Source organism: Grampus griseus, assembly GCF_964374135.1.
Source record: "Grampus griseus genome assembly, chromosome: 9".
In the NCBI taxonomy this organism is placed as follows: domain Eukaryota; kingdom Metazoa; phylum Chordata; class Mammalia; order Artiodactyla; family Delphinidae; genus Grampus; species Grampus griseus.
In genome coordinates, this window is record NC_139003.1 from 7,266,909 (window position 1) to 7,330,891 (window position 63,983).

General features: G+C 41.1%; 1 protein-coding gene across 10 annotated transcripts; it reads left to right on the plus strand.

Annotated features, from left to right (window-relative positions):
• Nucleotides 1-23,140: 23,140 nt before the first annotated feature.
• On the plus strand, nucleotides 23,141-60,401 carry EZH2 (enhancer of zeste 2 polycomb repressive complex 2 subunit; the record flags this gene model as incomplete). 10 transcript variants are annotated; one of them, XM_082661844.1, is made up of 19 exons in its annotated part: nucleotides 23,141-23,257; nucleotides 23,843-23,971; nucleotides 35,240-35,356; nucleotides 38,270-38,390; nucleotides 39,323-39,463; nucleotides 40,388-40,490; nucleotides 41,032-41,210; nucleotides 49,843-49,934; nucleotides 51,344-51,584; nucleotides 52,157-52,326; nucleotides 52,843-52,937; nucleotides 53,861-53,901; nucleotides 54,312-54,437; nucleotides 55,207-55,385; nucleotides 57,388-57,483; nucleotides 58,060-58,141; nucleotides 59,009-59,089; nucleotides 59,215-59,299; nucleotides 60,271-60,401. In XM_082661844.1, the coding sequence occupies 19 exons, from the start codon at nucleotides 23,141-23,143 to the stop codon at nucleotides 60,329-60,331; spliced, it is 2,256 nt and encodes a 751-aa protein (XP_082517970.1). In that variant the 3' UTR covers nucleotides 60,332-60,401. The 10 variants fall into 10 exon arrangements, with proteins under 10 accessions (XP_082517970.1, XP_082517968.1, XP_082517972.1 ...); XM_082661842.1 differs by having other exon boundaries at nucleotides 41,032-41,195; XM_082661846.1 differs by having other exon boundaries at nucleotides 23,843-23,944.
• Nucleotides 60,402-63,983: the final 3,582 nt, after the last annotated feature.

Here is a 63,983-nt window from a genome sequence, read left to right on the forward strand (position 1 = left end):
GTTAAGTTAAACTTCCTTTGTTTGTCACACAGGATCTGTAAAATTTAAATTCATTTGGAAATAAAGATGTGTCTTTGGTATTTAAAAATATTTTACTACAGGGTTTACTTGCTGGGTTTGAAAGGTCACTATCAGCTTAGTTTTATGGCGTTTCAGTGTCACATAAAACAACATTTAAAACAATATTTTAAAAAATCTTTAAAAAACACTAATGCTGACACAGTTGACTGTAATCTATACTTCTAGGGGGTTTTGAGATTGGGTGGGATCCTAACCGTTAGACCACCAGGGAGCTAGGGGGGGTCTTGGAGTTTGTTTTCCATTACTCTTCATTCATGACCATTAGCAATTATTTTATGTTTGGGAATAAAATGTAGAACAAGTGTGTAATCCTAACTAGTTTATTGATCATTTTATTTGCAAGAAAATGAAAGTATTTAAGATATATTTTAATTTCCTTTTCATATTCCCTAAAGATAGGAATAGATAGGATGCTAGTCCTAGATATAAAGAATCCCATTCTCTCTTTTTGGAGGTGTGTTAGAGAATGTAATGTTTAAAGTCCTGGAAGCACATAGGAAAATGGCATCTTAAATTCTGATTTTTGTGGAAAGTGAACATATTCAAAGAAAAGGAATTTAGAAACACATAGACACTCTTCTGATTTGCATTATTCTATCTGATATCTAATGTACAACCTACTATCTTATGGTTTCATAAAAATGGAGACAAAGAACTGCATTGTAAAAGTCTTTATTACATATTTTGCAGTGTTGGACACCACTGAACAGACATTCCAGGTGCTGTTCCTAAGTATTGTTTACATTTATATTAGTTGCTGGTAATTATATATTAAAAAGTCTTGCCCATTGTTATGAGATGAACTAGTTACGCAGATTTTGGCAGAAATTTGGATCTTTTAGGATATAAAATTCCAGTTTTTCCCTTCTTGTGTACACTGTATTTGATAATTACTATCTTTGTACTTGCCACAAGATTTTTTTTAAAGTTTTTTTTGGGAATTGGTTTTAAATTTTTTCTATTTGAATTGAGAATGTTTAGTTTAAGTAGCAGTGATTAAAAAAACACACTTGTTGATTTAGTGTAATTAGGTAAAAAAAGAAAAAAGCTCTAATACTTTTATACCAGCTTTGCCTTGCATGCATACGTATGTGATTATCTTTGTGTTGGCCGCTTAAATTTTTAGGCACATTTCCCCAGCTCACCCTGAGGTTTTCCAGGATATCCTCCATCCTTTGAGCTGGCATGCTCAAAGAGTGTGAATTAGGTTCTGTCTTGGCCTTAAAAAGTGATTAAGAAAGTTGATCTGCTTTTAAAGGACTAACAGCAAGGAAAAATCTGCTTCTCAGCGGATCTAATGTCTTTTGGGGTCAATTAGAAATGATTTATGGATTTGCCTTGAAGTCTTTGTGTCCGTACAAATGAAGAAAACATTTTCTGTGAATGATGAAGAATTCTAGATGGGCAGGTGAAATCTTCAGTTTGGAGGAAGAGCAGGAGAGGAACAGCTCATTAAGTTCAGAGAAAGCTTCACTTGCTAGAGGCCTTCCCTGTGTCTGCAAAGGCTTTGTTCACACCTTTATTGTAGCATGTATCCAATTGTATTGTAATCACTTGCTGGTGCCTCCGACTCCTTCACTACACTCTTAAGTGCCTTGAGTCAGAAGCTCTGTCTTTCTTTTCTTTGTATACCTGGTGGTTGCTAGAGAGTAGGTGTTAATAGTTGAACGAATGAAGGAAATCCAACAAATGTAGGGAAATAATTTGACAAAGGAACTTGCAAAGGAAACAGGATATATTCATATTTATGTTGTGAGGAACTTTGGAAGGTGTTTTTCTCCCTCTTTGAGAGGCAGTGGTTATAAAGAAAAATAATTGTCAAGATGTACAAGTTCCAAGGTCTCTCCTAGTTATTAACACTCTGAGGTATTGAAAATTGGATATCCTTTAGGTGCAACTATTGGTTTTCATATTTGGTATTTCAGGCAGCTAGAGAGAAGCTTGATGGGTCATCTGGCTACCTAGCATATAGTATCTGCTTAATTTGTGTTGAAATTGATAATTGTACAAAAATATAAGGGGCGAGTACATCTTTTAATCGAAAGGTGTCTAGTTACCATTAATGAGTTCTTTATTGGAATAATTTGAGGTAGGTTTTGAAGCTAAAACTGAAGGAAGTAGTGCCAGTGTAATTACAGATTATTTATTGGGATGTTCTTCATCATTCTTTTAAAATCATATGATAAATGTAGATTTGTAAATCCAATAATATCTCAAAAGGCATAGCTGATAAATTTTTAAGATGGTTGCACTGTTTTATATCTTGCCACTGCACCACTACGTGGTGCAAAAATATGACAAAAATGAAGTGAAAAAAAAAGACATTAATACTAAAGAGCCTACTATTTGCCAGATTCTTTATTCATTCATTCGTTTGTTTGGTTTGTTTGTTTTTATTGTGGTAACATTCACATCAGAGGCTTTGTTTTTAATTCTTGTAAAAACCACCTTGCATTCATCAACAGATGTTTGGATAAACAAAATATGGTGTATACATACAATGGAATGTTCAGCTATTGAAGGAATGACGTACTGACACATATTATAACATGGGTGAAACTTGACAATGTTATGCTAAGGAAAATAAGCCAGACACAGAAGGAAACAATTGTATGATTCCATTTATAGGAGGTACCTAGAACAGGCAAATTCAGAGACAGAAGGTAGAATAAGAGGTTACCAGGGGCAGAGGGGAGAGGGGAATGGGAAGTTAGTGTTTAATTGGGACAGAGTTGCTGTTTGGAAGGTGAAAAAGTTCTGGACGTGGAAGGTGGTAATGGCTGCACAACGTTTTGCATGTCTAATGCCACTGAATTGTGTGCTTAAAAATAGTTAAAATGGTAAATTTTATGTATGTTTTACCATAAAAAACTTTAACAATGACAACACCACACTCTGCAGACCTTTACAGATAAGGAAACTTTGATGTAGAGGGTTAAGAATTTGCCCAGGATTATCCAACTAGGAATTTGCAGTCAGGATCCAAACTTAGATTCTGTTTGGCTCCATTTTATCTACTTCGTGTTATCTGCTGGTCTCCTGGATGATTGAAGACAGATTGGTTCCAAGAAGAGTGAGTTTATTTGAATCAATCAGAGAGTTATATTTAGAAGTAGATAATTGTAGGTTTATGGGATCTGATGCCCTAGACAAACTAAAAGATGTCTTTGTGGATTTCTTTTCAGCCGGAGTTGTACTAGTGTGCGCTCTGGGGGCAGTACAGATTTTGAGAGTGTGGTCTTTGGAGTCACGTTGCTTGGGTTCCAGTTCCCGAACTGCCAGTTTGTGTCACGTCACGTTGCCCTTGATGTCTAAGTTCCCTATCTGTAAATTGGTGGTCCTAATGATAACTACTCATTCCATAAGGTTGTTGAGAGGATTAAATTAGTTAATACATGTGAAGCCCTTAGAACTACAGCTGGCACAAATTGTTTGATAAGTGATTCTTAGTTATTGCACTAATATTGTTTATAAGAGTTGATGTACTTTCTCATTCATGGAACTAAACACTTCCCAAGCTTAAGTACGTGCTTAGAACCTGTATGTGAAGAAAACGGCGCCATGTACGCTTTTCATTTCTGTTTACTTTGAATTATGTATTGATTAAAAACAGGTTATATGTGTTCAATTTAAAATACTGAAAACAACGTAGACGTTTATATAGTGAAAACTTTCTTGATCCCTGTAACCCCATTCCCTACCCTTAACAGTTTGCTGTATATTCTTCCCAAACTTTCCAATGTATCCGTATGAATATATATTAATACATGTATTTTACAAAAACAGTATCAAGTTATTTTGTTATGAAACATTTTTTTAGGTCAATGCAGAGATCTGTTTCATTTTTAAAAGCTTGCTATTTCTTTAAAGCTTGCTATGTGGTCAACACTGTTTTAAGTGCTTTCATTTATTTTACACAGACACTAATAACAAGAGATGGAGAGCTTAGGTAACTAGTTAGTGGTAGAGTACGGATTTGAATTTGGGCTTCAAAGCCCCTGATTTCTCAGCCTGGGGTGTGTGTGTGTGTGTTTGTTCTTTGTTTTCGTAAGGCCCTCGAGGTACCCATGATTTTAGCATTTCTTAAAAGAGTTGTAAAACAACAACACATACCCCAAAAGAATATGCAAGGCAACTGGATGTGGCCTGCCAAGCCTCAAAGCACTTAACCATGTGGCTGTTTGCAGAAGTTTTCTGCCCTCTGCTCTAAGCTCTCAGGCTGTTTTGTTACATGGGATACGCAGTATGCCGGCTTCTGTGCCGTCGTGCAGTGAACCAGCCGTCTGTGTGGACGTTGTGCTCTCCCCGCAAGGAGGGAACATCCTTATGTAGCTTTGAACATTTGTGTGATGGCTTTCTATAGGGAGAATTGCTGGTTCAAGATTATGCACATTTCAAGTTTTAATAGATGTTGCCAAATCACTTTCTAGAGAGGTATCCATTTTTTAGTGTGCAAAATCAACTTTATTGAAGTGTAGTTTATATACATGAAAATGCACGTATTTGAAGGGTACAGTTTGAAGAGTTTTGACAAATGTAACCATCTGTGTAACTGTCACCTCAATCACGATATAACCTTGCTATCATTTCAGAGTTCTTTTATGCTCCCAACTGCCAGTCAGATTTCTCCTGTTTAAGAATTTCACATGAATGGAATTACGCAGAATATACATTTTTGTGACTGGCTTCTTTGATCCAGCGTGTTTTTGGGATTTATGTATGTTGTTGCTTGTTTCAGTAGTTTCTCTTTATTTCTCAGTAATGTTCCATTGTGTGACTATCCTATGTTTTCTTCATTTACCTGTTGATGGGTCTGTGTCCCGTTTTGGCTCTTATTAGTAAAGCCTCTGTGACCATTTGGGCAAGCCTTTTGTGGACATATCTTCTACTTTCTCTTGGGTAAATACCTTGTAGTTGGACTGTGGGGTCATGTGGTAAATATTGATTTAATTTTATGAGAAACTGCCAGACCATTTCACCAAGCGATTGTCCCGTTTTGCGTGGAGTTAGGGTTGAGTTGTTTCCATGTGAGAGCTGTGGTTTCTCCACATTTTTGCTGAGTCTTCACCCATGTCCCGTGTTGCTGTCATTTAAGTCGCTGGCCTCTGAGTGCTGAGTATCTTATCGTGGTTTTAATTTGCATTTCCCAAGTGATCAGTGATGTTGGACATCTTTTCACGTGCTTATTGGCCATTTGTATGCATTTTTCGGTCAAGCCTTTTGTCCATTTAAAAAATTGGGGTGTTTGCCTCATTGAGTTGTAAGAGGTCTCTGTGTATTCTGGGTGCACATTCTCTGTCAGATGTATGTGTTGCAAATGTTTTCTCCTTAATTTTCTACTTTGATTTTGTGTTTTTGACAATATATAGATCAAGTTAGGTAATAGTACTAGAAGCGTAATTGTTTAAATTCAGTTAAATTGTGTGAAAACAAATTCATTCTTAATCCACAAATCATTTAGTTCTTGGTATAACAAAATGTCTTGTGTTTGCAGAAACATGGACATTTAAAGGATATTATTTATAATGATGGTATTAGGTGGGTGGCATGAGGAATTTTAAAATTAAGCTAACTAGTTTTGAAAGTGATAATATTTAGTAATTCTTTAAATTATCATTTTGGGTAATTTGGACCTTTTCATTTATTAGTGAGTTAACATTTTTCTTACATTTTTTTTCTTCAGAGGATAAATGGGGATAGTAAAAGTGACTTTGATCTTAGACTCTGGTAATGTAGAAGTGTTGATAAGATTGCCAGGCTTCGTTTACCTATTTTGATAGTTAAGTAAATTTTTTCCTATATAATCAGATGGCTTTTCAGAGTATATACTTGATTTGTGGACTGTTTTATTTCTGAAGAGTATCAGTTCTTTTGCTCAACAGCTAATTTACTCCCATAATAATTTTTAGTTTTTCTTCATTATTCAAGTAATACACGATACCTCCTTTTCCCTGTTAAATAAAGGAGAAAAAAGAAAAGCAAGCATTTGGGCTTCTGCTGGGTGTCGTATGCCTCTGCAGGTGGTCCCGTCCTTGCCCAGCTCAAGTCTTCCATGGCTGTCATCAATTCCACGCAAAACTCCTGAAGCTAGTGTTGCAGGCTGGCTACGGAACAGCCCTACCTCTTTCAACTAGTCTCACCTCTGATAGTTTTCTTCTACTTTTCCTCTGTTGAGCTCAACTGGTCTTCTTACTTGTCTCCAGGAAGCCTCACATGGAGAGTCTGTGCTCTGTCCTCTTTGCGCAGTGTCTTCCATACCATTTTAGCATCTGAAGATGCTGTTTAGCCTGTTTGGCTCAGAATGCCCCATCCCCCTCTCCCAACCAAACTAGACAGCTTCTCTCCTGCTTCGAGGGAAATGCACAGCAGTTCTCTTGTGTTTTTCTCTTTCCCTCTCCCCTTGACTTTAAGCTCTAATTTACACGTCTGCATGGTAGAGGTTAGAAAAGGGTTCTGGGACTTCCCTGGTGGCCCAGTGGTTAAGAGTCTGCCTGCCAACGCAGGGGACACAGGTTCGATCCGTGGTCTGGGAAGATCCCACATGCCGCGGAGTAACTAAGTCCGTGAGCCACAACTACTGAGCCTGCGTTCCACAACTACTGAAGCCTGCGCACCTAGAGCCCGTGCTCCGCAACAAGAGAAGCCACCGCATGAGAAGCCCGCGCACTGCAACGAAGAGTAGCTCTCGCTCAGCGCGACTAGAGAAAGCCTGTGTGCAGCAACATACACCCAACGCAGCAAAAATAAATGAATATAAATAAATAAATAAATTTTTTAAAAAGAAAAAGTACCTTCCTTAAAAAAAAAAGGGTTCTGTACATAGTAGATAGAAATAAAATTTTGTGAAATTGATTTAGGGCCAGAGTCCTGAAAACTTGAGGCTCTCTTCTTCAGCAGCAACTCAGTAAATAGTGATTTAAATAGCACCCCGACCCTTTAAAGCAGAGCCTTCAAGAGTCTGTCTCAGGTGAGTTTTTCGGCTGTTCTGTGTATCACCCAGTGAGCTTTGCTACCTGCTGTCAGGTACTATTATACAATTTTAATTTATATCCCTAGTATACTCTTTTTTTTTTTTTTTTTTTTTTGCGGTATGCGGGCCTCTCACCGTTGTGGCCTCTCCCGTTGCGGAGCACAGGCTCCAAACACGCAGGCTCAGCGGCCATGGCTCACGGGCCCAGCCGCTCCGCGGCATGTGGGATCCCCCCGGACCGGGGCACGAACCCGCGTCCCCTGCATCGGCAGGCAGACTCCCAACCACTGAGCCACCAGGGAGGCCCTATATCCCTAGTATATTCTTGACTAAAGTTAGAAAGCTTGAGAAACTCTGATCATGGAAAAAAGTGAGAACATAAAATAATGATTCTGCAAATTTATCTCAGGATGATCTCTATCCCTCTGTTGCGTTTATGCGAGCTAAATGCATGCTGTCGTACATAGCATGTCAAGATGTTTCTAGTAGGTTTAAAAAGTGTCAAAAAGACAAAACGTCATGACTGTTTTATCTGTTTTAGTGCTTTGGTTTTTGTTACTGAAGACCATCTGAGAAGTGCTTTATAAGCAAAACACAAAAATTTAAGAAAGCTAGTTGATTTTCTTTAAACAGGGAAAATTCCAATCATTATTAAAGCAACTTTTATTTGTCTTTGATGCCATTGCCTATAGTGAAATTTCACTGTATGCTATTCATAGGTACATGAATACCTACTGTGTGCTTACAAATAATGGAACTGCTATTTATTGTGAACTTGCCCTTTGCCTAATATACATGCAGCCTGTAAACCAAACATTTTACTTTTGAAATTTGTTGAAGTCATGCATTTTAATTACTTTAAAAAACCGTATAGTATTTGCTAAATGAGAAAATAATTATCTGTTCTTTGAATATTATAAAAGATTCTATAAGATGAACTTCACAATCCTTTTAGTTTTTGAACTTCATAATCTTTTAACAGTATGATGTTATAGGTAGACAGTATAATATTATTAGGTAGACAAAAGCTACGGTGTGAGTATCCTTATTCATAAAATTCTGATCTAAAATGTTTCTGTATTCAGATTATTTAATAGTGTAAGCAAAATTTGCAAAATTATTTTTTAAATCTCTAATGGGTACCATGAGATAAATTACCATGCAGAGGATTTATTGGTCAGAAAAGGTTGGGAAATGCCCTTCTAGAGTAATCAGTAAGGACTTTTAAATGGCAGAAATGTTGCTTGAACAGGCTTAAAGGAAGGAGAGGATGAATTGTTCTCCGTGCCCCGTAAGTAATTTTGCCTCTTCAGAGAATATTTGTCTGCCTGAAATACAGAGCTCAAGTTAGCTATGGAGAAGATATTTTAGAGGCAGCTGGATATTGTGCAAAGAACACAGACTCTAGGCTAGGCTCTGCCGTTAAACTAGTTGTTTCCTTGGCAAGTAGCTTTCGTGGATCTCCACTGCTAAGTGACCGAGGTGAGCAAACTGAGCAACTTGTGGTTATTGAGGATCTACCTTGTGCCTTCAAAGAGGATGTCTGTGTCTCTGTTTCACAGATAAAGAAATAGGGACTTGGTGAAGGTAAGTAACTTGCTTAAATTCATGCAACCAGGAGGACCAAGATCCCTTTGAGAATAGGCTTTTGCTGCTTCTAGGGTCCTGCTTAGCTCGAATACTGAGATGCTTGCTAGGTGCTTGGCTTCTGTTAGCCACTTAGATCTGTTTCTCTGGAGAGTTTGAGAAATAGTGGACTTGAGTTCACATTACTATCGCAGGTAATTGCCGTGCTCCCTGGCTGGCATTTAATTGCGTTCTATGCATTTCTCCCAAATTCCTTTACCAGTTCATCAATTCATAAAACATCTAATGCTGATTATAAGCCTATTCTTTCCTCTTTTTTGCCTCTGCATGATAGGCATAATAGCACCTAAAAGTCTTTTAGGACTATGATATATCTGACCAAACTCGCTTTCTAAACAATCAAATTGGGATATTGTGATTTATAGTAAGTTTATATATATTTGCTCTTTGTCCTGTTTCTGGCACGGAGCTCCTAAGTAAAACCCTTGGAATTTTCTAAGGGTTAAGAGTGATAAGGGTGTTTTTTGCTATTTGTAACCAACCCCTTTCAGCCACACCTGAGTTTATGCTAAGAGGTGACTTCTGGAAAACACCTAAGGATGGGGGCTAGTTTGCTAGGAAACCAACCTTGAGATTACAGGGTTGGAACTTTCAGACACCACCACCCCCCTCCAACCTCTGGGGAGGGGAGAGGGGCTAGAAATGGAGTTCAGTCACCGGTGGCCAATTATCTAATCAACCAACCTTGCCTGTTTAATGAAGCCTCCATAAAAACTCAAAGGGACAGAGTTCGGGTAGCTTCTGGGTTGGTGGACACATGGAGATTCAGGAAGAGTGGTAGGCCCAGAGAGCGTGGAAGCCCCGTGCCCCTTCCCACGTGCCTGGCCCTATGCACCTCGTCGGTTTGGCTCTTCCTAAGTTATATTCTTTTCTAATAAGCTGGTAATCTGTTTTCCTGAGTTCTGTGAGCAGCTCTAGCAAATTAATTAATGAAAACTTATCTCCAGGTAGATAGTGTCAGATTTGAGTTGAAGTGTAGGATACCCAGCTAGTGTCGCAGAGAACTGCTTGGTGAGGGGAAAAACTCCACGTTTGGTGACCGGGAAGTGTCAGAAATGCACTATTCAGAGAATATTGTGTGTAATGTAAATGAAAACTATCATAACATTACACTTTGCACAGATCTGCACTGGCAAGTTCATACTTACTATTTCCCACTTTTTCCTATAGAATTTACTCTTGTAGTTAAAGAAATAAAATAGTTTTTCTTTACTATTAGTCTGGTGTCACTTGTTATCCCCTAACAGCATATAACTAAATGGCTCGCTGTACCATAGAGTTTCCTAGAATAGAAATTTCCTCAAACTATTTATTGGGTGCCTCAGTCTTCACCCATTACGGCTGTTCAAATAAAGGGTGAGATACTCTCTTCCTTACCCTTGAGAAAGAGACATTCTATTACAACTTTTAAATCTAGATTACCAAACAAAAAGTCATGTCTTTTCTGTGCCCAGAGTCTAAAATTCCTAAATGTTAAGGCACTCATTTTAGCCCCCTCCTTTTCTTTTACCATAGGAAGTGCTGGGATTGAAGTATTTTTTTCCTGCCTAAAAACCTTAGTGTTAGTGTGGTAATTGCAGAGAGGTGACTGCAGGGATTGTACAACTGGTTTCCCTGTAGTTGGTGGATTCTTTATAGCATTTCCATAGTTATTTGGAGACTCAAAATATTTTTTCTCAGGGCTTAAGTATTTGTGGTAAGTGATGTTATAGTAATAAAAGAGACAATATACTTTGGTAACAAATACTGAAAATATCATTGATTGTAAATAGTACTTGAAGAGTTGGACATTTTCTAGTACCTCAGCAATGTATTTATATGGATATTTGTCATGAACCTTAAGTATAGGAAAATCATGAAAAGACTTATAGCTCATCACTGCCCCTACCTCCTATACTTCCATGTTGGCCCAAAACTACTACTGTTTTTAGCAAGAGAATGACTTTCAGAGTGGAGATGAGCCTAAGGAGTTTCTGAAGGGTTTCTGAGGAGTTCTGTCGTCCATGGGCTAAATAAATGGCACTTGCAAACATTTTTACCCCCTTGTGGTGTACACCAAACTCACCAAACTCCAGTGCTGAAACTACCAGGTAAGGGTTACTTGGTTGTAGGATGCCTGGAAATTCTGAGAGGTTCTGTAAGTACTTTGGGATTAGTAGTTTGAACTACCAAGTCCTTTTTATGATTCTGTCTTCAGAATATAGAGGGAATTGTGTTTTGTTTGGGGGTTAAGATACAAGGTCAGTGTCTCAGGCAACAATAGTATGTTGGCAGAATTGCCCATGGAGAGTTTCTAGGAAGATTCCATATCATAAATACCTTCTCTTTAGGTCCAAAAGCAGCCCATCTTTCCTCTAGTATGCAAACAGATCACTGTTCTTCTGTTGAGCACAGAGTTGTTTGTTTGCACTTAGGGGCCAATGCTATATGGAAAACGCTGAGCTCTGGAATCACTCTGCGCGGCGAAATAGTGTCAAGGATGTGCAGAGCAGGCTGTGGGGACAGCAGATTCCTGTCACCTATTTATGCTCACTTAGGTAACTTGTTGTTTGGAATGATGGGTAGATCCCTTGTATTTACCTAAAGTGAGTTTCTCTTAAAATTTTGCCAGTATATCAGTATGTTGTTAAATTTGTACTAGGTTGGCTTATTTGAGGTATAAGATTTAAAATAGACTTCCTATAAGGAAGAAAGGCTGTCATCAGACTTAACCTACGTTTTCATTCTTTTGCCTATATCAAAAGGAGTGTTGAAGAAATAATATGTATCCCATGTCCCATCCTTGAATTACAGTGAGTTGTGTATCATAGTTTTAGTTTCAGGTACATCAGTCTTTGTTCTATTTCCCCTCCGACAGTGTCTCAGTAAACTGAGTATATACCCAACGAAATGAGAGGATTTAGCTTATAAAATAGGTTTCATACAGTTTTGAAAGAAAACTTTACCCTCTAGATGCCAATTTAGTTAATCTGTTTTATCTGTTGTCCAAGCAAACTATTTATAACCTTTATGATAGTTCAGTTTTCCACTTGGTGTAAATTTATATGCCATTTCTTTTCTAGGACGGGTCTGTGAATGGATAGAACTTTCGAATAAACACAGGAATGCTGGTCTGTAGACTCCGTATTGAACTATTGAACTTAGGAGTTTAGTTTACTCTTCTGCTGGAAGGAAAATGATCTTATTTTTGTAGAAAATACATTACTGCAGAGTCTACTCATTTTTGCTGAAACAATCCAGTGAATGTTTTCTATCATTCACCTAAGATTGCCACATTACTGTAATTTTCCTGTGCATTTTAACGCGACTGTGCCTTTTTAGCACTACTTAAACCAGGGCTACAAATGTGATATGGATTTTTTTCTCCCTTATTTTCCCTTATCACTAGTCAGGGGCACATGTGTTTCCTAAAAACTTCTTGAATACAATTGCTGTTTATAATGCTTTCTCACCTGTAGTCGTGTCCACTGAAGTTTAGGCGCTAAGGTGCCTGTTGTATCTTGCAAACTTGTGTTTGTCACAGGATTTAGCACTTTCAGAATGTTTCATAGATTCATATTGACTGGTTGATAATACCTCTATTCCTGGCTTTCCCAAATCCTTCAAAATGAAGTTTCAGAAGTTCCTTTTCCTTAAATTTTTGCAGGTCATTTGGGTGGACTGTTTGGGTCCAACAGTAGTGAGCTTGTGTATTTTTGTCACTTTTTTCTCCTTTTTGAATAAAAATAGAGGCATGCTAGGAAGTGAAAAGGAACAAGTTATTTATGTTTCTTTTATGTGTGTAGGGTGAAGTTTGAATATATGGGGAGTTGGTTGGGAGGATGGGGTTGTTTTAGGTAAGCAAGGGGGTCAGAAGAGTGACCATGATTGGGGGTGATTATCTTCTTATGACCATGAAGGGTAGGACAGATGGATGAAAACAAGCAATTTGTTTAAAAGAAATTTTGTTAATGTTAGTCCCTTAATTTGGCACAGATGTATGGCAGACTTTCTTTTGGATTCTATAGTTGACAGTTATAGCAAAGTATCCCTCATTAAATATTCTTCACATAGATTTTTGTTTGCTTTGTTTTTTTAGTTGCAAGAATGGTGATTTCTAGGCTTTCATTCATACAGACTTGTCTTTTAGAAAATATAAGTTGAATATATGCCAGTTCAGGCTCTCTGCTAGGCAAATGAAGAGGCGGGGTATTGGGGTTTCTGATTCATACGGCGTCTGGATATACTGATGGCAGTTGTTCTCCAAGCGAGCTCTGTGGGCCTCAGGGGGTCCGTGAGGTAAAAATTATTTTTGTAATAATTTTAAGATGTTATTTGCCTTTTTTTTTTACCGTGTTGACATCTGTACCAGTGGTGGAAAAGCAGTGGTAGGTAAGGACTGTTGGCACCTTAGCACTGAGAGTAAAAAAAAAAAAAGCCAGTTTTGAGAATGTCCTCGATGAAGTGAAAAAGGTTGTTAATTTTATATACTCTTGATCCTGTGCACACATCTTAATGTTCTGTGCCACAGGATGGGAATGTGCCTAAAGGGCTTCGATTGCTGCCCGAGTTGTGACCTTCTTTGGGAGCTGCACTTACGGATGGAGTTCCAGGCCGCACCAGCTGCTTTTTTCATGGGGAACCATTTTCACGTGACAGAGGGGTTGCCTGACAAACTGTGATTATTCCGACTTGGGTATTTGGCAGCCATTTTTCAACGAAGTGAACCTGTCGCTTCAAGGAAAACAACTGAGCGTTATTTGTTGCTGGTGATAATGTTCGAGTTTTCACGCAAAATTTAGAATTTTTGGAAAACTTGCATCTGTCACTGTGAGGTTGACAACTTTCCCAATAAATACTTAAAGACATCTTTGATGACATCAGTGGATTTAACAAGTATGATTTTTTGAAATACATGAACTTATGGAAAATCTGCACAACTCAGTGGACCAGTCAGTGTTTTTCATACTGAGGAAATGATATTATAAAGTCACGCATGGGTTAAAGATGCATTCAAAGGAGACAGGCCAATGAATTTTAATGTAGCAGAGTACGAAAAGTTTATTGATACAATTTCAGGTTCCACATTGCAACTCATCTTTTAAGAAACTGCCACTGCTTACTGAAGGGTAGTGGTTGTCTTGAGGAAAAGCACCTATGAGGTTGAATTACAAGCTGCACTCGCCACCCTTTTCTTAAAACAGTTTTGGAGTAATATCAGAGCATGAGATTCACCATTACCTCGGAAGGCTATCCAGATACTCTTCCCTTTTCTAGTTCAGTATCTGTTTGGGAAAGGATTTTCTTTATATTCTTCAACCAGAACAACATGTTGGAACAGATTGAATGCAGAAGCAGGTATGAGAATCCAGCTGTCTTCTATTGAGACAGATATTAAAGAAATTGGCAAAAATGTAAAACAGTGTCCCTCACTGATTATTTTAAAAGAAAAATAGTTTTTAAAAAATAAAATGTGTTATTAACATGTAACAGGCTTGCTGTTATTTTTAAATGAATTAATGTTTTAAAACTTTCTCAGTTTAAAATTTCTAATATGCAAAATTTCAGTAGATACGCCGCATATAAACTACAGGGGTCCTGAGACCAAAATGCTTAAGAATGGTGTCTGGTGTTTTCTTTGAACATTCTACCCTCTCTCTTTGTCTGTGCTGGTAACTGCCATGTGAGTAGTTAATGTCTCAATCTGGATCTAAGTTCAAATTCTTAGTGGTCGCAGTGGCTCACTTCGGGCTTCTTATCCTCTTTTGGTCAGTTCTTCTTTCTCCTCATGAGTGCATCTGGTTTTTAAATTTGAGAATGTCTCTTGCCATCTTTTTTCTCCATTCACACTACTGTCAACCCAGTCAGAACTCTTATCACTTTATTCCTGAATTACTTCAGTACTCCAGTTGTTTCTAATATAGTTTTCAAACTTGTATGTTGAATGCAACCCCAGGGTTGACTTGACTTTATATGCTTTCTAAAAATGTACAGATATAAACTTCTTATGGTAAAACCAAAGCAAAGTTACAGATTAAACACGGACAATCAAATCAGCAACATGTATTTAATGAGGCTATTTTGTTAACATGAATAGCCAATCTGTTTCTTTAATTTGGCTTAATAATGCTAACACAGAGAATGGCTGTTTGCATATATGTGTTTTATAAAATGCTGTTAACTTTTAGTCCTTATTTGTTCAGGATAATTAGACCTAGTGGTTAACCTGCGCTGTGACACCTAGCAATCCTTGAATGCCAGTTGAAAATTCTGTAAAGCTGTGTTGATCCTTGGAGCACTGTGGAGTTACTGAAGCCTGCATTGGATAGATATTGAATCAATTATTTTTGGAGTCTTTACTAGAAAATATCATTACATATTTTACTACTGGGTTTGCTGGTTGGTGGGAACAAAATGCAAGTTGGTGACCTCTGCATCCCACTGGCTTTGCAGCACGCACTGGGTGCTGAGCGCTTCAGCACCGGTTCCTTTGTTTGCCAGCCTTACCAGACCTGCCTCACCTTACTTTCCTGTTTTTTTTTTTTTCATAGCCCTCAACGCCACGTTACATACTAAACATTTTTCTTTGTTTTTGATCGTTTCCATCTAAGTAGACTTTAAGTTCTATGAGGTCACAGATTTTTGTCTGTTTTATTTATTGCTGAGCCTTCCGTTTCTGTAAGAGTACCTAGCCATGTGTTAAATGTTCAGTAAATATTGAATGAATGAGTGAATGCATATTAACACTTCTCTTTTAAAACCCCAAACTCAGATGCTCTTCTCTTGTGTTATGTGTTTAATGCTGTCTTCCAGCTGGGGCAAAGACATGTTTCTCTGTCCATCCTAAACACAACTAAACTGGACCTGAATTGTATAGAATTGTTTGATTTCTTTGATCAGTATATGTATAATCAGTGGCACAATTACTTTCCTTGGTTCAGAGTCTGTATTTCTATTAATATAGCCTGTAAGTGTATTATCTTTTTAAGTGAACACCATCTTATAAGTTCATATGGAGATCTTTTCCCCCCTTTTTAAATTGTTCAAGTCATGTCTGAGTTTTTAAATAGTAGAATTAGATGTGGGAATTTCCCCCTCAAATTCCGTCTGTGTATATTTTTTGTTTTTCCTATTTAACATTTTACATAGCATTTTAATTTTTAATATATCAATATTTCTGTTCTGTTTATCATTTTAAAAAGTCGATGCCTATTTTAAAAATGAATGTCTTTACATTAGGTTGTTGTATAACTTAATTCCCTTCTTTAAAAAAGAAACTTTATTTTGGAATAATTTTAGATTTCTGTAACCATGGTACATTTGTCAGAGTTAAGAAACCAGTATTATTATGTTACTGTTATAACTAAACTGGAGACTATTTGGATTTTACCAGTTTTTCTGTTTAGTCCTTTTTCTGCTCCAGGATCCAGTCCAGGACAGCAGGTCGCATTTAGGTGTCTCCTTAGTCTCTTCCAATCTGTGACAGTTTCTCCGTCTTTCCTTGTTTTCATGACCTTATTTATTGGTCAGATGTTTGGTCGAAATGTCCTTCAGTTTGGGTTGATGTGATGTTTTCTAGCGATGACTGAAGTGAGAGGTTGTGAGGTTTGGGGAAAGAATACGACTGGGGTGCCGGTGCTGGTCTCAGCGCACATCGGGGTGCAGGTGGCGGGTGATCTAACCGTGGCAGGGGTGTCACTGGTTTCTCTGCTGGGATGTCCCCTTCCCCTCCCTGGATTCTGCTTTGAAAGCGACTCACCTGGGAAGGGACTAGAGCTCCATGCGTGGGCTCGGGAAGTGTGCATATGGATTTTGGAATTCGTGTAAGAAAGACTTGCCCCTCCGCCCCCATTTACTTGTTTATTTAATCACTTCTTTCTCTCATAGACTCATGGATACTTATTTCATTAGTTCGGTTATAATACCGTTGTGATTTAGTTTGCTGCTCAAATTGCTCCAGCTTTGGCCCCTGGGAGTGCCTTCGGTTTGGTTCCCGTCCTTTCATCCTCTCGGCGTTCCCTTCCTGCTACAGGCTTTTCTCCTATTTTCCCCGTCCCAGCCCATGAGCTGGCCGTTAATCCAGAGCCCGGCTTCCTTGTGCGGGTAGTGGGATTCAGGAGGGAAAGATGTGGGCGCTGGGGGTCCTGCTGGGGGTCCTGCTCCTGGGCTCTGTGGGCGGTGCCTGGAAGCCCACACGTGTCTGCTCACCCAGGGATGCACGCGAGTCTCTCTGCGCCTCTCTGCGTGTGTATGAAAATAGAAGAGTTCACGCGGCTGTCTCTGACTCTAGTCCATCACCACCTCTTGCTTATTTGGCCCTGGTACCCGTGAGAAAGCTTAACTAGAGGACAGTGTTTCTGTCCAGTTCTTTTCGTCTTTAGCCTTCCTCTGTCCAGTCAGAACACAGATTTCCAAAGTTTCCTAGGTTGGCTCCTTTTCTCCCCACCCGTTTCCATGGGCTTATCTCATGTGGTTTTAATATACCTCAACTCATTGTGTGGTCTGTATTCCTTCCTGAGGTCCCCTGACATCCTGTTTTGGTTTTATTTACTTGCATACAGTCTGTCATTTAAGAAAATGACTTTTCACATTGATTTGTTGTCTAACTTAACTTTTTTATATGCATATCGTATCCTGATCGCCCTCACCTGCTGTTGGGTGATGGTAGCCAGGACTTACATGGTGTAGTGCCTGCTCTGACAGGTGCTGTCCTGCGGCCTTACATCCTTACATGAGTGGACTTCTCAGGACAACTCTGTGACGAGGACGTTCCTCACAGCATGCGGAGAGGGAGGAACCAAAAGGTTTGGGAACTTGACCAGGTTCACACACAGCTGGTCCTGGGAGAACTGGAGTCTAACCCAGGGAGGCTGGCTTTGCAGGCTGTGCTCTTGCCTTTGTTTAAGTTGTGGATAGGACTTAGGATTTAATAGGACCAGATGCCATCTTGTTGGTTTATTGTTGGGACTTAGTTTGGAGTGGAGAGCGCTGCTGCCCACGTTCTCTGCCCCGTGTCCATGACAGGTGTTGTTAATCGCCAGAGCGCCCTTCCTGCTGAGCCAGAGCATGGCCAGCCTGGAGTGGGTCGCTGTAAGGTTCAGGGTGGTGACATGCAGTGGAGTCCGCTTGTCCTCGCGAATCCCGAATGGAGGACGCAGGCAGCAGCCCTGTGCGCTTGCCTCCTTGGGCTCCTCACTCCTAGTCTCCTTCTCAAGGGGGTGTTTTCCATAAAGCCCCTCAGGCGTAAGACCTACTTCTCTTAGGTTATTAATTTTTATCTCTTACCAAGAGTTACATCTACAGGTCTAAGTTTTCCTAACCCTAACCCTTAGCCTTACCCGCAGAATCTTATTTACCATTAATTTCCTTTTGAGTTTATTAAAGCAGTGGATCTTAACTTAAAAAAGTAAATGAAATTGGTAAATGTGACTAACAGCTGCCCTCAAAGCATTTTAAATATAAAAGCACTATTGAAGATGGGTGATTTTTCAAAATTGGCAATTTCAGTTAGGGAAGGACATCGAGAATATTGCAATCATTATTACTTAAATGTTGTTAAATTTGGATTTTACCTTCCTTAGTCTGGTCTTCAGTTTAGAGTCAAAGTTGATGCTGTTGACTTAGTTGAGAAGGATAAGTAGTACATGTAATTTATTTTTTAGTTTTCTTCAGACAAGTAGAAGCAGAACTCAGCAAGACTAGTAGATGGCGAGTGCCTTGATTTGGCAAATCCTTTAGGAATGAAAAACCTTTAAAGAAGGGCATAAAGTGCACTGAAAATGCCTAGGGCTTTTTTTTTTTTTAATTCCTCAATCATTGGCAACTGAGTAAGGAGGGGCAGGAATGTTACCTTATTTCGGAAAAGACCCCTTACAAGTAGACTAGAGTTGGACTTGATGGAGAAGAATGCTGATTCCAGTGCTGTGTGGCCCAGTCACTGGAGGTAGAGAGGTGTGTCTTGGGGTCACCAGGGCCGTCCAAACCCAGGGCAGGGGCGGAGCTCCTCACCACGTGGGAGTGGAGCCGATGCTGTTGACCATGAGGAAATAGGGCTCGAGAACCTGTCTTCTGTTCACTCAGGCGTTGTTGTGTATATAATCTCAATATTAAAACGATACCTCAGACCCCTTCTGTGTCTCATGTGGCGGAAAATCTAATCTAAACTGGTTTAAGCAAAAGAGAGGGAATTCCTTGACTCACATAACTGAACAGTTGTGGAGTTGGTTTGGCAAAGCACGCCTGGTCAGGGCTCAGTGATGGGACTAGAGTCCATTTCTTGGCTTTGGGTGTTTTTTCTTTTTCTCTTGTTGACTGTTCTTTGCAGGCTCTCCTCTTGTGGTTGCAGTTGGCTTCCAGCGATTCTTCAGGCAGCATGCTTCCAGGTTCAAACCTAAGTGGAAAGGGTGAGCATTCTTGACCTTGCAGGGAACCTCCTGAGACTTTCACATCTGGTCGTGTATTCATCCCAGCACTGGTCACTACAGGGGCTGTGGGCCAGGACCTCGGGCTGCCTCCCATGGAGGTGACAGTCCTTAGAGAAGGGTGGGTGCAAAGTTCCCAGAGAAGGTGAACTGATGCAGGGCGGCAAAAACAATTTGAGTTTGGTTGATTCATAAATAAGACTCTGGACTGTATAATTTTCCTTTATTTTATTTACATGTTTGTGATCCTGTAAAGCTTTACATTGTATTAAGGTTTGGATGGTTCCCTGCCATAACCTGGTTTGTCTTTGAATTAAAGCATAACTGTTGTTTTGGTTTCACTGTATACAGGTAGACTTGAGCTATAACCTGTTTTGAATAAGAGAAGCTGTTTTTTTCCTGGATAAAACTCGTGCCATTTCACCTATGAAACTAAACAAATCTTTTGAGTGAGAAATTTAAAAATTGGATTTTTCACAAATCCCCAGGCATTTAGTAGCAAGTCATTCTAATGTTTCTTTTTGCTAATAATGTACGAGTATTCCAAGCTGTATCATAATACTTACTGGGCTGTGATAGTGGGAAATAGTCAGAAGAGCTGGTTTGTCTGCCTTCAGGGCGGGAAGGAGCGGGGGAGCTCACCTTTGAAGGCCTGAAGTCTCTGCACGCAGGGCCTGAGAGGTGGGTGAGCCTGCCGGTGTCTGCTGTTCGCACCCAGCTGTGGGGTAGGTGATGCTACCCCAGTTGTTTGGATGAGGTCTCTCAGGCAATATCAGCTTCCCTAAGGAAGACCCAGAGGCTCCAGGTTTTGTAAGGCGGCGGGACCATAGGGTCCTGACAGCCCCTGAGACTCATCTCCCGGGTTTGTCGGTGGTGGGGTGGGGTGACTCCCCCTCCCTTCCCGCACTCAGCACGGCAGCCACCCTTCCTTTCATACCTTGTGGCACAGCGGCTCATGATCAGCGCATGTTAATAGACCTGCCTTTTGTTTGTTTTTAAATCTGTTTGCCAGGCACACAGCCTGCGATTTTACAAATGGAGAAAAATTGTTCTTGAGACTGAGGAACTTCCAGTGGGGGTGAAGTGGGGTGAAGAAGGTGAAGATGTGATTTTAATACGTTGTAAATGCTATGACAGTCGGAGGCAGTGTGTTTTATGTAAAACATCCTTCTGATGGTGCCTTAAATTTTGTTATTTTTTTCCATGGATCTGCCTGTTTATCCCTATACTTTTAAACAACAGTCTGTACACTTTCATTTCTTATCCTAATTCGGAGGTCATGATTCTTATATTTTGATAATTTCCCCTAAATGAATCACTGTCCTTTTTTCTTTTCCTCTCTATTGTGTATATTTACCAGATCGTTCTGTAGCTTAAAACCTTCACTTACTTACTTCTTTATTTGGAGGAACTTTGTGACGTTTATAAACGTGGAAACGTATCCTTTCATGCCCTCTTACGGAGAGGTTGGTTCCAAATCAGCTTTGAAGTGTTTTGTCATTGATGGAGCGACTTGTTAGTTTAGTGTAACAGCTTTGGTTTTGTCCTGACATACTTTTCCAGAGGTGTTGATACTAATGGTAGAAACACATAGAAGGTATTACAGCGTGTTAGACACGGAGGGTTCCAGTGGAAAACATGAAGTGCTAACTATTGAAATGATACCTCTTCACCACGACATAAAAAATGCACCTTAAAAAATGCATTGTAGTGATACCCGTGTTGCATATCAATGAAAACGAAAGCCGAAAGCCGTGTTCCCAGTGCAGGTTTTTATCAGGCATGGTGGTGCCGCCTCCCAGGACCATGAATTTGTGGAAGCAGCAGATGGGACTAGTTGTGATGAGTTTCTGAGCTAATGCAACAACAGATCATCCCTTTTTATCTGATTCCTCTCCTTTCTAGCTAGGCCTTTGAAGTGCTAAGTGTCTGAAAATAATTTGCATAGAATTACCTGAGCTCATCTGTTAACTAACCAGCAGATGTGAAAGCAAAAAACTGCCACATAGTCGTTTTTAGAATAAACCTCCAGGCTCTCCCTAACTTTGGCGTCTTTTTGCCCGGCCTCACCGTCTTCCTAACTTCTTCCCCACTTTCTGTGTTTCCGCCAAGTTGGGATGGGCTGTGGGGTTTAGTCTTCTCAGCTCTGAGGACTGTCATCTTTGTTCCACTCAGCACCCCAGGCAAGGTCGCACTTTGAAGCTTTTATGGGACTCCGTCCTATCTCTGTGATCTCATTGAACTGTCTTTATCTTAAGTTCAACTGTCTTTATCTTAAGTTCTGAAATCTCTTCATTCTTCTCATTCCCTCGATTCTTGTAATTTGGGCTCTTTACCTAATTTGGGGTCCACCTTTGTTTGCAGGGTCGGCTGGCGGCCCCTCGCCGCCCTTACAGCCCCGAACCCAGCTGGCTCCTGCTCTTACCTGAGCCCCTTCCGTTCTCTCTTTGCCTTTTGAAACCCGGCTCAACTTTTAAGGTTGAGTGGTCACTTTGCTGCCATCCTTCTGCAGCTCCTTGCTTGTGTCCCCCACCCTCAGCCCCAGTACTTTTGCATATTTATCTCATATTGTAAAGTCCGTTCCTTTAGGCCTTCTTAGGTCAGTTATAAGCGTCGCAAGGGCAAGTTCTGCGTTTCATTCATCTTTGTATATTCATTGCCTGATTCTTACTAGTCATTAATTACGTGCTTTCTTTGCCCCTCTCTCAGCTTGAATAATCCACCATTTGTGTTCTCTTTCGTGGTTTGGTGGTGGAATATTCGTACAGAAAGTTACCACTGACCTCTGGTTTCCTTTTCTTTCTCTAATTCCTCTCCTTAGGCAATTTTCTCTATGCCCGAGGGCTCTATGTAAGCAGGCACATGAAACCCTACTCAGTTATTCAGGCCAGAAAAGCCATCTTCCCCATATTGAAATCCTTGCCATGTTTGCTCTCAAGTGACTCTTGAAATCATTTCCTTTCTCTCATCACTGGTGTCGTTGAAGAAGCTGCGTCGTCTCTTGTCTAGGGACAGTCCCGCCTTCCAGTCTCACCTGGCCTCACCTTTGCCTTTTACTCTCTTCCAGCCCCTCCTGCCGCTGCACTGCAGTCAGCTGGGCTTTCCAGAGTGTAAATCTTCCCCCTGCCCCTTTACTTAAAACACTCTATGACTTTCCATTGCACTTAGATAAATTAAAGCACAAATCCCTAATGTGGCACCTTTGCACCATCCGATAGAGGAATGTCCTAATCTTTTGAAGATACAAGTACAGTTTTACCACTTTGATGAACAAATGTTCTGGAAGAGGACACTCGTTTAGACTCTGTGGTGTGAACTGGACATCCGGTGGACTGCAGGCTGAGCCCACGTTGCACATAACCGGCTTCCAGAGCCTCTGCAACCACAGATGGGGCGGAAGGGGTCCCTGCCTTCCTTCTCCTCTGGCTAGCAGAGGAGCCCCCATGGGAGGAAAGGTGGCCCGAGGCAGAGACACAGACTTTCATCACAGTGTTGAAGGTGAGAAGCATGGTTGAAAGTGCGTGTAGGAGGAATACTTTAATTTGTACAGTTATCACATGTTGTACTGTATATTTTCTACCTTTGGTGCTGTATGTAGATTTTACTTCTTTTTCAGATTTATCTTTTTCAGTCATTCATTTATGCCTGTAGCAACTAATTTAATGATGAAAAACTTAGAATATCTGTCTACATTTTTTTTCACTCCACAAGTGTGGATCTCACAGCTCGTTACTGTATATACTTAACTCCTGTAATGGGTCACATTTCTGTAGGATGACTGCAGTTTAGAAGTGGAGTATCTTTGTAAATAAAAATGTCTTTTAAAAGTTGTATTAAATAAAAATTTATACTTGGAATGAAATGTTTTTAAGGACTTCACCATGCAGAACAAATGAGAACCCTTCTTGCAAATATCAACAGTGTAATTATGTGTCATTTCTTTTGTTGATTGTTAGTTTGCTGGGGATTAAAACACAAGTGGTCATATTCAGGCTGGTTAGATTAGTGATTTTAATATGAAACCATTGCTTTTAGAATAATCATGGGCCAGACTGGGAAGAAATCTGAGAAGGGACCAGTGTGTTGGCGGAAGCGTGTAAAGTCAGAGTACATGCGCCTGCGGCAGCTCAAGAGGTTCAGGCGAGCTGACGAAGTCAAGGTATCCTCCGTCTTCTGTGAAAATGCGGGTACAGTTAAGGATGGTTTACTCCCTAAAGATAAGTTTTAATTTGAAAGGGTAAATGGTCTTATTTACTGTAAGATAAATAAAAACTTGGAAGTTAAGGTCCTTGGTCTGTCTTAACATAAAAATCGTACCATGCACATTAGTGAAGTGGAAAGATTTTAATCTAATGGTTATTCAGTCTACTTGGAAATCACCATCTTTTCAGTGTAACTTTGTACTGCATGTGGAGACCCAGGACCCAAATATAAAGGAATGTGTTTCATGGTACTGTGTTCCTAAAGTCATTGTGATTTAAAAAAAATATAGATATATACAGAGTTAACAAAGAAAGGATGGAAATAATTTCCTCTTCCCCTTCTACTCTCAGTAAAATAATAGGTGTGGTGTTTTTGTATTACTTGAACGTGAGAAACCACAGTTTAGTGTAAAATCCATATGCTTTTGAAGGAATGTCCCTGATACTTTTGAGGAATCACTCAATTTTAACCTTCATTAGAGATGTTACAAATTTTCTAACAATGAACAATTTCTTTTCTCCTCTCCTTCATTTTTTTAAAGAGTATGTTTAGTTCCAATCGTCAGAAAATTTTGGAAAGAACAGAAATCTTAAACCAAGAATGGAAACAGCGAAGGATCCAGCCTGTGCACATCCTGACTTCTGTGAGCTCATTGCGCGGGACCAGGGAGGTTGGTGAACTCATGCGCTGTATGAATTATCAGTGCATTTTGGTTTTTGCTTTTGGAATGTTGGTTGGTTGTCGAGAGGAGGCCATTGACCTCGGATGTCCCTTGTTTTATTGTTATTTCTCTTTAACATGCAGCTGATTCCTAGATTTTTATAAGACTGTTCATTAAAAAAGAACTTTAAATACTCTCGAATGTCCTCATCAGATCACAAGTTAGAGCAAGGCTTTCTGATGCATAGTTGTCTTTTTTCCTCCCCCTTCATATGAATTAGCCGTGCTGTAAGAAATGGTTCTTTTTCATCCATACTCATGGAGTAAACAAGCTTCTTATTATACATTTTGTCCAAATTCTAAGGCTCTCTCTATAAGAATTTTTAAATTTGGGGTTGAGAGGTCAGAATTTCCTTTTTTAACAGAATTTTTTTGAACGAACGAGGTAGATCTTAATCACTCCAAAAAATTACTGTTTTCAAAGGAAGGCAATAAATCTGTGGTAGATTTTATAATGAGATAACACATTAAAACATAGTGGCAGAAAGATGAAAAGAAAATGGCAGAAACTTACACAGTATAGAACCAATCAGTAGGATTTTGGTTAAAGCATTTCTGTTTAAGTACCTGTTTTATGCAGGAAGACATGGCATATGATATGGAATGCTATTTGAATGGGCATGGATGCAAAAAGAGGGAAGAAAGTGATTTGAAATTTAGATTATACCATGTAGTAGATGATTGTTGACCTGGGTGTCTAAACATGGAAGGCATCTAAACAATGGAATTTGTTCGAAAATAATGTTTTCAATGAGCAGTCATTTTTTTATATGATATTGTAATAATCAAGCACTAATTTGCTGTCTTATGAGACCTGTTGAGATTGTGTGACGCACTGGCTTCAGAGACTGGTCAGTGCTGGTATAGCAGCTCAGTCTGTGCTACAGACATGGTCCTAGTGGTGATTTCAGTGATGGTGTTGTGGTCTTGATGCTGATACATACGGATTGGGATGATTCTTAGTTATTTATGCATTTTGTCAGTTGACCGCTCTTTAAGCTCTGACTTGCAGTTGTATAAATATGTATTATATGTTATTAACACCTTCCAGTCTTCTGCAACAGGTCAGGACCTACACATTAGAGGTAAATGACTAATTAATATACTAAGGGTGAAAGGGATTCTTTTCTCTGCCAGTCAGAATGTTCTCGAAAGGGATCAGGATGGAGCCTCTAATTCTTTCGAAAGTGACCTTTTGGAAATTTTGAAGGGAAGGAAGAAGAAACCTCGTTTTTTTCTCTCCAGAGGGATACATTTTAGAAATTTGGAGAAATAAAGTAGGGACACACGGAATACTTAATTTTGCCGCCCATTACAAACCTCAAGTGCTCAAAATGCTGTTGAAAGCCCAGCCTACATTTAAAATAAAAGTGAACAGCAGTAATGATTTCTGGCACTGCACTAGGTACTACTCTACCTCATTTTGTCTTCGTGATGGTTGTATTACCACTTTTTTATTCCCAGGTGAGGAAACTGAGCCTTAGAAGAATTAAAGTCAGTTTCCTTGCTCTAATGATCTGATGTGGGCCTGGAAGAGTACACTTTGCTCAGACACATTAAGAAATTATTAAAGTTCATTATTTATGTACAACCGGAATTGCTCATGATACAATTTTTGGTGTTAAATTTAAGAGTACAGTTTATTCAAATGAGTATTTACTAATTGCATTTTGCTTTTAATTTTGTCAAGTGGAGATAAAAGTCATTGAATGTAAAGATACCTAACTTTTTATTGAGTTCGTGAGAGAAATTGTAAGAAGAAATTAGCATTTTAATGAAACAAGTGTTTTTCTAAACTTAGTACCCCATGCAGGTTGAGAAAAAACATTTTCACAAAACAGGAGGGGAAAAGGAGGAAAGTAACCCCTAGCCTCAGGAATTCAGGTTTTGTTGCATGGAACTCTGGTCAAAGCACGTTTGTTTTTCAGCCACTCTTAATTACTGATTCTGCTTGAAGTGATTCGTCTTCTACTCCTCCTAGCGCCCCCCCCCCCACCGGCCCCTTTAAAACCATCATCACTGACTTTTGGAAGCTGAAGGTTTATACAGTTTGTGATAAGCTTTTTGGTGTTATCACAATAAATAATAGAATTTTAGGGCTAGAAAGGACTTTAATGATCTCTGTCTAGTCTCCTTACTGTTCATATGAGACTATATCCCTGTTATTTTTTCTTCAGTTTGAGCATTTGCAGCAATATATCAGTTTCTTTTATATGCTTTAAAAGTTGGAGTCAACTAGGTCAGAAGCAGGAGGATAAATAAGTTAGCCTCTTTTGCAACGACTTTCCTAGTAATAGGCTTGTAGGGTTGGCAGAGTTTGGGACTGCACTGTTGACCCAAACACCTAGAACGTCCATGGCTTTCAACATTTGGAAGTGCTGTTGTAACAGTGTTTTAATTAAGTCCTTATTTTTATAAGCTGATCCTTTATAAGTGCTGTCTTCAGTTTAAATCCTTTGAGCATGACGACAATTCAATGACAATTTTCAGTCATTCACTCAAGTCTTCTACTTTATTCCCTTTTGTACTTGTAGAAGGGGATAAGCTCAGTTTTAAAATGACCAATTTTCTCTAGGTTATTTTAGTAAAGAAAGTCTGACAAGTTTACTTTCTGATCTCATGAAGTGACTGCTGTAGATTCTGACTTGAGATCAAGGAGCCCTGCAGTCGACCTGGAGACCACATCTTTAGTCTGTTGTTTCCTTAATGCATGCTTTTAGGAGACTTGTGGGTACTTATTTTTTGGTGTTGAAGTTACAGAACCTAAGCCGTGTTGCCTATAGGATCTTAATACAGAGTATGTGTCTATTTTCTCTTTTTAAAAATACTTCTGACTTCTTGAAGACAGTGACTGTAATATATGTTACATATATTTTCTTTGCTCTTCAGTTTATCTTTTTAAGGAGAATTCAGCTTAAAAATGTTATGAAACGATACATACAGGCCAAGGGTTGCATGCCGTATTGCCATAATATGTGGCTGTTTGTCAGAAGATTATTTCTAGGGGACATTCATTACTTTGTCTCATCAGTCAGTAAAGAACTTTATCTTCTTTAAGTCTGCACATTGGTAATCATGTTCTTTAATGTGTCTGTTTTTCCAGTTTTGACGAAGAAGCTGGTTTAGGAGTTACTCTTGTAGTTCTTACTAGTGCATTTCTTTCTGTACATTTTCCATTTCTTGCTGAAAACAACAAGGCACTTTTCCCTTTCATTGATTCTTCATATCAAGATTTTTATTACTTGTATGTATTATGACTGTGAAAGGGAGGCTTGCTCAAATGATGTCTGTCTTCTGGGCAAGTGGTGTGATTGGTTTAATAATTTAAAAATATCCTGCCAATATGCATTTTTAGATTCCCAGGAGAATGTAATGTTCTTGTAAGAATTCTGTGTCTTGTTTACTAATGAAAGAGTAAGAAAAGTGGGGCTTCTTCAGAATGTTTAGCATATACAACAAGCAGCATCAGAAGGACCTCCTAGCCCTCATATTCATGAAGAATTAAAAGTCTTTTGGACTTTTCAGTACGTACAGGTTTGCTCTTCCTATTGATATCTTAAAATTTTAAGTTCATCACCTATCATTTGTTATTTGCAAATGAATTTTTTTCAGGGGGGGAGGCTTCTTTCATGATGCAGAATGTATAAGTTCTTTCGTAAGTTTGCAGTTTGGGCTTATTTTTGTTGAAGGAGAAGAAAAACATTGTCTTGTTTACCTGTAAACACTTGATTGCATTATTTATTGACGTGGTAATGCACTTTCTTCAGTTAATTGTAAATAGAAATTTAGTTACTACACACAAAGAAAAAACAACATGCTGGTGTACCCCATGTGTAGTGCTCTTTACTTAAATATACTCCCAGCTTTCAACACAGTAACATGCTTTCTTTCCTTTGTGAATTTCAGGATTATAGGACCAATATGTCCTGCCCAGCATTTGAGCAGACGTGGCAGGGAGCTGGGTCATTTTTCTCATGTCTTAGACATAGATGAATGGTTCTCCCAAGTGTGTGTCTTTACTCTCAGTCTGAACATATCCATCCTTTCTTGGTTCCTCAAGAAACTGGTTTCTTAGTTGCTTTCTGCTGCTCTTTGTCCCTCTTAACCATCTGTTGGTTGAATCTTGTGTTAACTCTGCCAGTCTTTCCTGCTCGGGTCACTTTTTCAAATCACGGCAGCCTTTGCTTCCTTTCTGGCTTTCTTTCGGCTGAAATAGATGGAATATTACTTAATGACCATAAGGAGGTGTTCCTTTGCTTTTGAAAGGAAGCTAACATAAGCATTTTATGCTTTTCCAAAAAGGCCATGTAAAAAAAAGATCACTTCTGTTGTTTGAGTTTATATATTATTATCATATATTAAAGATACATCATACACTTATGATGTCTGAGTTCATATTTTAAATTTAAGATTATATATCTTAAGTTTAAAAAGTGAACTTTTCAAAAATGTCAAATGTTTATTTTGTACTACTGAATAAACCAGAAGTTGTGTTTAATTTGCTGTTTTTCTCCAAGAACACTGTGTATAGTTTGTGTTTTAAAATTTATTGTTAAATTGACCAGTACAGAGATCAAGTCTGTCCTCAAAATGCAAAACCAAATTTTGACAGCTGTTTTGAAAACAAACAGAATGAACCAAAACCCAAAGAAATGCTTATCTAGTGTGCAATGTTAAAAATTGTTCATTGCTCTGAAGAAATAAGAAAATTTTATTAGACCTAGAACTACTATCACAATTTAGCTTGATAATTTGGATTGACTTAAATCCACTGCTTAGGATTCTGTTTTATCTCCTCTTACTAGATTTTGTAAAAGAATATTATTTGAGTACCATTTTGAGAGGGTTGGGTAGATTTCATGAGCTACCTTGGCAACCGATGAGGCACTTTTAATACTAGCTAATGTGAATATCTGTTGGGTCAATGAAACTTTTGTTTTTTATCTTTTTCTTCAATTAAAAGGTCACTGTAAAATATTAACTGTAAAAATTCAAATAAAACAGAAATATATGAAACAGGAGCAAAAGGCCCTGTCGTCCAAGCCCTGTGACTTTTATTCTCTGATTTCTTTTTCTATGACATGTTAATTATAATGATAATATATATTTTATTTTAAAAAGTTATTCCCAGATAAAACATGCCTGCCTTTTGGGGCCATCGCTTTACATCTGTCCAGGTCTTCAGTATCTTCAACAATGCACAGTGCTTGGTCCTGCGGATTTACCATAATTAATTGCCCTATTCATAATTGATGAACATTTAGGTTTTTATTTTTTCCTTTTGCAGTTAGCCTTTCAGTGAATATCCTTCATACACATCTTTGCATCTTTTGAGTAATTTTGTAGGAAGAGTTTCTGGAAACAGTATTACTAGGTCAAGAGGATATGCATATTTAAATTTTTAATAGCTATTACCAGATTGCCCCCCAAAAGTTTTACATTTACACTCTCACCAACTGTTTATAGTGGTGTCTGTTTATCTATATTCCCAACATAAAATGTTAATCTTTGTCAGTGTGATAGGTAAAACATTACTGTAATTTGTTTTCCTTTCGTTCATCAGTGAAGTTAATTTTAAGTACTTATTTGTTTATATTTCTTTTATGAGTTGGCTGTTATGGTCTTGGATCTTTTAAAATTGGGTTGGACTTTTTCTTATGATTTTAAAGGACTTTTTGTATATTATAAATACTAGATTTAATCATCCGTTCTGCAGATTTCCCCCCCCCATTTTCATGCTGTTTCTGGGATGTTTTGGTTATACAGAAGTTTTAAATGTTTATGTAGTCAAATTAGAATTTCTTCTTTTGATTTCTGTGTTTCTTTAAGGCTTACAAAGCCTTTATCCACTTCAAGATTATAAATTACCCATCTTTCCTTCTAGTTTTCATTTTTATATTTTAACATCATTTAACCTATTTGGAATTTCCTTTGGTGTAAAGAGTGAGTGGGGAATTTTGTTTTCAATTTTTTTTCTATTTGGCTTTGTTGTTTCAGCACGATTCACTAAATGATCAATCTGTGAGCAATTGGGGAGCGGTTATAAATCTGTTTTGCAAAGATCAGCAGAATTGGCCTGTCTGATTGGTGGTCACGGAGCAGGTTTAGCACCTGAGCAAGGGCTTCGCGCTTCTGAGACTACGGTCCGGTGGCCGTCCTGCCCTTTTACCTTAGCCAATGGCTCTGCTGCTCTGTGGCGTTCAGCCCCACGTCCACTCACGGGAGCGAGGCTTCACAACGGCTGTGCTGCCACAGCTGATGGAAACCATGACTTTATTCTTTGTTCTGCTTCTTAGTTTTTGTTTACTTTCTTTTTTTTTTCAATGATAGCAATGGTCTTATTTGCCACTCGCAGGACTATTACTGAATTAGGTTCTTGAGTTTGCATGTCACGGACAAACATGGCTCTGGTTACGTGCTTTACATGCTGTGTTGGGTGTTTTTGTAGTTTTACCAACTTATGTCCTGTGACTATTGTTCTGTTTCTGATCTCCAGTATTTTAGCAAAACTGCAGATTATGAGGAGATGATTTACCCTAACAGCCCCCTTCAGACCCAGACTGCATTGGGTTTTTAATAGTTACTATATTAATCAGGTTTATAGATTTATGACCTCTTTACTCGGGCTCAGGCTTCTGAAGCTAGGACGCAGGGAAGAGCTTTAAGGGTCCAAACTTCCTGAAATTGTACTTCACATGTTACCTGTTCTGTGTGAAACGCTGTATATGCCGCCCCCGCCCTGGAAGAAGCGCCAGACTGATGCTTATAGGGCGGCATCTTTCTGTTCTTAAGTGAGCTCAGGGCAGGAGCCTCGTGTTGCTGGTGGAGGTTCCCCCCAGTCCGGACGGCTCTGCAACATACATATCCAGCAGCAGAAATGAGAATAATTTACAGTCCGGGTGAACCACTCTTGTACTCCTTAGCTCCAGCGCCCTTGATTAGCTGCTTTAATTAAATGTGCCTGTGTCAAGATCCGACCAGGATGTTTTATTTCTGACCCTCTCCTTAACCACCCTTCTCCTAATCATCCTGAGTGAGTTAGGAAGTCACTTCTACTATGAGCTTTTCTTGACCCAGACCTGATACTTACCTCATTCCAGTTTTTTCTTCAGTACTTACTTCACATAAAAGCAGTCTTAAATTAAGTTATGTACACGATCATTTTCACCAGAAGGCCTAGCTGGTTTAAAACTTGGTGTGTCATCTTTTCTCTACTCAAATCTTGAAGAATGTGGGTAGTTTCAGAAATCCTCAGCTTTTCCTGGAGCTGGGTGGCAGCTGATGCTTTCTTTCATACACCTCAGATGTGAGGCAGTTCCTTATTGTTTTTACTCGGAAAAGCTAAAGGATATTAGACAACATCACCAGTTCATTGTGTCTCTGGCTTGAATTAAATGGACCAACCAGGATCCAAGAATATTTTTAACTTGGCTAACTGAGTGTATTTTTTCCCCCTACTATATGGAATTCGGACATAACCCTTCTAATGTTAAAGATTGTTGAGAGACCGATGGCTATGACTGTTGCCCTTTGTGATGTCCCACTGTAAGATGGGGAGTCATCCTCCTAGGGTAGTGGTGAATTTTAAAGAAGTTAACTTTGGTAAAGTCTCTAGCACAGTGCTTGGCACATAGTAGGGTGTGTTAATTTCTTTCCCTTCCCTGCAGGCCATTCACCTGCTCTTCCCTCTACGATTTTCCATAACACAGTTTTTACTTGGAACCAGCCTTCTGCCAAGAGTCTCAGTTTGGTTGTGTACTCCTACAACTACTATTTTTGGCTTGACTTCCCTCTCCAGCTCCCAGTGGTCCAGCCACACAGTCGCCTATTGTACCAGCTGGTTGATGTAAGTCTATCCATCCTCAGAGGAACCTGGTTACTTACCAGTAAGCTGTGTTTCTCTGAAAATGTAGCATCCTTGGTAACTAATATAGTTGTTTTCTTTCTTTACCATCAATGATGGATTACCTACAACAACTTCCTTGTGTGATCCTCAGGTTGGAACTAGAATTAGAGAATTTAATTTGTTGCTATTGGTCTCCTAGTGAGTTCCTGAGTCCAAGACATATGACTCTGATCAGGTAAAATGCTGTGGAGACCCATGAGGTCAAAATCCTTTTCAGTGCTCTGAGTGATACGAGACAATAATATAAAGTGTCAAGGATGATACATTTTCAAAGAAAAAAAGTTACTGGTAAGTAACTGGGATTTTTGAGTAATTTTCCTGTAAGTCAATAAATAAGAATTCCCAAACTTGTTTTACCAACAAATGCTTTTGCATTTGAATATTATTTCATAAATGAAAGGGATATGGTTATTAGTTAAGGTTAATAGTTAAAGAATGGGGTAGGTTTCTAGAGATACTACATAGATAATGAGGTGGGTATAGACCTTCAATTTGCTAAATAGGTGTTCTCTTAGCTTTAAAAAGAAATTGAAGTCGAAGTCTCCATTAGGGAAAAATCAGCAAATGCAGTCGGTTTGTTCCAGAAACATTTTTTGAGTGCCTACTCTTTTTTGAGACACTGTGCTGAGTATTGTTGCGAGACAGAGGTAAAACCACACTCTGCCACAGCCGCTTTGAGAGCTTATTTCCAGCCCCTTGGTGACACTTTTATGACTCAGAATTGAGGTGATGGGTCATGGGGGTATGGCAGGTGTGGGGTTGGAGATAGTACTTAGCGCTGCAGCCTTTGCTGTCTTATTTTCTGTGCTTCTCTACGTTCTTTCTGTTAACGGAAAAGTCAGCTGACCTCGTTCAGTAGACTCAGAGCATTTTCTGTCACTAAAGCAAACAGGTGGAACAGAGCCAGCGTTCCTCCTGTCTGGTAGTTGAATAGGATATTCAGCAGTCCTCCCGTAAGTGTGACCTTGGATTTAGATATTAAAGCAGGTGAATAAGTCAGAGTTGGAGAAGCAGCCGCTCCCCCTCGCCCCCCAGGCTTTAAAGGGGGCCAGTCTTCAGAATTAAAATCACAGAATTAATTTACCTCCACCATGTGTAGAACAAAAATCAAAAACTCCAATTTAATTGTTTTGCAAGAAATGAAATTATTTTGTATTTAAAATCACTGGGTAGTGTATAGCACTTTATTCCGTAGTTATAACCACTCCTTGCCCCAGAGTGACCTGGTTAAGTAACTTAAGAAGGAATGAAGACATGGTAGGAATAGGACAAGAGGCAGATGCTGGGGGAGGAGATGCCCTGTGACACTGTTGGGTGTCTCTCTTGCACAGCACCCATTGCACGGGCATCTCAGGGTGAGAACTAGAGCATAGGCATGAAGCTTGTGGGTGTTGGAATCAGACTTAGGCTTCCATCCTGGCTTGGTAATTTACTACCTTTCTGACTAGGCAAGTTATTTAACCTCTCTGAACCTCAGTCTCCTCCTCATTTTGTGAAATCGTGATGCCAAAGGCTAACATGAGAAGTGGTTAAGAAAATGTATATAAAGCACTTAGCACAGTGCCTGCAACATAGTACGTGCTCAATAAATGTTAACTGCTGTTATTATTGGACGGATGGATGAGGAATTGCATCAGAGGCCAAAGAAGGAAACAGGGAAAGATTGCGGGTTCTGGAGTTTTAGTAAACTGTTCACACCTTCTTATTTACTTGAGCTATGAGCTTTCTAGTATTATCTTTAATCTTTGCCCTTTTGGAAAGCAAATTAATGGATTAATCACTGTCACAGTTCTTCCTAACTACTCTATCTTTAAACCTTCACTTCCACTGAGGAAGGAACTATTTTTGTGCTGTGGTGACTGTGACTATTGGAAGATTATCCCCCTGGCCTGAGGAAGTGCTGAGGGCCAGGTGGGCCTGGATGCCAAAGACTTCCACTCTGATTTCACCAAATCTAGACCCGCGATTTTTAAGTCCTCTTAAATAAAAATGAAACATTTAATAATTATGTGTGTTGTATAGACATGACTTTTTTGGTTTCATTTTACTACTTCAATTCTACTTCTTTTTGCTCTATTTTCATGGATTATATGTCCAGGGTATTTTTGAGAAGGCTCTGGAGACCTGATAATTGGGTAATGGTACTCTTTTAAGAAAAGCTGGATTCCTAGACAGGATGGAGAGTGCTGTGGTATTTGGGCACAGATCTTTACCGTATTTCATCAAGTCAAAGATGCAAACTTTTTAACATTTTAACATCTGAAACTGGCATGCGTCTTAGAATCACTATGATAAGAAAGCATTGTGTTATAGTTTAATTGGCAACATTATTTTCTTAATGATACAGAAGATAATGGTGTGCTTTGAAATTGATGTCATCGTAGATTGGATGAAATACGGTATTTCAGGGAAATATATTTACTTAACCAGTATTAGAAATGTATAGAAATGTGGTATCGTGACAATATGTGTAGTGGGTAAGAGCAGGGGCTCCAGAGTCAGACGTTCTGGGTTTATATTCTAGCCCTAATAGTGTATGACTTTGGGCCAGTTACGTATCCTTTCTCTATCTTAGTTTTCTCACCTGTAAAATGAGCGCTAAGAATAGTCCCCATCATACAGCGCTGTTATGAGGACTAAATATAAGACGTGTAAGTGTTTAAAATAGTGCCTAGCACATAGGAAGTGCTTAATAACATTAGCTATTATTGTTAATAATTTAGAGATTACACTTCTGCGAATTGATTTGAATCCATTTCGTTGTGATTGAAATTCAGGTCTATTACCTTTAATATTTGTGTATCATCTGATAATATCAGCAAATGACACTTGGGTTTTTAAAAAGGGAAGGTAAAGGTAAGAAAGGTTAACCTTACAAGTTTCTATATTCTTATTAAGATTTAAGTGGCGTATTTGGTATATATATATATATATATATATATATATATATATATATATTATTCCATGTGGATGAGATGTAAATGAAATTAAGCAGTGAGGTAGAAAATTTATAGTGAAAGCAAGGAGCAGTTAATCTGAGGCCAGCCTAATTAGAATATTTGATTCTTATTGATACTGGTAAGTATGGAAAGGGTTGGAAGGTTTTGAAAATTTGCAAAATCTGAAGCTTTTTCTATTGCTAAGTAAAAGAGAGGAGAGAATCCTTTCTGGTTTTTATGAACTTACCGTCTCAGTAAAGAAATTTCTTTTTCAAAATGCTGTAAGTAGGCAGCATCTCTTTATAATATGATGCCTACAGCTTCAGGTTGTCCTTTTATTCTTACGAGTCAATTTTATTTTTTTCTGTTCTAGTGTTCGGTGACCAGTGACTTGGATTTTCCAACACAAGTCATCCCGTTAAAGACTCTGAATGCAGTTGCTTCAGTACCCATAATGTATTCTTGGTCTCCTCTACAGCAGAATTTCATGGTATGTAAATAGTGTGTCTTCTTATTTGCTAATCACTTCTTTTAAATAAAAAAGCATAGATAATTTTCTTGTCAAGGTGAGTTAAGATAGTATAAGTAAAAATAGCTATCGAAATGGGAGTACTTAGAGTAATTTTTTAAACCAATTAATATATGTATTTTTAAGCCTTTTCGGTGTTGATGTTGCTCTTTTCTTAGTCCTTTCTAGTTAAAATATTCTCCAAAGGAAAAGTATTAAGCAAAAGCCATACCTGGGATTAAAAATATATTTGAAAGATGAAGCTTCTAGTTCTTATCCTTGAAGATGTTAGTCAGTATCCTGTAATCTCAGTCTGACTTTGAGGTTTTGTTAATTGAGAACGTATTATTTAAAACAATTTTAGGCAGCATGTTATTAAATGATAATGTACACTATGAAATATTCTCAGGGCAAGGTTAAGCACTTTTCCACAGATAACACTGGCACAATAGCTTTTGTAATGAAATGCCAGTATTTAATTCTTTATAGAAGTAGGATGAAGGAGGATGGAACAAAAGAGAAATTTGAGTATGCATTCTTGACTTGTGTTGTTAAATTAAAAATACATAGTTTTATTACTTAGTTGGTATATAAAATAATAGGGCTATTTCAGTGTTGATGGAAGTCCTTGGTGAGCCTACTTTACAGAATTACCTGCTAGATTTTTAAATAAATAGATGTTTCTAATGGCTTCAGTAACTTTGCTCTTAAAAATTTTGCAGTGGAGGCTTAAAGGCAAACTTCAGATTCTCTTTTGCCATTGTGTATTTTTGTGCATTTAAGGCTTTATTCAGAAACATTTTGTTTGAGAATCATGTTGCAGGAGCTTCTGGGAGGGTTCATATTTTCACAGACTGTAATTCTGAAAGCATATAGTGTTTAAAGTCAATAAATTTTACTTCTTTTTTTTTAAACCATTTAAAAAATTGAAGTATAGTCAGTTTATACTGTTGTGTTAGTTTCAGGCATACAGCAAAGTGATTGTTTCAGATTCTTTTCCATTATAGGTTATTACAAGATATTGACTATAGTTCCTTGTGCTATACAGTAGGTCCTTGTTTATTTTGTATATAGTAATGTGTATATGTTAACCCCAAACTCCTAATTTATCTCCCCCTCCAAAGGTGTCAATAAACATTATGAATCATCATCCATGGGTTTTGCTGGTGACGAAAGCTAGGTCAGGCAAGCTGTCTTTATTATGGCTGGGATATATTTTGAGGTGCAAAGGTTATATGGCTATAATTGGGAAGACAAAATAGCCAATTGTCATTTAATTTTGGCTTGTGTCCAAAATAATTAACTCTCCCAGTTTAAATGGGATTAGTGCAGGTGAGGTGTGATGGCAGCTAGACTCATTAGTTGTATATAAGCTTGACTCTGAACAGAACAATAAATACGTTAACATCTAAATTTTCCTTTTATACCCCATATGCACTTTTTCTCCCAGTTTCCCTTTTCCTTGTTTGTCGAAGGTACCATTATCTTTAAGAACTCTGCAGTTATCCTAAATTTGTTATGTAGGAATAATTTGAAAATCTTCCCTTTTCTTCCTGTTTCCTGCCTGCTCCTACGTGACAGTTCCGTGTGTGTGTCACGGCCTTTTGCCGGCGTATTCCTCCCTGTCGATCATGGGCCAGCCTAAGGCACCTCACGCTTGACATTTGATCTTAGCCAAAAGGCCGAGAAGCGGTAGGCACCTCACACTTGACATAGTTGCCATGTCCTCCCATCAGTCTTAGCCAGTCCATTCTGTTTATCAGAATTATCTTTCTGAAATTCTGTTTTTAACCAATACCTTGTTCAGAGGCCCCTTAAGACTTAGAACTATCCTTGTTTTAGTCTCCATATTTAGATATGGACTTCAGAAACTTCATGTCTTTTTTTTTTTTTTTTTTTTGCGGTACGCGGCCTCTCACTGTTGTGGCCTCTCCCATTGCGGAGCACAGGCTCCAGTCGTACAGGCTCAGTGGCCATGGCTCACGGGCCTAGCCGCTCTGCAGCATGTGGGATCTTCCCAGACTGGGTCACGAACCCGTGTCCCCTGCATCGGCAGGCGGACTCCCAACCACCGTGCCACCAGGGAAGCCCTTACATTAGTTTTTATTTCCTTTTCCTTTTTTGGGGGTATGGTTATTTATGGGTTCTTTTTTTGTGGAATATCCTTTTTTTAATAAATTTATTTATTTTTTCTTTGCATTGGGTCTTCATTGCTGCGCGCGGGCTTTCTCTAGTTGGGGCGATCGGGGGCTACTCTTCGTTGCAGTTCGCAGGCTTCTCATCACGGTGGCTTCTCTTGTTGCGGAGCGTGGGCTATAAGCGCGTGGGCTTCAGTAGTTGCAGTACTCAGGCTCAGTAGTTGTGGCGCATGGGCTAAATTGCTCCGCGGCATGTGGGATCTTCCTGGACCAGGGCTCGAACCCGTGGCCCCTACATTCACAGGCAGATTCTTAACCACTGCACCACCAGGGAAGCCCTCGCTGGTTTTGATAAACCATATTTCATCGATCCTAAGAAAACTTTGAAACGTCTGAAATAAGCATGTCTTAAAATTGATGATGAGTCGTAATTTGCAGCATTTTTTCCTTTCTTAGAGGTACATAAAATAACGGTAAGTTTTAATGATTGATGACATATTAGATTAGGTAATACAGTATTTTTTCTTAAATTATTTCCCTGTAAACAGTTTGTTTTCTCAGATATGCTTATTGATATGAAGGGTTTTTTACTTCTTTGTGGCTTTTAGAATTTGATGTCTATTATTTTAGATCTGGAGAACTGGGTACAGACATCTACTTATGAAAAAATATTGTTGTATTTCAGTTATGTTACATTTACTCTTAAAAAATTTGATACTCAGGATAAGCCTGCTTTTTAAATATTTTTTACTTTCAGGTGGAAGATGAAACTGTTTTACATAACATTCCTTACATGGGGGATGAAGTTTTAGACCAGGACGGGACTTTCATTGAAGAACTAATAAAAAATTATGATGGAAAAGTACACGGGGATAGAGGTGAGTCATGTGTTTATTCTCTTGGAAACGCAGCCAGAGAATTGATATTTTATTACTTTTTTAAAACAGTAGTTGTGGCTCGCAGTCTCCAGAGCACAGGCTCAGTAGTTGTGGCTCGCGGGCTCTAGAGTGCACGCTCAGTTGTTGTGGTGCACGGGCTTATATGCTCCGTGGCATGTGGGACCCTCCCGGACCAGGGCTCGAACCTGTGTCCCCTGTGTTGGCAGGCGGATCCTTAACCACTGAGCCACCAAGGAAGCCCCATTTGTTTTTTTTTAGATTCCATATATATGTGTTAGCACCCTATTTTTAAATTGAAGGATCATGATTGCCAGTTGAAGATAATTCATAGCTGGTCATAACAAACTCTGATGTCAATAACATGTAAATTAAATAGAATTGTTTGAGTGTATGTAGATTTTAAGATTCTTTAGCAATAAAATCAGTGAGGAATAGGGCTTCTGCTTATGTGACATGGGCTCCAAAAGGCCCTATGTTCAAAAATACCTTCCCCACTAGGCAACCACAGGACCTGAAATCCTGTCATTAGAATCACAGCTTTGGTGATTTAACAGGAGACCCTGTTAAAGTTCCTGGCAGGAGGGTAACATGTAACATCCTCACATGTTCCTGTCAGGAGTGGACAGCAAGGTCTGGCAGATGCATTGTTTGGAAGGAGGCGAAGGCCATAGTTAGTCTCTAGAGAATTAGGCTGTGGTCGCAGGCACTGGAAACTTGTGAAAATGACAGGTGTTGAGGATAAGTACTACTTCTGACTTTGCCTCAGGCCAGTCCTGAAAATGATCTTTCCTCACTGCATTTTAATAATAGCGTTATGGTACTGACTGATAGGCTCCAGCTGTTTCTTACAAATTAACAAAAGCATAGGTGAACTTTTGTGTATTTCTGATATTTGACTTGATGAATTTCAGAATGTGGGTTTATAAATGATGAAATTTTTGTGGAGTTGGTGAATGCTCTTGGTCAATACAATGACGATGATGATGATGATGATGGAGATGATCCTGATGAAAGAGAAGAAAAACAGAAAGATCTAGAGGAGAACCGAGAAGGTACGTCTGTCTGTTACATTTGCGTGTAGCCATTACAGCAATTTTCAAAAACAATAGAGTATAGGTAAATCTTCCTTCCTTCTTTTTTCTTTTGTTAAATATCATATCAGTGGTAGTATAATCAAAATTAGAATATTATTTATAACATTTCATCCTGCACTTTATTTCCCTTGGCTAGCAAAATAACGTTTTGTTTTTGGTTTCCCTGGGCAGTCATCATAATCATTATATAACATATATATAGCATACTGGTCATTGACTATGAACAAGGTGTGTGCTCTTCACTTTATATGCGTATAGACATTTAATTCTCATAATATTCCACGAGGTGGCTTTTATCATCAGATCCACCTCATAGTTGAGGAGATGGGTTTAGTGAGGTGAAGTAACTTAAGATCACAGTATTGGGAGGAAACAGAACCCAGAAAATACTGTGTTCGGAACCAGCTCTAACTGACCCCAGAGCATACGTTTTAACCGCTACACTAATTATGGTTTGCCAGAAAATTAGAGGGTCCCAACTTAGAGCTTGGCAGTTGGTGACGACCGGACAAACCTCGTTATTAAGACAGCATAGAAGAATATGGGGGAAAATTGCAGTTTCAAAGAAGCGTACAGTTTTTTATAACAGGCGCCTTAGTGATCACCTGGCTCCTCATTTTACAGCCAAGGTGGGTCAGTGGCCAGACAGGGCCGCGGCGTCAGTTAGGGGCTGAGCCTCCCGGCGCACTTGCAGCTTCCCACGCTTGAGTTTGAGTTTCGTCTGGCCCACCAGCCTCCCAGGTCCTTGTGAGATTTGTCGGAAGGAAGTGAAACAGAGCTGGCAATTTCCTGGGAAGGCAGCTTCGTTAGGCACGAGGGAAATGAAAGACTGGCAAGCTTGTTCACTTTCATTCTTTTTTCCTTTCACATTTCCCTGTTTAGATAAAGAAAGTCGCCCACCTCGGAAATTTCCTTCTGATAAAATTTTTGAAGCTATTTCCTCAATGTTTCCAGATAAGGGCACAGCAGAAGAGCTAAAGGAAAAGTAAGATTTGTTCTTTGGCCATGGTTTTGCCTCGTATGGTCTTTAACTCACCATTTTGGTTCTTTAGAAATGGAACTAATGTAGCCAGTGAGCTCCCCACTTCGTGTGTTCCCAACATCTGCAGGATACTTGAACTAATACGTGTATGTATCTGGTACCCTGTACTCCATTTATGGTAGATGGGATAAATTTGCGCGCGCGCGTGCAGACACGCCCACGTACACACACAATTTACAGGAATGCGTGTAAGAGGAAATCTCTCGGGACGCCTGTAGAAATTTTAGTGCAGCTGATGTTTCATTTTAATGAATATAGTAACATTTTTCATGACAGATCTGAATCACATTAGTGAATTCGTTTCTTGCTATACCATGCATAATATTTAATTGGCTCTTCATTTAAATATTGTAGGCTAAACTTCTTTGTGTGTTTTAGGCAAGATAAACATCAAAAATAATACACAGAAATCTTGTAGAAAATTTATTTTCAAAGATGTAATTCTTGTTTCACCTTTACTTCCATTTTTCTTGGTTAATGCTAGGTACAAAGAACTCACTGAGCAGCAGCTCCCAGGTGCACTTCCCCCTGAGTGTACCCCCAACATAGATGGACCAAACGCCAAGTCTGTTCAGAGGGAGCAGAGCTTGCACTCATTTCATACGCTTTTCTGTAGGCGATGTTTTAAATATGACTGCTTCCTACATCGTAAGTGCAGTTATTGTACGTTTACATTTTCTATCTTTGTTGTGGAATTATGTGTTAAAGCAACTTGGGAAGTGTCATTGATTACCACTAGAATTTGTCATTTAATCTTGCAGTTACGACTGAAAAATATGTTAGCATCATAGTATTGTTATTTTCTAATTTGCTGCTTAAGGGTTGCTCTGAAGTCTTTTGCACATGTTAAGCTGACACTGCTCTGTCTCCCACTAACTTGGAATACAGATCAGTGATTTTTCCATAAATGCTAACCGAACAATTGTTTTATAATAAAACTTACTGTGACCTAGCTGATGGCCCAGAGCAACATTGCCAATACTGATGAATAACTTGGTGAATAAGAAATTGGCTAAAAAGGTGTTTCTATATATTCTTGTCTGTTTAGTGCCAAATCTGGTTTTTTTGGGGGGGGGAGGGGCATCCTCTGAATATGTTGCTTTTAAAAACACCTGCATTTGAATACAGGTAAAGCATAACATGTTCTTAATGAGATTTACGTACGGTACATAGGATATTACTTTCTTTTTCTGACATTGCTGGGGAATGAAGTTTCTTAGTAAAATTTCCAGGTACCTGGAACTTAATTAAGTATGATTTAGAAAGTACCAGCTACTTTTGAGGCACGTTTTTTGAAAATATATTTCATACCTCCTGGTTCCTAAGCAGAGTTTACTTAATGTAGGTTAGCTTTTTCCACATTAGAGTTTTGTGTGACCATCTGTGGCATAACACCTTTGTCTCTGTGCTAAATGGGTTCATGTTGCTTTGCCCTTTTGGAGTTCCTGTGCCCACCTTTTACAATTTTTTCCCTCATTTTCCAGTGGTACCTCTTAATGTTAATTAGCTGCCTAAGCAGCTATATCTTGCCTTATTTTGAGTTTTTGCTCTATCTACTTAATGTTTGCTGCAGCACATAATTTGTTACGTGATGTGTATCTAGGTCTGGAAATGGTCATTTGTGTGTTTGTGTGTATGTGTGTGTGAAGTATTAGTGGTTTAGTTATCTTAATTTAGAAAAACTTGAAGTAGACTTTCTGAATTACCATTGTATCTCCTTGCAGCTGTTGTCCGTGCTCCTAAATTGATGACTTGGTAGTTGTAATAATCCGTAGAAGCCAGCCATACTCCAGCCATTGTAGGCTTACTGACTTGGGCTTGGCAGCATTGTCGTTACACAGGCCTTGAAGTAGTTGTTTTGAATTGCATTTAATTCCCCTTTACACATGATCATTTTATAACATAATGTCCAGTTCTTAAGAATACTGTAAATTGCATTCAGATATCACTATAGCAAAAAAGTTGGTGGGAGCTCTTTCATTGGAGTCAATGCAGTGGTCCCTCCAATTTGTTGTTTATAGATGTAGCATTTGATGGACCTTTTTTGTACAGATGAGCCAAGGCAGGAGGGTACTACTTTTAAACATTATTACAAGAGTTATTTTATTGTGCTATTTCAATCTGAGTAATTTGGATGAACCTGGAACCTGCTCATCGTCTCATTATTCATGCTGGGGAGAGGAGGAGAAAAGTGTTGTGCTTAATGAAGCTGGTTCTCTGGGACTGACCGGTGGGCTGCTCACTGCAGTGCGTCGGAGACGCGGGTCCAGCCCTGCTGTGCCCACCCTTCCCCCTTGTTCCACTAGAGCCAGGCTCTTCATAGTGTAACCCTAACACATTCTACAGGCATTTAATTGCTTTACACTGACTTGGACAAAATATCACACACTATATATTTTTCTTAGGTAAAAGAAGTCATTAAATACATTATTAAACATACCTGTTAAATATAGCATTTTGTGCTTTTTGTTCTTTGTCTAATGGGAATAATACAAACTGTCATGAGGATTAAATTTATTATTTACTATGTGCAAAATACTTAAAATAGCACTTGGCGTGTGTTTAGCTATTGTTCTTTTTAAAATAAATCATCATTCACATGACTTAACATTTCCAAAAAGCATTAAAAGGCATCCAGCGAAATCCCCCACCCCTCCTGTCCGCATCCTCACTCCCCTGTAGGTAAACCACTTCTGCTGTTAGTTGTTCTGTGTCTTTCTGTAGTTTCTTCTGGCAAATACAAATACATTCCTCTCTTTTCCCAACCACCCTATTCAAATAGTGCCATACTCTCCAGGTGTTTTCCCTGTTGGACTTAACATTGTAGATATTATTCCTGTCTGGACAGCTGCATAGTCTTCTGCTGTACTGAGCCCGTCCCCCGAAGGTCAACATTTATGGTAATGGTGCCGCAGTGAATAACCTTGTGTGGTGGACCTGTACGTCCTTTCCCACAAGTGCAGGTTAACCCGGTCCACTCTGTGTAGGCAGTGCCAAACTACCTGCCATACGGGGATCTGCCAATTTAAAGAACTACCAGCAAAGTAAGAGTGCCTGTTTCCCAGAGCCCAGCCAATAGAGTGTGTTAAAAAACAAACTTTGATTTTATTGATTGAATTAGTAAAATGCTTTTTAGCGTAATTTAATTTGCATTTTTCTTCCTGTATGATTAAGAGATTTGTATTTTCTCTGAACTATTTTTATCCTTTTGGCTTTGTTGGTCTTTTTGATATCTTGAAGCTCTTTATATAGTCAGGAAATTTTTTGAGATGAGTTGCAGTGGGTTTTTTTTTCCAGTTTGTTGTTTGGTAAAAATCCCATAGCAAAGTTAAAAAAAAAAAAAAACCTTTAAGGTAGTTGAATTTATCAGTTGGCTTTCCCTACTACTCCAAGGTTTTAAAGGACGTCTCACTTTTTTTCTAGTACGTTTTAGGCTTTTGGTGCTATTTTCTTTTTTGGGGGAATAACATCTAACTCTTTGATCCGTTTGGAATTTATTCTGTTAGAATTTTGGATCCAACTCGTTCTCTGCATCTCCAGGGCTACTGTTTCCACACCATCTTTTTTTTTTTTTTTCTCCAGTACGCGGGCCTCTCACTGTTTTGGCCTCTCCCGCTGCGGAGCACAGGCTCTGGACGCTCAGGCTCAGCGGCCATGGCTCACGGGCCCAGCCGCTTTGCGGCACGTGGGATCTTCCCGGACCGAGGCATGAACTCGTGTCCCCTGCATCGGCAGGCGGACTCTCAACCACTGCGCCACCAGGGAAGCCCCTTAACATCTTTATTGGAGTATAATTGCTTTACAATGGTGTGTTAGTTTCTGCTTTATAACAAAGTGAATCAGTTATACATATACATATGTTCCCATATCTCTTCCCTCCACACCATCTATTGACAAGTCCCTCTGGGGCTGCCCTGAGCCGCTGTCTTCATCACTGTCACCACAGGTGCTGGGGTCTGTTTCTGGTCTTTGGGTTCCGTTCCTTGAGTCTGTCCAAGGGGCTTTATTCAGAGATCTCCTGGCCATTCTTGTTTTTCTATATAAATTTTAGAACCAGTTTGTCTAATTAAAAAGTCTAGAGGCTTCCCTGGTGGCGCAGTGGTTGAGAGTCCGCCTGCCGATGCAGGGGACACGGGTTCGTTCCCCGGTCCGGGAGGATCCCACATGCCGCGGAGCGGCTGAGCCCGTGAGCCATGGCCGCTGAGCCTGCGCGTCCGGAACCTGTGCTCCGCAACGGGAGGCCATAGCAGTGAGAGGCCCGCGTACTGAGAAAAAAAAAAAAGTCTAGGTGGTATGTTTATTGGAATCTCATTAAATTTATAAATTATCTAAGGGGAAATTGACAATTTAAAATAAGGGTATGTCTTAATTATGGGATAAGTCTCCTTTTGTCCTTTAAAATAAGCTTTCTGATTTTCTCCCCGTAGCTCTTGTATTTACATTCTTTGGTAAGATGATTTCTAGGCATTAAATGTGTTGGGCTTTTCCCCTTGTATCATATATGTTTGATACCCTGCTACTTTACTGAGCTGTCCTTGTTTGTGATAGTTTCTGCATAGATTCTTTTGAGTTTTCCAGCTGTAATTATCTACAGTTATGAATGGTTTTGCTTTCTTTCCAATCTTTGTAACTTTAACTACTTTCTCCTGTCTAACTGTATCTTCAGTGCATGTTAAATAATAGTGGTGCTAGGAGATACATTTCCTACTGCTCCTCGATCAGTTTTGGGAAATTACCCGTTTCATTCCGATTTTGAAATTTATTTGTATAATTTGATCTGCATGTTCTAATAATTCTTTTAATTTCTTTTATTTCTTTGATTGTTCTTCTGTGTTTGATTCTTTTTTTCTTGAAGAGATTAAGAAGTGGTTTATATATTTTATTTAGAAAATCTGTTTTGTATATTTTTCCCTCAGAGAATCAGCTACTGTATTAGTTTTTACTGTTTTTCTTTTTGTGAATCTGATGTTTGTGTCATTTTCATTCTTTCCTCTTTTTTTGGATGTATGTATTTTAACACAGTGAGTTGTCTCTAGAGCGCTGTTTCAACTTCTTTTAGGTTCCGATATTTGGTATTATTACTATTTTTTTTTTAAAGGAATTTGAGGGAATGTTTTGTATTTCCTTTAACTCATTGTTGAATGGAGACTTTTTTTTTTTTTTTTTTCCTGCGGTACGCGGGCCTCTCACTGTTGTGGCCTCTCCCGTTGCGGAGCACAGGCTCCGGACGCTCAGGCTCAGCGGCCGTGGCTCACGGGCCCAGCCGCTCTGCGGCATGTGGGATCTTCCCGGACTGGGGTACGAACCCGTGTCCCCTGCATCGGCAGGCAGACTCTCAACTACTGCGCCACCCGGGAAGCCCAAAGGGAGACTTTTTAAAACTTCATTGTGAAGAGGCCTTTTTGGATGTTAACTGTTTTTATTATTTCTGTGCTGGCAGCCTCACTGATGTTGGGCCTTACTTGTTATTTAGATGTTAGGGGTGTCTGCCACTTTTATCTCTAAGGAAAATGTTCTTTTTTAAAAATAATTAATTAATTAATTTATTTTTGGCTGCGTTGGGTCTTCGTTGCTGCACGCAGGCTTTCTCTAGTTGCGGCGAGCAGGGGCTACTCTTCCTTGTGGTGCGCGGGATTCTCATTGCTGTGGCTTCTCTTGTTGTGGAGCTCGGGCTCTAGACGCGTGGGCTTCAGTAGTTGTGGTACAGGCTCAGTAGTTGTGGCACAGGCTCAGTAGTTGTGGCACGTGGCCTCAGTAGATGTGGCATGTGGGCTCAGTAGTTGTGGCTCACGGGCTCCAGAGCACAGGCTCAGTAGTTGTGGCGCATGGGCTTAGTTGCTCCACGGCATGTGGGATCTTCCCAGACCAGGGCTCAAACCTGTGTCTCCTGCATTGGCAGGCGGATGGATTCTCAACCACTGCCCCACCAAGGAAGTCCCGGAAGATATTCTGATGGCAGGGGATTGGCAGTTCATCTGGGCCAGAAGCTTGGTATCTGATCATGGATCTTTTCTATTAGAGGGACTTTAATCTCCAATACAGGCCTAGAGCGTAGCTAGAATTGTATATTACAATTTATAAGTCTTTTACCTTTGCTTGAAAACCTTTAGATAAGATACTGCACCAAGATTCTTTTAAGTTGCTTTTGAAATTAAAGAAAAAAAAAGCCTTTAATATCCATGTTCTTTTCTTTTTGTGAAACTTTTAAGTATCTTGCTTTAATTTTCCATCTGATAATTTTCCTGATCAGGGAATTTTATATAATCTTCTCTCCAACCTGCCCATATTATACTTAGTTTGAAATACATTTTAATAATGTATTGCAAATACTAGTATTTTAAGATGTCTATTTGAAAAGATTATTTTCAGTTTTCTGGAAGTCTAAAATAGTCAAGACTCTTAGAGGAAAACATAGGCAGAACACTCTATGACATAAATCACAGCAAGATCCTTTTTGACCCACCTCCTAGAGAAATGGAAATAAAAACAAAAATAAACGAATGGGACCTAATGAAAGTTAAAAGCTTTTGCACAGCAAAGGAAACCACAAACAAGACCAAAAGACAGCCCTCAGAATGGGAGAAAATATTTGCAAATGAAGCAACTGACAAAGAATTAATCTCCAAAATTTAAAAGCAGCTCATGCAGCTCAATATCAAAAAATCAAACAACCCAATCCAAAAATGGGCTGAAGACCTAAATAGACATTTCTCCAAAGAAGATATGCAGACTGCCAACAAACACATGAAAGAATGCTCAACATCATTAATCATTAAGAGAAATGCAAATCAAAACTACAATGAGATACCATCTCACGCCGGTCAGAATGGCCGTCATCAAAAAATCTACAAACAATAAATGCTGGAGAGGGTGTGGAGAAAAGGAAACCCTCCTGCACTGTTGGTGGGAATGTAAATTGATACAGCCACTATGGAGAACAGTATGGAGGTGCCTTAAAAAACTAAAAATGGAACTACCATATGACTCAGCAATCCCACTACTGGGTACATGGCCTGAGAAAACCATAATTCAAAAAGTCATGTACCACAATGTTCATTGCAGCTCTATTTACAATAGCCAGGACATGGAAGCAACCTATGTGTCCATCAACAGATGAATGGATAAAGAAGATGTGGCACATATATACAATGGAATATTACGCATAAAAAGAAACAAAATTGAGTTATTTGTAGTGAGGTGGATGGACCTAGAGTCTGTCATACAGAGTGAAGTAAGTCAGAAGGAGAAAAACAAATACCGTATGCTAACACATATATGTGGAATCTAAGAAAAACAAAAGTCACGAAGAACCTAGGGGCAAGATGGGAATAAAGACTCAGACCTACTAGAGAATGGACTTGAGGATACGGGGAGGGGGAAGGGTAAGCTGGGACAAAGTGCGAGAGTGGCATGGACATATATACACTACCAAATACAAAATAGATAGCTAGTGGGAAGCAGCCGCATAGCACAGGGAGATCAGCTCGGTGCTTTGTGACCACCTGGAGGGGTGGGATAGGGAGGGTGGAAGGGAGGGAGACACAAGAGGGAAGAGATATGGGGACATCTGTATAACTGATTCACTTTGTTATAAAGCAGAAACTGACACACCATTGTAAAGCAATTATAGTCCAATAAAGATGTTAAAAAAATAGGACATTTCTAGAAGAGGGAATTCTTTATATACTTAGTTTTCCTAAAGAATTGAAGTTGGAAATTTTGCTGAAGGAAATCTGGTCGTAAGATTAGTTCTCTTTCTTTAGCTAAATGCAATGTGAGATGAAGAATGGTACTTTAAAAATTTTTAAAGTACTTTTATTATTAGCATGCTAACTTTTCCTTTATGGACTGAATTTGTTCTTACCTTGGAGACTGTATAATTGTGGCTTATGATGCTGATACTGTTACCTAGTCCTGACTTAGCGGCTTCTTCTGTCTCATCACCAGCAGAGGCTGCTGTCCTCATTTGTGTACGTGTGTGTGTATATAGATACATGTGTGTCTTCTTCAGTGAATTGGGGCAAAGCTATCAGTCTCTAACTATAGTATGTACTAGAGGAGACATCCAGACTAAACACAGGTTTCACCTAAAGCGTGTCAGGATGTGCCTCTGGCTCAGGACGATTTTGTTTTTGGATGGATGTAATTCCTTCTGCTTATGTGACCTTAATCTTCTAGTGCTCACTCTGTATTTTAGGGGTCTTCACCTGTGCAAAATGTAATTCAGTGCTAAATAAGTCATATGGTATCAGGCTCTTGTTCTGGGAAAAACCAACTCACATACTTGAAACAGTCTGAGCCTTGAATTTCTATTTTAAAAACATAACTTTTTTTCCTTCCCTCATCACTGTCTTCATTTCCCATTTAAGTTCTATGGATAGAAGTATGGCTTTTTTTTTTTTTTTTTTTTCTTTTTGCGGTACGCGGGCCTCTCACTGTTGTGGCCTCTCCCGTTGCGAAGCACAGGCTCCGGACGCGCAGGCTCAGCGGCCATGGCTCATTTTTTAAATGATTTATTTCATGAATCTGTCACTTGTTTTCATCCAGATTAATTTTCATCTTGTGTAATTCTGGATAGGGCATTTCTAGTATTTGCCTTTATGCGCTGTAAGCAGAGCCTCCCCAAGTTGTCTGAAGTTCTCGCTGCTGCGCTTTCATACTTGTTAGTATACCAGTGTGCTGGACTTTGAATTTTTCTGTTATATTATTATATTATTTGGGAATCTTAAGTTTCAAACACTTTTATCTTTCTAAAACCTGTTTTATCTGACCATTGTATTTTCCTGCAGAAAGGGTGCTGACTGTGCAGGCTCCCGCTGGGTTCTTGAATTGTGTGTGATTCAAAGAAATTGACTTGTAGTATTCCGAGGCTGTCCTCATTATCTTTTAAAACTGGTTTTTAACAATTGGTGTCCCATTCTTCTCCCCCATTTGACAAGCTGATTGCTGACCTTTCTTTGGAAATCGATAAATTGTAGATGTCAGAATTCTTTTGTAAAAAGAGGAAATCTGATTTCTGTGTAGAGGATACATCAGTTGTTTCTATGGAGACATTCAAGACCCAAATAAATGTTTATAATTAGCGCTCAGGTGTTCTGGGGGAGACCTGAGGAGAATACATTGTGGAAATTCAATAAGAGCTTGAAGGAAAGTTCTGTAATGTAAACATTATTAGCAAAAGTGTAATGTAGTAATTGACTTTCTCCTTTGGAACTGGAGACATGAAAAAGTAATGTTATGTTTATGTGTAAAAGTAATGTTAGTTATGTTTGGATATTTTATGTTTATTTTGCAGCTTTTCATGCGACACCCAACACTTACAAGCGGAAGAACACGGAGACGGCTCTGGACAACAAGCCTTGCGGCCCCCAGTGTTACCAGCACTTGGTAAGCATGCACAGCGGGGCTCCAGAGGGAATTGGAGAAGTCTTAATTTTGAACTTCGGTGAGGTCTGTAAAGTCAGCGGTAACCTCACTGTTCCCATACTTTGATTGGCCATATGATAGCAGAGGTTTCTCAGTCACATTTCTTGGTAGTACTGCACGTTCTAGTCTTTCGTTATCTCGCGTTATTCTTTATCTCTGTTAGTCTTTTCAGCAGCGTATGGAGGTCTTTAGGATCCAGGCCTCCTGTACCTCCACAGAGCTTACGAGAATGGGAAGCACAGAGGACCCTTTTAAACCCCAGAAGTGCAGTAGTTCCCGGGCCTTGCTCAGAGCCATAGCCCTTCTTTGAGTTGTAGACCCACTGTAGTTGAGCTATATTATATATAGGCCCCGGAGAGGTTTTGTATGTTTATTTATTTTTTTTTAATGATGGAGAAAAGGTAAGGGTTTAGGAAAATATGAGGTAGAAAAGTTGTTTTTTACGGGTACTATCTTATTTTTACCATTTCCCCTCTTTGAACCAAGCCACTCCTACCTAGGAACTAAATGGGTATATATTGCCTGTTGGATTTTGGACAGAAGATTCATTGAATGGCACCTGCAGAAGGTATCCTATTTTTAAGCAATTTGGTTTTTGTAGAATGAAGTATAAAACTGTTGGCTGCTCTCAGACTTCTCCCTTCTATTGCCACTAAAAATGGAATTCTTGAGCACTGTTTTATATATAATATTCCTTACAAGGCAGAATTTTATTTGGCTCATCTAAAATGTGTCTGTGGTATCTCTATAATCCACGCCCTTCCCGTTGTTGTATACTTTCCGAGACTGGATTATTACACCTGGTAACGCAGAATGTAACCCTCACCGCCTTGTTCGTCAAGTTCCTTTCATGTCTTCCTGGGTTGTGCATCCCTCACAGGGAAAAAATAAATGGGATGTTTTACTTGTAAGGCAGAAAGTGAAAGAGTGGAGTATGTGTACATGTTTTGTTTTCTTCTTGTATACTTTAAATATTACCTTAGAAGGGGACATGTTGGCTTAAGAAACCCTGAAATAGGAAAGCGTGACTTTAGATGCACATTAGATGTGTGCTTCCTCTTAAAATTCACTTTTAAATAGACTGTTACCTAAAGTATATTTCTATTTAACTCATAATCAGTTAATATAGAGCCGTCTTGCCTGATTTTGTGCTGCTCTGGCACTGTACGGAAGCCATATTTATCTTTCGCAAATCTTCAAACCCTCAAAAGCAGATAGAAAACAGTTGTATGTAGATGTGCGACTGTTTGTGAAAGCCGGATACTGTGATACATTTGACTAACGTGCTAACGCCATCCTTTTCTTTTTCTCCTCCGCCAAAATGAGCTGCAGAACTTTACCCTGATGTCTGCACTTTTCCTCCTTCGTAGGAGGGCGCGAAGGAGTTTGCTGCCGCCCTCACTGCCGAGCGGATAAAGACGCCCCCGAAGCGCCCAGGCGGCCGCAGGAGAGGGCGGCTCCCCAACAACAGCAGCAGGCCCGGCACCCCCACCACCAACGTGCTCGAGTCGAAGGACACGGACAGTGACAGGGAGGCGGGGACCGAGACTGGAGGGGAGGGCAACGACAAGGAAGAGGAGGAGAAGAAGGACGAGACCTCCAGTTCCTCAGGTGAGACGCGTCTGGTAACGGGGTCTTCCTGCCGCTCGGAGGGCTCATGTTGTCGAGGTTTGGGTCATGTAAGGTGTTAGTTACTTCCCTCGGTTGGTTAGTTACAGACACGGTGAGAAACCCAGGAGCACAGCTGTGTGGCTGTGACTCTTACTGCTCTCTTCTGGCCCACACCCGGCCCTCGCCTGTGCTGTTGATCTGTCTGGGTTACTTGCAAGTTGACCATCCGGTTTATTTTCACTCTTGGGTCACTTTCCTTTTTCCAGCTTTCACAGGGGCATGATGGAATTCTCATCATTCAGTTGAATCCTCCTGACGCCCTGTGGGTAGTGTTGGTTAGGAGAGAGAATTAGAACCACTGACTAGTATGTTATGGAGTGTCTTCTCAGCCCTAGGATTACACCATAAGTAACAGGAGGGTAACCCCATTTGCTCTCACTTTAGAAGGCTGAGTTAAAGGGAGCCTGCTCTCATGGTTTCCATGGGGGAAAAGCTTACTGATACTTCCTTCCCTTTCCCTTTCCTTCCTCCCATTGCTATTTCTTGACCATTGCTTAACTTTGGTTTTGTAGAAGCGAATTCTCGGTGTCAAACACCAATAAAGATGAAGCCCAACGCCGAGCCCCCCGAGAACGTGGAGTGGAGTGGCGCTGAGGCCTCCATGTTCAGGGTCCTCATCGGCACGTACTACGACAATTTCTGTGCCATCGCCAGGTTGATTGGGACCAAAACATGTCGACAGGTAAGTGTGCCTGATAAAACTACTGTGAGCTTCAAATGGAGAAATACGTGGTCACTGTCCAAACATACGAACACTCGTGGTTATCAAACTGCTGTTCCTCTGAAAAGAAGTATAAAAATTTTTTTTTTCACTGAGAGGATACTGAAAGGAAATTACTCATTCAACTTTAGATGTTTTAGGTTAGCTGGCAATGGGTTCTATCTTATTTTATTATTCATTCATTTATTTGTTTTTTGGCCATGCTGCACGGCACATGGCATCTTAGTTCCCCAAACAGGGATCGAACCTGTGTCCCTTGCAGTGTAAGTGCAGAGTCCTAACCACTGGACAGCCAGGGAATCCTGGCGATGGGTTTTAAAAACCAGGAACGATTTAGATTTAGCCTCATGACTCTCAGTAAGAGTGTAATCGCAGCAGCGTCCCAGGACAGACAAAGAGTTTCTGGTGGGAATGAGCAGGAGACTGGTTTGCTTAAAGAGACGATCCTCACGGCCCTGTGACCTTGCCTCTTGTCAGGTGTATGAGTTTCGAGTCAAAGAATCCAGTGTCATAGCGCCAGCCCCCGCCGAGGACGTTGACACCCCTCCCAGGAAGAAGAAGAGGAAACACCGGTGAGTCTGCGGCGTGATGCGGAGGCCGCTGCGGGCCTGGCGCTCGTGAGGGCAGTGGTGGCTCCACTCCGTTGATTAGGAAGGAAGCTTAAGTGGCCTCAGAAATAGGCCTGTGGGGTCTTGTTTCCATGGGCATTGGTGGCATTTTTCTGTAAGAACACAGTGGCTGTCAGGAGATTTGGTGTGTTGAGTCATAAAAATTTTATGATTACTATGCTACATTTTGGTCACGAAGAATTATTGAGTAGCTTCTGCAGTGAAGGCTGCATAAACCCTTACTTGGCATTCGTGTGTGGATCTTGGGAGGCTGTGAGCTCTGGGCCGGTTTTCACTCTAGGAGCCTGAGTTTTCCACGCCCACCCTGCCGTCGGCCTGGGTGAGTGAGTGACGGGGGCAGTGAAGGTGTCAGGCCGACTCGGATGTGTGGAGGCTGGATGGACTACTTGCTGTAACCACCACCCGGTCCTTTTTTTCTTTTTAGAGAGAAACATAGTTGGGTGTTGGGTAAGGGAACATCTACATTATACTTCAGAAACTGTCTACAGCTTAATTCAGGCTTTAGTAGACGCCTCGGCATTTTTTGCTTGGATTCTCTCTGACCATATAGCTCAGTTGAAATGATGCAAGATTCCAGAAATGAGAGCAGGTGTGCTGTGTCAGAATCATCCACACTAGGATAAACCTGCCCCAGGGGGCTGGGCTGGCTCTCTGAGGCCACAGCCCTTAAGCTGTTCCCACGTTGCTCCACACCTGCGCCAGGTGTGAGCTGGGTGGCGTGTGACTCCTCTTTCATGGTTACTTGGATTAAGAGCCCCGCTGCATTCATGGCCCAGGTTGACGCATTTAAGTTGCGATTGTTGACATGTGGCTGACTGTGCGCCCCAGGTCATGAGGGTGATGTTTTCTTCCTTTGTGTTTTGCAGGTTGTGGGCTGCGCACTGCAGAAAGATACAGCTGAAGAAGGGTCGGCACCTTTCCGTTCAGCTTCATTAGTAACTCGGTCTACTTCTCGTGTCTTAGAATAGTAATTGGATTAGAGTTTGGGATATTCTAATATAACCGACTTTGGTGCACTGAAGTTTAATGCACAGAAGTGCATTAAATGGAGGCTGTCTGTTGATTAATTTCCAGTCGGTTAGAGGAGAACGACTCTGGGAACCTGACTGAGGTGTGTGTGACAGTGCCCCAGGGTTCCCGAGCTCTTGGCGGGTGGGGCTAATTTCTGCTGACCTGTTGTAAACAGTGTGTGTGACGTTGCGGACACGGAAGGACAACCCGCTAAGCTCGGAGGGCCACGGGGAGAGCATGTGCTTGTCGGGCGTGTGCTCCCCTTGCCGCTCTCTGGACTGACGTGGTGCTGTTGTCTCTGTGCAGACGGCTCCTCCAACCATGTTTACAACTACCAGCCCTGTGACCACCCGCGGCAGCCTTGCGACAGCTCGTGCCCTTGTGTGATAGCCCAGAATTTTTGTGAAAAGTTTTGTCAATGTAGTTCAGAGTGTAAGTATGTTGTCTTGATGTGATTACGTGAGAATTCAATAGGCTGTTGGTCAGCAATTTAAAACTGTAACCTCAGTCGGCACAAGGACACGGCAGCTCCTGCGTGCTCTTCCTTTTGGGAAATTCACTTATGCCACGAGCATGCATGGCGCCCAGGAGTGGCGCTGGGCCTGTATCCAGCCAGCCTCCTGGCTGACGCGGGTATGTGGGCAGGTTTAGGCGAATGTGGGTTAAAGGAGCTTTTATTTTTTCCCCCTTGATCATTTAACTTAAATCATAGTAGAGCTGACACAGAATGGAAGGGGACTCTAGAAATAGCTACCCAAATACTTTTTGGACACCAGAAACTGTTAAGAGTTAGGTGGGTTTAGTCTTCAGAATACAGGAATGTGTAGCATCAGGGTAGCGACTGTAATGATTTAATGAAACTGCACTGAAGCCTGGATACCAAGGAAGTACCTAGAACTCTATCGGAATGGTTGAGATCCGTGGATATTATGTAGTCCAAATCCTTCCTTCACACCTGCTTTATAAATCAAAGAACTGTACGTACACATGCCATCTAACAGACAAAAAAGGGGAGACAGGAACTCAGTGATCTCTTTCAGTATGGACAGCTTTAACTTTCCTGTTACTTCCCTTTCCTCATGTGTACGATGGGATAATACAGTTGTTGTGAGGCCTCCGTGCATTAATCAGGGCCTTAGCGCCAGACTTGAGCTGCACCATTAGGCAAGGTTTTCGTCTGACGAAGAACATCTCTCTGAAGGTCAGAACCGCTTTCCGGGATGCCGCTGCAAAGCCCAGTGCAACACCAAGCAGTGCCCGTGCTACCTGGCTGTCCGAGAGTGTGACCCCGACCTCTGTCTTACTTGTGGAGCCGCTGACCACTGGGACAGTAAAAACGTGTCTTGCAAGAACTGTAGCATTCAGCGGGGCTCTAAGAAGGTAGGGCGTGATCGTTGTTGGTGGGCTTCCGAGAGATGTCAAAGTCAGGATAGTCTTAGACCATTTAGCTGGGGCAAAAAAGTGATTATTGAATGGTACCGCTGATAAAAGGAAAATGGTTGATTTTTCTGTAGAATAGTTTGCTATAGGATGAACCAGTCAACTCTGAGAAGCAGCTGTTAATGGTATCGGATTTGAATAAGAGGTATTTTTCTAGTTGTTTAATAGATGATTCGATTTTCTTTTTTAAGTTTAGTTAATAGAACAAGTGGTTTATCTAGTCTCCTTAGAGCAAATCAGTGGTGTTCCTGTCAGAACAGAGAGACCCATTCTTATCAAATAGTATTCTGGGTTCCTTTTTGCACAGAGTAAAAGATGGGACTTCCCACAGTAGTTTCTGTAATAACCTTGAAAATAACACAGGCAGGAATTACATAACTGAAGCCTGGGCATTGCATGGACTTGACTTGTTGCAACCAGGGAGTTTATTGCTGACCAAAAGAAACTTAGTTTTTAGGGTACTATCAGTATCTTGGCTTTTTAGGGTAGCTGATAGATTTCTTCAGTTAATCATTTTTATAATAATAGCTGACATTTATTATTTAATACAGAGCAGGCCCTGGTCTAAGCACTTCGTGTATTAACTCATTAGTCTTCCTAACTCCCTGAGTTAGGAATAATCATTAAACCCAACGTTCTGAGACTTGTCAGGAAAGGAGCAGGAACTCAGCCAGGCGTTCCGGCCCCGGACCCTGTGCCATGAGTGACCACCTCGTGAGCACGCAGCACGCTCTTCTCTTAGGGTCTTGAACTAGTGTGTAATGTAACTGAGATCGCAGTACTGTCAGTCCTGCTCTACTGGAAGTTCTGTTTATGGCAGTGGCTTTATATTTTTGGCTGTGGCGTTTGCTATCAGGCGTTCAGACGGTTTTACTCTAGGTCCTCACGTCACAGTGATGCTGGCGTGGTTTCCCGGGGACACCCATTCAGCCCTGAGAACTCCCATTTCTCCCTCAATCCTGTACTTTCCCACTGTATGATGAAAACCCCTCCTTCAGTTCAGAAAGTGGATAATCCTAATGGCGACATGTCTTTCTACACATCTTTTACCTCCTAAAACAGAAAACTGTGTAGATACTTTGTACCAACGGGGTTTCATTTGCTTAACAGTATTTCGCTGGTCAGGAAGGTACTTGGTTAATTCTTCCCCGACAGCGAGTGTAGGCTGAGTCAGAACAAGCACAGATCGGTAACCTGGGGACCCGGGAGTCTTTTTCGAGGCCACGAGGATACTTGGAATGAAAGCATAATGATGAGCCACGATGAAAGGTCAGGGACTCATTCCCAAACAGACTCTAACGGTAGAAGCCACAGCAGTGATCAGCCATCTTGGCATCCGCTAAGAACAGAATGCTGGCCCACGGGATCGTGCTGCCCCTCGTGGTGGTTTTTCGTGCTGTCGTGAGGAAGGGCTGTGGAAGGATGCGCCCAAGAGAAAAGCGCCCTGGAAGGAAGGGCAGCGCTTCGGGAGGAATAAAAGCTGGTGAAGAGCCAGGAGAGGGCCCCACGGGGGCTGGGACTGGACCCGGAGGAGGTGGTGATAGAGGCCGCCTTGGGGAGGTGCGGGGGGCACGGACAGAGGGGGAGCAAGGGGTCCCTGTGTGACAGGCACGTTGCACGTGAAGTCCAGGAAGTCAAGGGCGGAAGGACGGACAGGGAAGCAAATGGTGCAGCGTGTCAGGATGCCTCGTGCAAGGACCGCAGTCGGAGGGACCCGCACCAGCATAGGTGACGTCGTATTTCTGAGAGAGACAGAGGATACTCAGGCTCTGTACTTGATTTACAAAAACCAAAACGTTCTTGCAGTTTGCCAAGCCCTTCGGTAACGTGGGGGAGCTGACCCCTTCCCCCGCCCGTGGTTGAATTACCCTGGGTCATCCCATGTCTGGTTTGTCCATCTTCGCTCTCCTCTGATCATATGACTGTGTTTATTGTTCTCTAGCATTTATTGCTAGCACCGTCTGATGTGGCAGGCTGGGGGATTTTCATCAAAGATCCTGTACAGAAGAACGAATTCATCTCGGAATACTGCGGAGAGGTAAGGCACAGCCGTCCAGTTGCAGACAGAGGGATGCTCGCGGGCGTCATCTGTACTCACTTTGCTTGGGACTGATTTTCATTGGGCAAGTCTGTTGGGTTTGATGAGAAGTGAATTTAAAATGCCTTTTTAGCTTGGGCTTGTGGGTTTGGTTTGTTTGGAAGTTAAGCTACACGGCTTCAGTCCTTGTCACAGCTTTTATCACCTGGGGACAAGGGGGAGAACAAGAGCTTTAAAATGAGGAGTCTGTCCTACTTAATCCACAGCCAAGTTGATAAGGACCTAAGTTAGGAAAAACCCTGGGGCTGGCTTCATTGTGCGATTAACCCACCCGGTTTGTATTTTGTACTGAGTAAAAAGACTTTTGTTCATCACTTTCTCCAAGCATAGTTACTTTAAATGTGGAAGGATTCGATATTTCTAAGTTAGAGTCCTTAAAATATCACTGTTTTTGACAAAGAGAGAAACTGGCCACAGTGACCCCTCAAGGTCCCAACTGTTCCTGATGAGCTGGTGTGTGTTCGCCTACCAGGCTCACCTGTTGCAAAATAACCTCCCCCATGTCCTTCCTTTTAGATTATTTCTCAAGATGAAGCAGACAGAAGAGGGAAAGTATATGATAAATACATGTGCAGCTTTCTCTTCAACTTGAACAATGGTATGTTGATGAATTAGAGTGCATTTGTTCCCGGGTTGCACGGGCCCTTCTGGTGGCTTGAGTATCAGAAACGACATTAGGGGCCCCCAGTGTCTGCAGTGTTGGAAGGAGCCCCAGCCTGGGCTAAGGAAACAGCCAGGTTGGATGAGTGTAACTTGGGGGCGGAGGTGGAGGCTCCCTGAGCCGTAGGGGGTTCTGTGTGCAGGGAGAGATCGCTGCCCTGGCCCCGGGCCGTTCCTTGGCTTCACTGCCTGGCTCTCCTCTCGTGCCCCTCTTGCCACAGGTACCAGCTGGCTGGGCCCACCTCCTCCAGTTAGTGCCTCTGACCTGGGAAGGGTGTGGAGCAAGGCCTCGTGAAGCATCCCCACGACGTCCCTGGGGGTCCTCAGAGGACAGTGAGGGTAAAGGGCGCTGCGTGTGCAGACGCTGATCCTGGGTGGAAAACTTCTGGTGTAGTCGGGTCACTGCTGGGAGTGTGCACGTCACACCCAAGCTATTCAGGGGGCCTCTCAGCTGAAGCAGGTAGAGTGGGTTCTTTCATGAATGTGCTCCATAATGAAGAAAACTAATATAATTTAAAATGTGAAGGGAAGAATTTAGTTAGATTTTATTTTTTGCCATGCTTTGGTCAGTAACAGGTGTTTACAGCTGATATAACTGTCTGGAATCACTGATTAATTTTTACCTAGAGAACATTTTCTTCCAAATGTCATTTCATACTAGGTGAAGTTGGTTGAATGATTTGCTTTTGAAGGCGAACCCTGAAGAAGCATAACCAGTTGTATTTCCAGAATCATAATAACTTTGTGTTTACTGCTCTGTATAGCTGAAATTGTTTACGGGATTGTGCTTATTTTTTCTCTTTAGATTTTGTGGTGGATGCAACCCGCAAGGGTAACAAAATTCGTTTTGCAAATCACTCAGTAAATCCAAACTGCTATGCAAAAGGTAGGTGTCCCCGGAGGTGGAGCTGCCGCAGGTTGGCCTGAGTGGTTCTGGGTTGACACTTGTTACGTGAACGGTCAGCAACTCTCCTGGGCCGACTTCACTGACCCCGGCATCTCTCTCTGCAGTGATGATGGTTAACGGCGATCACAGGATAGGGATTTTTGCTAAGAGAGCCATCCAGACTGGTGAAGAGCTGTTTTTTGATTACAGGTTGGTAACAGTACATTTCTAGAGTCATCAAGGGCTTTTCCTCTCTGGTCCAGCTCCAGGCTGGAGCTTCTGTCGTTAGAGTTAACAGAGTTCTGGTCGTTATTTGTCGTGGGCAGTGGTGGGAGTTTGGTAACGTAGTTTTCCATTATACAAGTAATGCTTTAATATAAGTCAAAAAAAATGTGGACAGCTGCATTTTACCTTTGGGGTCCTTTCTGCGGGAGAAGGCACGCCGGCCGGCAGCCTCTGCTGTCAAGCTCTGGGGGATAAACTGACGAGTTGTATAATTTTTATTTAAATGCACTCAGATGACTGTCTAGTTAAACGAATCCTGTGGCTGAATGTACATCCCATCCAGAAGCTGTTTCTTGAGTGCTGAGTTGTCGTAAAGTAGGGCCCGTGTGTAGCCACTTTCAATGGCAAAATTAGTGGGAGGTTACGAAGCCGTAGCCCCCCCAGCTCTGAGTGAGGGGCAGCTGGTAGACCTTCCTTTGGGTGCACTGTAGGTTCCAGCCGGCAGTGGAGGTCGCAGGTGCCTCTTCTGGCCTCTGTCCTGTTCTTTCTTCAAGGCGGGGGCGGGGCGTGACCAGCTCTGGCTGCTTTGACTAAGGGCCCAAGTCAGGGCTCTGCCGCGTCGCAGTTACTTTGCCTTCCCCGTGTTAGGCCTAATCACCGCGCTGCGGGCCTGCCTTCGCTGGAGGTTGGTTTCAGGGGCACAGGGCTGGCTGGGGAGAGAACTGGGGAAGGGTTGTACTGCCAGTTCCATCCACTTTGCAACTGGAATTGGCCCAGTGATGCAGCTGTGTAACAGGATGCGTGTGTGCTTTTGTGGACGTGTGAGTGCAACACACTCAACGAAGCAGACTTGGTTGTGTTGGATCTCACCCCGGGCTGGAGGGCACTCACCCCTTTTTCTTGCTGTTTGTTTGTTTCAGATAGTACTCACCCCTTTTTCTTGCTGTTTGTTTCAGATACAGCCAGGCTGACGCCCTCAAGTACGTGGGCATCGAAAGAGAAATGGAAATCCCTTGACGTCTGCTACCTCCCCCCTTCTCCTCTTGGAACAGCTGCCTTAGCTTCAGGAACCTCGAGTACTGTGGGCGATTTAGAAAAAGAAAATGCAGTTTGAAATTCTGAATTTGCTAAAAGTACTGTAAGAATAATTTATAGTAATGAGTTTAAAAATCAACTTTTTATTGCCTTCTCACCAGCTGCAAAGTGTTTTGTACCAGTGAATTTTTGCAATAATGCAGTGTGGTACATTTTTCAACTTTGAATAAAGAATACTTGAACTTCTCCTGGTCGTTGTCATCTGTCACACAGCTTCCTCAGCTGATTTTAGAAAAAGACGACTGAGTCTAATGGGAAAAACATTTAACTCCTTCGGTTTTCCAGTAGCCATCCTACTGAAATCTTGGTTTCACTAATACTGCCTATTTATTAGGCAAGTTAATACCAAATAAATATAACAAATATATGCCTACATATAAACCTACTACCGCTAATACACGTCACAATTTAATAAGGGACTCACTGCTGGCATCGGAGACCAGCGCGGGGCACGTCCCCGGCTGCCGAGAGGCCTGCAGCTACGTACCCTCTAAGCCTCGTTCTCCACGTGAAACAACAGACAATCGGAGGAGGCGACTTCTGAGAACCGATCTAGCTCTAAATCCCACGAGTCTAGATACAGCCCTTCAGATACGACGGGGATATGTAGCCAGACTAGGTTCATACCTCCTTGAAGAAGTAATAAGAACACCCTCTTTCTTTCTTACGTCCCAAGGAGGTGGCGCTGCTCCTCGGGCCAGGCGGCGGTGGCACAGTGACGCCGTCGTGGTGGGAGAGCCCAGACGGCTGTCGTCAGCCCGGGTGTGTAGCTGCCTCTACTAGAGTTTGGTAAATTTTCACTGATTTATAACGTGGTAATGGTTAACGGGAAGCGCAGTCAGAACTCACCTTCCTCTGCAGTTACACAAAACGCTGAGAAGACTGGTTCCCACCGCATCCACGCACAAGCCGTAGCCACCTGAGTCCTGGCGTACAGTTCATGGGCCCCTTGGCTTTGGCAGCGAAGAGACCCAGCCTTGGGGGCTAGTCTTGTGTGTCAGCCGTGTCTTCTCTGCCACCCTGCTGGGATGTCCTGTCCCCACGCCCCACCCAGGAAGCGGGACCTGCACTCGGCCGCCTGTCACTGACCTGTTCACGGAGGGTCACCCTGCGTTTGCCTGATCACCGCATCCCGCCCTTGGCACTCAGCCCCAGCGGAGCCCGTCTGTTCCCTGCTGCACGTGGGCCTGTTCAGGACGCCCCAGGGATGACTTGCCCCCAACAGCAGCTACTGACAGCTCATTCCAGCCACAACTTTTCTACTGTGTGTAGCTCCCAACCTGTCCCCAGACGCCAACACCAGGAGGTGGGTCCTTGAGCTCAGGTAGGTTCTGCTTGTTTAGTACACCAGAGGCCCAAATGCAGCAGAAAGACAGCAGTTGTATCGATGGACGGCAGTCCTTGCGAGCACCAGCTGGTGTGTATTCTCGGTGCACAGCAGGCTTTGTACCCTGATTTGCAATGTACCTCCAGTAACCTACCCACTGACCTCGTGGACACGGAGATTCTGACCAGAAACACTGTTGACACGCAGCCACGGCTACATCCCATGTGATCAAGAGCGTCCTTCGGTCCAGGCAGCTTTAGATCTTCCTTTATCTGTAATGGGGGAAAAAAACCACAGAGCTTGACACAACGTATTCAAATACCCAGTTAACAGAGAAAATTGGCAAAAGCTAAGTTTAAGTACGTGCTTTTCTCCCTTCCCCTTGCTCCCCTCACCGAGGTGGTAATTGACTTTGTATGTGGGTAAGCCTGGTGGTTAGCTCCCTACCAGGGAAAACAGACGCCTACGTAGGATGAGATGAGTGTAACGAGTTATCACAAGATACGGATACGTTTCAAATAGTTTCCATCGTTGAGGGATACCACCCATTGTTCATTGAGGATAAAGAACCCGACAACAGGCTGCCCAGCTGGCCGGTGTCTGTAGTCCTGAAGCTGTTCCCCTGATGGTCATGAGGGCCCACATGTCTGACCGCAGTCCTGATGTCCAAATACAGGCAGCACCTCAGCCTCAGAGTAAACTGCCCCAAGCAAATCTGAAGGCACCATGACAACACCGTTCCGTGTGTCAAAATTCTTTTCAATATTTTGTAATTTATAAAAAATTTATAATTATCTACCTGGAAACTGCTTCCTCTTTTTTTATTTTTTATTTTTTGGCTGTGCTGGGTGACATACAGGATCTTAGTTCCCCCGGCCAGGGATCGAACCCGTGCCCCCTGCGGTGGGAGCGTGGAGTCCTAACCCCTGGACCGCCGGGGAAGTCCCGCTAATTATTTTTTGATATTGTCTGAATCACTCACCCTCCAGCCTTCACTGAATCCAGTCAGTGACTCAACAGTCCCGATTTCCACCTCTGCCCCCGCACCCACCAAAAGTCAACTAACATCGTGTAATTTCGATTTGCAGATGGGTCGTCAAGAGGGATTTCACATGTGGACGTTTTGAAGAACGTAAGTATTCTGCCGGGAGTTGTATGAGCTTTGGGCTCTTACTGGAATAAGCTCAAATAAATGCTTGCTTGTTCCTCCAGCCTGTTACAAACAATTCCAGTGACGGGTGTATGTAGCACCTGGTATTAGAAATGGTCCAATACATCAAATCCGCACAGCTTTTTGTATGTGAACCGCACCTCCAGAAAGAGGTTTTAAAAAACCATCCACACTCACCTATTATGACCAAGTCACTGTGCTGCCACTGGAGATGAAATTCGTGTATATAAAATCAAATCACCCAGACAAGTTATTGCCATTCCTAAAAAAAAAAAAAAGAAATTGTCTTCATTAGAAGGGGGATTCAGTTCAAATGGGTCAGCATGTCGGATTTTTTCATCTGGGTGTGGTAAAATCTTAATTTTCTTTCAAAGGAAAATTAGATACCTCAACAAATAGGTAAGGCCATCTTAAAATGCTCAGTCAGTAAAAATATGTTAAATTCAGGTGCCTCTTGGTCCTGCAGCTCATTCTCCCTGCACCTGCTACTTAGGCCTGTACTCTGGCGTCCCTGGCTGCTTCTCACAAAGGCACTGCCGGGTGACCGCCTGGCAGTTTGCATTAACGTGGACGTGAGGTCCAAGAGCCCAGCCCAGGAGAGAGAGGCTCCTGGCAGTGGGGCCCCACCTTGCCTGCTCCCCTCCCAGGCGAGAGGAAATGGTGCCCTCAGACCACGGTACCACAGCGATAGCCTGGAACATGGTTTTCCTTCAACCGACCAACTCCTGTGGGTGCTGCCAGGACTGCCGTCCACCATCCCTCCCCCAGGGCGTGGACTTCCTGTAGCAACTGTGCATCAAACAGCTTTCAGAAGGCCTGGGCATCTGTCCCTAAGTAGGTTCAGAAGATACTTACTATTGACGTTATCCTGAAAAATGCAGGAAACTCAATTCTCATGGCTTGTGTTTGGAGGCCCCGGCCGTCCTTGTTAGGCTAGGATATGGTTTAGGGAACAGAGGCACAAAGTCTTGAGCTGCTTTTTATTCCACACCCATTAAACAGGACAGTTGCCAAGTGTGAGGGGGGTGGGCAGGCACAGGTACTGAATCTGAGGACGGGAGGGAACCACCCGATCA